Raw genomic sequence first — 60,948 nt, 5'->3', positions numbered from 1 at the left:
CAGAAACTACAGCATAATACATGTGTGTCATTTTAGGCCATTAAATGTGTGGTAATATGTTTGCAGGAATAGAAAATGAATATGTTTGGCAGAAATAATAAAGACCAGTTGTATATATTAATAGACTACACAAGAACTTTTTTGGAGGGGAGGGCAAGCATTGAAAAATATTTGCATTATAAAACATTGACATTTGTCATGAGAGTAAAATGATATTAATAAGCAGAAAATTCTAAGGAACAATAGAGAAACATCCAAAATAATAACACAGTGAGTAAAGGATGTTGTGGCAATTCATGGAGGGAAGCTAAGTTATGTCATAAGTGATGCTAAGATTACTGGTTAAATACATGGAAAAATAATGTTGGAATCGTATCTTATGTTTTAAATCAAAATAAAGTCAAGATATAATACAGCAATACTACATTTTGTCAAATAGAAGCTGCCATTGATTTTAAGATGCATCATTTTTTGTTCCACTAAAAATCAATTCATCAGCTGATGAAAAAAATCAAACCTAATAGATTCAAAACTAAATTCCTGAGCCCTCCTCCCCAACTTGCTCCATCCACATCCTTCCCAACTCATTGATGGAAATTCCATCCTTCCAAACATTTTGTGATTATCCTTGATTTCTCAATTTCACTCCCTATATCCAGTCTATCTGGAACATAGTGTTGTCTTTACAATGAAAATGTATGTAGAAGCTAATCACTTCTTATCAGGGCCATTTCTATCTTTCGGTGTAGGGCGGCTTCCATGTAGTTCTAAGTACCAACATCTCTTGCCTGGATTTTTGCAGTAGCCTTCAACTTGACTTCCTGCTTCCAATCTATCTTCAGTTGTAGTTTTACCGTAATAGACCACCCCCTCTTCTATTCAGAATCCTCTATGTGGCTTCACATGTGTTCAGATTAAACCTAACATCTCTGTAGTGGTCAATGGAAATTAAGTATTTATACCCTTTGCTTCAAAATTTTAATTTCTTGGGAATAAACAATGAGGAAATAGTAATTTATTTTTTATTATTAACTTGTAGACAGGTGTTATGTTAAAGGATGTATTCATATATGTATATTTTTTACATATCATGAAATATATATACAATAACTAAGTAATGAAATGAAACTCCACAACTTAAATATCCAACCACAAGAGGATTTCTCAAGTAAACAATACTTTATCTGTTGGATATATTGGAATAATAATATATATCGTTTAAGAATAATGATTATACTATAGAACAGTAGAGAAAAGTATGTGTGGTCAAATGAACATTGTCTTATTTTACTTAACTAAGCAATACGATTATACTGACAATATTACATGCACTGACAAACAGAATGCGCAATACTGTGTGCAGACACTTTGGTAGTGATTATCAAGATGTAAATGCATATGGACAAAAATGAGAAGACAATTGTCAAAAATTAAAGACTTTTAGAATAGTGATATTTGTTTCCTTCATATGCTTGAAAAACATTCACTAATATTAATTGTTTTTTGAAAAGAATTAAACAACTTATGAGATATACATTCATTTATGTGCATTATGAGTCATCACAGACAAAGAATTAACCATAAAGTCCTAAAATCCATTTGTCAAGGTTGAGTTCACCTTACCTGGGAATAAGCTCCTTGTCTGCTTGCTTATCTTGGGAGTATTTACTCTTCTCTGCTGTAGAACTTGACTTGGTCATGGTGGCCATTGGGATCTTCTCTCCTAAGGACTGTTCTTTACTTATCAGGGCGATATGTAATCCACAGGTGTCAGCTAAGGGAAAGAGTTGAAACATTTAAACAGTGGGCAAAAATCAAACAAAAGCTGTACCCTTCCATCGGGATGGGGCAGAGGGAAGGCGACTATCCCCTCTCGGCTCAACAGAAAAGGTGTGTTACACCTAAAATTTGAAACTGTATATTATTTAGATCTGGATTGCTCATTTTGTGTCACTAGCTCTGGAGTTAGGCATTTCTAAGTTCAAATGCAGGCTTGTGATCATCCTAATGTGCCAAGTGCCACCAGGAGCAAATTTGTGTGTTTCAGTTTCCCATCGGTTGTTAATAACAACAATAACACCAGCAGCAGCCATGACACCTTCATTAAGGACTGTAAGGTTTCAGCCGGCCTCAGCAAGTGGTCGCTGTACGGTTGGTTTATTGTCGCTGTTGGAGTTACCACAGAGGTGCTTCACCTCAGCGCTGTCTCCTCTGGAATCCTTTGCTGGACCTGAGGACTTGGCTCCTAGTGCCCTCAGTGGCTCCCATACTGCTTCCTATTTGACCCAACGTGAGTGTTGCTGATATATGTATCACTAATAATTGGGGACCAAATTTGCATAATGAGATGATGCAATCCTAATTCCATATTATTTTTCACCATAAATTGGTGATGTGTTCACAAAGCTCCAGAAAGAACTAGCACAGAAATCTTGAGCTTTCTGCATGTAAGAGAACTAAAGAAAATCCTTACTACTTACAATATTAGGATCTTTGAAACCCAAGGGGATTTTTGTGTGGTACTGGGTATAGGTTTACAATATTTGTGCTGTGTTTAGTGCTCAATTTATTAAATTTATAAATCTCTTAAAGAAAATGTTGCAAAATACATAACTACTTATGCTATTAACAAATTGAACTTGTTGGTTTAATAAATAAAATCTTAAGTATTTAAATACTGTAACTTCAGTAGACCTGGTCTAATAACCATAATACCACTGTTGCAAACTGAGGCATGACCTCTTAGCATCTCTCTATAACCAGGCTTCATTACTCAGAGGTGATTTTCCCCAAGAGATGGGGCTTGTAGAGAAGACGGCCCCACAAGAGTTCAACCCCCTCTTGCGGCATGTGGCCAGCAATGTTGTTCACTTCCTCACTTCATGACAGTGTGTGGTCACCAAGGTGCATTGTTCTGTTTTGTTCTCGATCCCACTTTTCCTCAATTGCTTGCCCTACTTCAAGAAACCAAATCCATCCATTCTTTATATAAACGAACTTTATAAGTGGACATTTTTTTAAAATGGGGCACATTTCTGTCTATGCTCTGTATACTGAAGTTTTATTTTAAAAGCACCCCTAATAATGCCATCCTTCTTTTATTGTTATAACTATGACATGAGCATTTCTTACAGTAATGTCTCCTTTTACAGAGTTACTTTGGAATCATGGTTTAAAAGTGACTCCATTTAAGAGTGATTGGAATTTGCTTTTCATGTTAAAATTATCCTCCTGGGGTACCATATTAGCCTACCTAAATTTTGTACTGTCTCATTGGTTCTTGACTCAGCATCCCTCTAGATGCCATTTGGAACCAGAGCCACCTCCAGCCCTGTCTTGGGTCAAAGCCCTGGACCCCAACTGATATGAGTGGGAAACTAAGGCAGTGAATTTGATCACGAAAGGCTGAAGTCCTTCAGGACACTAGGAATTGCAACCCTGTTACTGCAGTAAATCTGTCCAGGAGAAAAGCCCAGTACACCCATCTTGAGGGGCAGTGGATCTTCATCTAAGAGATGGGATACAGTTGCCAGTTCTTTTTCATCTGGAGTGCTTCTTCTCCACTACCTTACAGCTCTTCCTGTGTGTCCTACCAGCTATTTGGTACAACAGGTTATCATAGCCACTGTTACTAACCACTGTACCAAAGGGCTTACATCAATCCCAGATGGAGATGCTGACACTCTTTGTCCAGGTCACCTAGTTGGTAAATGAAAGAGGTGGTATTTGTTAACAAAGCCCCAAGTTTAACCCCCAAAATTCCACTTTTAAATACCTCACAAGAGTGCCTGTTTCTTGGAAATGTCTCCCACAGTTGGCATTGTCTCAAAGTTTGTGGATGATCAGGCACAAAATTTGAGCTTTCTGCTTCTATCTCTCTTCTCTGCATGGTTAAGGAGATAAGGGCTTTTACATTTTCACCCACACTTTCTAAATCAATATGAGAACACCTGTATATATAAAAATGATCAGTTTTTACACAAGCCTCAGAAATCTTTCATATCACCACCAAGGTAAGTGGCTTAGAGTCTGAGTAAGGCCTTCGGTTTAGAATCTCCTCTGTCTTCCTGCTCCTGCCTTCACTGCTTCCTCAGCAGACAACTGTCTTCTTTGCCACCCCTGCCCCCACCCAGGGCTTGAACTGCTAAACATTAATGAGATTCATCAAAATAGAAGTTGAATGAAAAGCATGTCTTGCCAAGTGGCCTTTGGGGGAGTCCACAGAAATGTGTGCCTTGAGAATTTGGAATCTGCACCTTCTCTGTAGCTCTGCCTTCTTCTATGCTGTGACCTTCTTGACCTTTCTCTTCAGGTAAGTCTTGCCAAAACTTCAGATGCTTTCTGTAAGTCAGAATCTAGTACGGTTCTTGCTTTGCTTTGTGGTCTCTTTAATGACTTTAGTTCTGCTTTGAAAATGCTAAAAAGAGAGAATATTGTAATTTAATAGCTGCTTTTAGTAGTTTTATTTTCAACTTTGTTATTTTTGTGTTTTTCCCCTTTGAGATTGTATTCGATTTTTTTCTTTGAAATACATGAATGATCATATTGTTCAGCAGAAAGACAGGACACAAGGACAGAAAAGCCCACCAAAAGGGACTCAAAGAGATAAGCAGATAAAACCAGAGAGCCATAAATGACTCACAGAGTTCATCAGATGAAATCACAAGGGCAAGGAGTGACTCAGAATGTCCAGACATTCCCCGGATGAAAAACATCTCCCCATGAGAAACTTCAGAGCACAGGCACAGCAGACGTCGAGTGCAGCCCGTGTCTTCATTCCACCAAGCAGATCAGTCCTCCAAGGCCAAGAATTGTTAATCAAGGACTTCTCTTCTCTGCCAAAAATCCCATAAAAGAAGCCTCACGGTAGGCAGTCGGAGCCTGTCTGACCTTAGGTCAGGCCTGCTCTGTTAAGAGTGTAATGAAACTTGAAAACTTTGCTTTCTCAACTTTGTTTTCACTTCTCACTCTATCTGACTTCCCTCCTTCTCCAAAATGAGCTCCTTCTGAATAATATCACAGATGAACTTGAACTTTACTCTGATGCTTTCTCTGGTCCTTTCTCCTCTCCTTACATGCACACACACATAAACAACAAAAACATCTCACATAAATTCAGTGAGATTTCTCCATATCTTTCAGTCTTTACTATCTATAGGTATGTTCACAAACCATATAAAATAGTGCTTTGCATTACTTCTCAATTTGTATACATGTTGTCGTGTGGTGCGGACCTTTCTCGAAGTCACTCTGGAGAGTAAGCAGCATGACTTCGGCTCTCCCACATGGGGCGGTGGAAGCCAACCTCTCTGGTTTTTTTTTTTTTTTTGGTTGACTTGTTTTCATCTATACTTCCACACACTTGAACACATCTCCACCACTTTTCAAACTTATGTGTAGTTTTGCTTATCCTTGTCTCAGAGATGAGGCAATGCCTTCAGATTCCCAGTTGTAAGTAGATAGTTCATTTCCAGCTCCCTGACTACTCTGGGCCTGCAAAACAGACTTCTTTTCCTGTGTGAGCATTGAAATCAGCCTTCAGCCTTGGAAAAGTCGACCTGGTTCTGCTGGTTTCAGCTCCTGCTCATCACTTTGATCTTAAGTTCCTTCTTAGTTTATGTTCCCTGAGGAGATCTGCTGATTTTGAGCTTGACTATTTATACTTATTTGAACCGTATCATAGTAGAGTAAACCACCTCCTAGCACCCTTGTGGAGGTGTGCGAGCCTAGAAAAATTCATCACCGAGATCAATAATTCAGAAGGAGAAGCCTGGGTCTTGGGGATTCAGAGCTATTTTCCAAACATTTATTGTATGTCATCCTCACAATTCTTTCAGGTAAGTTTTATTACATTCTTTATAAGGTAAGAGAAGAGAAAAATGGATCTGTCCCATCTGCACTTTGGGAATTTAAGCATTGGAGGGTATAAATTTCACCTTCCAATGTAAAAGAGTTTTCCCTGAGTCATTTTTTGAAGGACTCTGGACTCTGGGATAAATAATCAACTTCAGGATGCAAATATCATGTGAAATATTTCTAACCCAAAATATCATCCAAGTCAGAAAATGTGACTTTGGTTTTGCAATTTAATTTTTAACTTCATTTAAAAATGCTCTTGAGTTGTTTTTTCTTGCCTTCTACTTGGTTTGACTTCATAGAAATACACTTACGTTGTCCTTCTGTTTGTTACCCACCTTTTATTCATATTTTCCTTTTGAAAAAGGTTGGTTTTTTAAATTGCTTTCTTTTAGTCATGAATTCTTTGATATGTATTAAAGTTACCCTCAGAGCTCTTTTCATAAGACTGTGAACAACTTAATAACTAGCCAATTGATATTAGCATCACTAATAATTAGCCACACAAAACTCACAAGATGCTGGCTCTGATTCTGGGTGATATTTCAGAGGACTTCAGGGCATAATCCCATTGTGATCATAGAGAAACTGTCGTCCCTAGTCCGGAAAGCCACGGTGGGCTCTGGCAGAGGAAGCACGCTTACAGGCACACTTTGCCCCAAACCTCATAATGTCCAGCAGTGCGTCAGGTAATTCAGGAGCAGCTGTCAAGCAATCACATCAGATGAGTCTAAATCCTGAAACAAAAGACTTGATTTAATGGAAATGGTCAATCTCTGGAACTTGGCTGCTTTTTCACACACACCCTAAACCATGGACCCATACGTTGTGCTATGTCTTCTCAGAACCTTAAGTCCTCTTCATGGCTGTGGCAAATCGCTTTTCTCCAAGTTCCTGTCAAATTCCTGTTTTGCCTCATCATCTCTATAACAAAAGAGTCAATCTGGTCATTGACTCAGAGTGGAACACCGTCTCTCTTACTTTGCCTTCTATTAGCTGAGCAGAAGCATACATCCTGTTGGCATCTACACAACACGTTCAGTTATGCACTAGATTGCCATACTGCAAACACTCCTTGCTTTTTTCCTTAGAAATAGCTGCCTTCTAGTCAGCGTTTCAGAGTCAATGCTGCTTATTTCAGCATCTCCAGTGCCAGGGACACCTAAATTAAACTGCAAAATCTTATGCGACTGAGGGTAGCAGTCATGGAAAAGAAAAACATTAGTGACAAAACAAATTTTTAGGAGAAGACATGGAAGAAAATTAGGAGGACCAGTGGGCTGGGATGTTATGTACTTCCAGATGGGATAGTAAGAAAAACTAAGTTGCTGTTTGTTTGACAGGAAGAATCTCATAACCATCAAATAAGTAAGACAGTGTTGCCTCTTTTAGAGCCAGCACATGTTATAGAATTTTAGCATGCTGAATTTATACCCAGACACCTTTACTTACTACCTGGGACGTGGAACAAATGTATTATACTTGGTTGACTCACACTTACTTGGAGATCATTGAAACAGGGATAAATTATGCAACAAAATAAAATCACTCACCAAATCTCATATACATAGACTAGAATAGAATCAATTCCATATATTATGTAATTGTGTATAATAGAAAATCAATACATGAAAGTAATCATTTGCCATCACTATCATTACTGCTATTATTATTAACTGAAATGTCATGTAATGATATTCATGACTGAAAGCTATTAAAAATCTAACTTATTGAAAATAACCATATAATATATGATTATATTTGAAAGTTGGAGGTAGCAATCTACATCAAGGAAATATCTTAAATAGATTACTATATGCAGAAGAAAAAGGACAGCCTAGAAAATAATTGATTAACCATGTAAGCACTTTTTATTACTCTACAGGATTAATGGCAAAATATACCCATTTCTCCTCTGGACTCTGAAGTCAAGTGTTTTGCCTGTGTGCCCTTCTCCCCACTGCAGACTGGACTCTTCCACAGTCTGGTCTGGAACCTGACCTTACCTAATGGTACTTTTCAAAGAAGCTGAAGGTGGTCTGGTGTTAGTTTTAATAAAAGCAAGTTTTAGATTAACTTCTGCCACATGTACAGACATTTATGAAACAACTACTTATTTGACAGTTGGCATCAGGACAATTCATGCAGACTGTTTTGTCAGCCGCTGTCTAAATGTCAGGTGTCAGGCAAAAGTAAATCAGCCTACATCAATGGTTTGGACACAAGGTCATTTCGAAATCATGTTTAGAGTGCCCTCCGTAACACTACAGGCTCCAGGCCTTGCTAGATTCTTCGGTCACAGATGTGCTACACTCTGGACTTGGTGGAGCTGCGGCTGGCAGAGGTCCAGTAAGAGCCTCCTCTGGCCTGTGACCTTTCTTCATATAATTCTTGCTGATCACTTGGAGTGGAACTTCTTGGGGAAACTGACAGTCTGCAGAGTGAAACCTTAAATCAAATGGCACATACTTATCTTCCTATATTAAGATATTTAAAGACAAAATACAATTTTAACAGGCCAAGTATTAAGTACTACAGCACATTCCTTAGACTTGGAGAAACCAAGACAGCAACAGTTGACACATTCATTGTAATTTGACTACAAGTAAAACAGTCCAAAGTAACAAAACTGCCTTCAAAGTGCTTTCCTGGATACCACACAGAACTGTCTCACAAAATAAGAGTTTGCAAGACAATCCAATGCAAAACTGTGCTTAAAAAAAAAAAAACAGCTAACATAATATTGCTAGAAAGGACAAAATGGAGACTGTCAAAATAACAAATGAACAGAGAAACTTTATTGAAATAATGTCGTGTAATATCTGTCTACAGCTTTCACTGAAGCGGTAACGGCTCCTACAAGAGCCTCTGGTATCACTTTCTTTCTTCCCTAAGAAGCAGGTCACCCGCTGAGCTTTGTTATCTGGGGGCATCACCTGCCCTTGGCCTTGTGGTGGCTCGCGGTCTTCTCGGGCAGCAGCACAGCCTGGATGTTGGGCAGGACGCCGCCCTGCATGATGGTGACTTTGCCCAGCAGCTTGCGGAGCTCCTCGTCGTTGCGGATGGCCAGCTGCAGGGGGCGCGGGGTGATGCGCGTCTCCTTGTCACGGGCCGCCTTGCCCGCCGCTCCAGGACCTCGGCGGTCAGGTACTCCAGCACCGCCGCCCGCTACACGGGCGCGCCGGCCCCGACCCGCAAGGCGTAGTTGCCCTTGAGGAACAAGCGGTGCACATGGCCCGCGGGGACCTAACGACGGGTCTTGGCCTTAGCGCGAGCCTTACCATTTTGTATCCCACGTCCAGACATAATCAAAAGTGTCCGTTATAACGTAAGTTACTGGTAAGGTAAGTATGGGGCCTATTTAAGTCTGATGGAAAGTTGTGATTTGCCATTTGGTAGGCCAGTATCCTTGTATCCAATCAGAGGACCATACAGAAATCACCTCATTTACATACATGCCACTACTGTTATCCAATCAGGTGTTGTCTACCCAACAGTCATAGGAGTGCCATACCTATAAATAGCACCCTTGCCGTCCTTAAATATCAGTCGTTTACCGTATGGGAGCTGCGTGCTGCTAACTATGCCAGAACTTGTATCAACGGGGCCTCCAGCAAAGCATGGGAGGGTCTTCGCAGATGAATGAAGCCTCTTAACAAAATGGTTTACAGGCCTGGGAGTTCAGTTAGTTAATGCACTAAATTCTCTGCGTATGGCAGCTCTGCCCTGAGATTTTTTTTGCCCTTTGAAAGCTGTACAAAATCTGTTGGGCCATCAGCATTCCACGTAGTTATTTAATCCTCTTATAGGAATTATTTTATCATTTTAAATCAGAGACCAGCAAACATTTTCCATAGAAGGCTACATCATAAATATTTTCAGCTTTGCAGGCCGTATGGTCTCTGTCATAACCACTCAGCTCTGCCCTTGCAGCACAAAAGTGGCCATAGAAAATTCATAAACAAATGGAAGTGTCCCTGTTCCAATAAAACTTTATTTACGGACACTGAAATTTGGACTTCATGCAACTGTCACAAATCACTAATGCTCCTCTTTTTTTTCAATATTTTTTATGACCATTCAAAAACATAAAATCCATTCTTAGCTTGTGTGCAGATAAACACAGGCAGTGGGTCAGATTTAGTCCATGGCCCATAGTTTTCTAGTCCTCTTTTCAACCAATAATTGACAGATAAAATAGAAATACCAGTGTAGCCACCAACCTCCCTTACTTACTTAACCTTTAGCAAGCACTCAAAAACAACAGCTACAAAATACCTAGGAATAAACCTAACCAAGGAAGTGAAAGACCTATACCCTGAAAACTACAAGACACTCTTAAGAGAAATTAAAGAAGATACCAATAAATGGAAACACATGCCATGCTCTTGGCTAGGAAGAATTAATATTGTCAAAATGGCCATCCTGCCTAAAGCAATCTATAGATTCAATGCAATCCCTATCAAAATACCAACAGCATTCTTCAACGAACTAGAGAAAATTGTCCTAAAATTCATATGGAACCACAAAAGACCTCAAATAGCCAAAGCAATTCTGAGAAGGAAGAATAAAGCTGGGGCATTATGCTCCCCAACTTCAAGCTCTACTACAAAGCCACAGTAATCAAGACAATTTGGTACTGGCACAAGAACAGACCCATAGACCAATGGAACAGACTAGAGAGCCCTGATATAAATGCAAGCATGTATGGTCAATTAATATATGATAAAGGAGCCATGGACATACAATGGGGAACCTCTTCAACAGATGGTGCTGGCAAAACTGGACAGCTACATATAAGAGAATGAAACTGAATTATTGTACAATCCCATATACAAAAGTAAACTTGAAATGGATTAAAGACTTGAATGTAAGTCTTGAAACCATAAAACTCTTAGAAGACAACATAGGCAAACATCTCCTGAACATAAGCATGAGCAACTTCTTCCTGAATGCATCTCCTCGAGCTAGGGAAACAAAAGCAAAAATGAACTCATGGGACTACATCAAACTAAAAATTTTCTGTATGGCAAAGGACACCATCAACAGAACAAAAAGGCATCCTACAGGATGGGAGAATATATTTGTAAATGACATACCCAAGAAGGGGTTAACATCCAAAATATATAAAGAACTTACACGCCTCAACACCCAAAAAGCAAATAACCCGATTAACAGATGGGCAGAGGATATGAAGAGACAGTTCTCCGAAGAAGAAATTCAGATGGCCAACAGGCACATGAAAAGATGCTCCACAGCATTAATCATCAGGGAAATGCAAATTAAAACCACAAAGAGATATCACCTCACACCAGTAAGGATGGCCAGCATCAAAAAGACTAAGAACAACAAATGCTGGCAAGGATGCGGAGAAAGGGGAACCCTCCTACACTGCTGCTGGGAATGTAAGCTAGTTCAACCATTGTGGAAAGCAATATGGAGGTTCCTAAAAAAACTAAAAATAGAAATACCATTTGACCAAGGAATCCCACTCCTTGGAATTTACCCAAAGAATACAACTTCTCAAATTCAAAAAGACATATGCACCCCTATGTTTATTGCAGCACTTTTTACAATAGCCAAGACATGGAAGCAACCTAAGTGTCTATCAGCAGATGAATGGATAAAGAAGACGTGGTACATATACACTATACACAATGGAATACTATTCAGCCATATGAAGAAAACAAATTCTACCATTTGCAACAACATGGATGGAGCTGGAGGACATTATGCTCAGTCAAATAAGCCAGGCAGAGAAAGACAAATGCCAAATGATTTCCCTCATTTGTGGAGTATAACAATGAAGCAAAACTGAAGGAACAAAATGGCAGCAGATTCAGAGACTCCACGAATGAACTAGTGGTTACCAAAGGGGAGGGTGTGGGAGGGCGGGTGGGGAGGGAGGGAGAAGGGGACTGAGGGGTATTATGTTTAGTACACATGGTGTGGGGGTCACGGGGAGAACAGTGTAGCACAGAGAAGGCACATAGTGGATCTGTGGCAACTTGCTGCACTGATGGACAGTGACTGCACTGGGGTATGTAGGGGGGACTCGATAATAAGGGTGAATGCAGTAATCACATTGTTTTTCTTGTGAAACCTTCATAAGAGTGTATATCAATCATACCTTAATAAAAATTTTTTTAGAAATCAGCTATGACTGTAATAGTCATCTGGGACATGTTTAGGAATAAAGGTCAGCATTTAATTCTTCTATTCATAGGAAGAATGCGAGTAAACTCAGGGACTCTGGTGGTGAGATCAGAACAGATTTCTCTGACTTCCCACTTCCTGGAAAAGTTCAGGGTCTGAACTGAAATCATAAAGGATTTCAAGGTGAAGTCTGAAACCCTTCAGCTGCGTGGTACCCACCTGCCCTGACACCCTGGTGCTCCGAGCGCTGCAGAACACCTCTGTGCTCTCCGGTTCACCCACCATCCCTGGAAGAGTAAATTTCTCTCAGAATACCCAGAAAAGGGGAAACTAACTCTAGATCCCTGGTGATGACAAATAAGCATTTTCTTCTCTTCTTCACCTTGACCTATTTACTTACAAGGATCCCTCTGTACCAGGGAAGAGGAAATAGAAGCTCACGTGGCACTGCAGCTCCTGGTTGTGATTTTATGCATAAAGGTGCTTCCTAGACTGAGAACACCTTGATAAAATGAGGCCACAGTTTCTTTTCCTCTTTACTTGATCATCTAATGGACTTCATTTTAACTCTCCCCCATCATTTTCTTCCTTAATTCTTTCTCCTGTTTTTCATTTTTCCTTTTTCATTAAATAGTAATGATTTAATATTCAGGTATATTCTATACTCTTCCTACTCCAAATGTGATCCTCTACCCGCAGTGACACCACCACTGGGAACTTGTCGGAAATGTGGTGTTAGGGGCCCCATCCCAGAATCTGCATTTTAACAAGATCTCCAGGGCTCATACATTACAGTTTGGGAGGCACCAGACCTTGTAATATCCTTATCACTCCAGAGAAAGAAACCCAGGACAACCCTCAGGCTTAAATAAATTCTGTAGGAAAGTGGAGAGTTGAATAATTTTGAGATTATTCAAAACTGGAGAAAAATCCAGGCTAATGGTCAAACTTTAAAATGAACACATGCGGCCCTGCTTCGGTGAGAATCAAAAGGTTTTTCAGTCTAGCAGTCTTCAGATGAAAACAGGTTCCCCAAGGCCGGAGTAGGATAGGTGAGGACCCAGAGCCCAGGGCCTGTGCGAGCGCCCAGCTCCAGCGTGAGGGGAGATGCGGAGAGGAAACACGCATGTTCTGTGGCCAGGTCGGGGTGACTGAGGCTACCTGGCTGCAGAGAGGCCAGAGAGGGGCAGGCAGAGCAGAGCCCGTCCTCGGCTTTGTGGAGTGCACAGAAAGCCGGTGGTGCCTGGCACATGTTTAACAGCCAGCTCTCCAGGGAGGAGGCCGGGGAGCAGGCCGGGGAGCAAGCCCAGATGCAGAGAACTTTGGCTGGTTTCGAACTACCAAGTTCATGTCACTGAAAGTGGAGTTGGAAAGAGAGATAAGTAGTGGCTCGTCAACCAGACCCATAAATAAACTCAGGAAAATAGTAAGTCATAATAAAGTAATTCAGAACCAGTGAGTAGTATTTATTTCCTTTGTTTTTAATATGGCTAATTTAATTATAAGTTTATATACTTAAATTCTTAATAACAGCTGTGTTTAACAGGTAGGTCCAAGTATTCCTGACGATCAGCTCTCATGAGGCAGTGTGAGCAGCTCTGGCAGATCCCTAGAAAAGGGGCATTTTCTCAACTTTGCATGGCAGTTATAGGATGCTTCAAAAGATACCTGGCACCACTCCATCCATCCATCCATCCATCCTAATGTCCTAGCAAAGCTCTGTTTGCAGGTTACCTTAAAAGAAAAAATTGATCTGCAGTATGTTGCTCTCTCTGTTCATCTTATAAACCTTGATTAAACTTTCTCAAGAACATCCGACAGGTGTCCTCTGTGTTAGATTATTCTAGTTGAGAATTCTCTGGTTTCCAGTTGGAACATTTCATGTGAACTGTTACACCCGTGAGTGAATACTTCAGAGATGTTTCCAAAACACCATTTCAGCCTTGTTTCAACTCTTCATTTGCAAATCTTTTGTGCTTACTGCTCAATGGTTATAAAGCTCCGACTGTAGTTTCATCTCGGTGTGTCTCTTCCTCAGTGTCAGCAAAAGGAAAATTGACAGGCAACACCAAACAAGCAATGAGGAGAGAGAGTGAGATGAGTTTAAAATTTACAACGTCAATAACCGGCTTCCTGTAATGGAACTGGCCGTTCATTTCCTTGGGAAGGATCCAGGATTTTCACATTTCCAAGAATCCTTACGAGTATTTTCCTGGTGTGGTGGTCACACGGTGGGACTGAGTCAGGCCCCCTGGCTGCTCGTCCCCGATCCCTCATTAACTAGCACCCTGTCCCCCTGTCTAGGTCACTAAAGCTCTTAGCCTGAGTTTGCAGCCTGTAAAATAAGGGGTTGGAAGATGACGTCTAAGATCCCGTTCGGCTAAGGTATCACTGATAGACACTCTGATGAAGGCTTCACATGAGCAACACTGTGGTCACCACACTCACCCGTATCACCAAGTCCCCACCCCGCGCCCCGTTACAGTCACTGTCCGTCAGCGTAGTAGGACGCTGTAGACTCACTGCGTGTCTGCTCTGTGCTGCACTGCCCTCCCCGTGCCCCCCCACGTCATGTGTGCTGATCGTAATGCCCCTTAATCCCCTTCTCCCTCCCTCCCCGCCTGCCCTCCCCACCCTCTTTGTTCAGCTTCTTTTTTTAAAAAAAAAATACCCCAAAATAGAAAGTAACTGAAACTAGGGTAAAAAGGAAAAGACCCAGGAAAGAAGCGCTTGTTGCTCCGTCGAGCAGTCCTCCTGGTTTGCTTTTTCTGACGGATCACACCTTTCCCAGGTGATTTTCTGATACATGCACCCCCACGCTCAGCCCTTAACGGCTCCTAAAATGCATCTTCCGTAAAAATGATTCGCGGAACCACTTCGCGGCTGCCAAGCCGTTTATAACCGGGCATGTCTGTTCCCCCCCCCCCCGGGCGGCCTCCGTGTGCACGACCGTCCCTCGGGGTCGCCCCGCGACAGCGCCGCCTGCTGCCGCCTGGGCGCCCCCACCGCCCTCCCGGCCGCAAGCGCTGCTTCCGCGGGTCCGACCCCTGCGTCGGCTTCTCACGACCGCCTTCTCCTCGGTCCCCACCGAGTCCGAAGCACCAATGTCGGCGACTCCCGGGGGCGGCCAGGCAGCGGGGGTGGGGGCGCGACCCGGGGAGGCCGCGGCGGGACACGGGACCGCAGCGCTTTTAGAGCCGGCTCGGCCGGGCAGTGGGCCCCCCGCTCCTCTCGGGGTGGGGGGGCTGCCGTTCCTTCCGGGACGCCTCCGGTCTCCCCGTTTCCAGGAACAGAAGTCCCGCCGCCGCGCGCGGGTCCCAGGGGCGCGTGACGCGGTTTATTGTGGCAACGGGTCCCGGCAGCTGCCCAGGTACCGGACGCGTCCTGCAGCGCCAGCGGGAGGCGGGGGAGCGCCCGGGACCCGCGGCAGAGCCCGACCCCTGGAGCCGCGCGTGGCGCCGGGCATGGGCTGCACGCCGTCCCGGCCCGCCGACGATGAGCGCCGCGTGTCCGCGCCCGGGAAGGGAGTCCAGGTAAAACGCGCAGAGCGGCCGTGGTCGCTGGGGCAGGGCCTGCGGGGGGCGGGCGGCGGCGGGTCCCCCGGAACGGCCTCGGGACTGGCTGCGGGAAAGCGGCCCGCTGGGGATCCGAGCTGGGCTGGGAAGCCGTCCTCCGAGTCCTCCAGCCCGAGGCTGCACCCCTTCTTCGGGGGCAGCGCTGGAGTTTGGTTTCCAAGAGTCCCCCCAGCAGTCTCTCCCCTCCCCCTCAGGCTGCATCTCCGCGGTTCTGGGGACCTGGAGGGAATTTTTCCGGGGTGCTCGTGGAGAAATGGGTGGTCCGGTCAGCAAAGAGCCCCAGGCCTTCCCACCACCATTATCCACAAAGAGAACTGGGATCCCGCAGGGTCCTTTCAAGAAAGAGGGACCCAGACACGATGGTACCGTATGATTCGTCATCAAAAGCAGGACACCTTTCAGAGTGACAGGGAACCCTGTCAATAAATGTGCCGCCGCGGCCTGCTTGGAGCCCATACCAGTCGCAGCAAACTGGGATCTATGTCGCTCTTTCTAAAGAGCATTTTTGAGCTAATGTCCGAAGAGCACACACGTCTCAGCAGGCCATGTGCAGGACGCTGTTTGGTACCCGTTACAGCTGGTACCCAAGGACACCCGCTGGGCCCTTGGAGCCTATCGACAAACCAGACGCTAGTAAGGGCCGAGGTCAGGCTGAGCGCCCAGTACCCCGGGGCGGCTGTGCCCAGGTGCCCACTCCTCTTAACACTGTTTTCTGCTTTCCAGCAGCCAGTATGCATTTGCAGCCCTGTTACCTCTTACTGGGTCTTCCTGCCTCTCCCATCACCATCCCAGCCCCGTCTACCTTCCGCACTGCCACCCGTCCTGCTAAGAAACAATTCCCCGGAGTGTGCGAGACCCTTTCGGTGTGGCCACACTGGTCCCTAATGCCGTCCTGTCCTCTCCAGTTCCTCCTACCCACGGGCTCCGGGATCTGCCCGCCCAAGAACTGAAAGCACTGGCTTCCTGCAGGCTTGATCCCACTCGGGGCCTTTTCGCCCTGGCCTCCCTTCTGCCTGGAATCCCTCCCCGGGTCCCATTCCCAGTGCGCCTGATGAAGCCCTCCTGACCCTTCCGTTCTGAGCCCAAAACACCCCCGCGGTGAGACCCTTACCATGTGGTCAGTGTTTGCAGTTCCTTCCCCCTCAGATATTTAGGGGCTTCTGGGGCACTCTGGTCCACTATGTTATTACTCATTATTGCTTTGATCTAATATGTAGGAATACTATTTTTCTCCCTTTTGGTGAAAATTTTATTAAGTGTGATTTAAAGTAGCAATCTATTGTGCTTTTCTCTTTTTGGCACAAAAATCTCTATTTTATTATTATTATTATTATTATTATTATTACCTGCATAAAATAGTAGTGGCTCAGTGATTACATACAAGACTTCAATAGAAGAAAATATTCACTCTGTGTTTCTTTTCTAGTCATTTAATCACTTGTTCCATTTCAGGTTATTACTGAAAAATTTTGCAGTGTAGAGCAGGAGGGAATGCTAAAACCAAGCCTTTCCAAGCGTCAAATACACTAGGTTCTTCTAGGCCGAGCCTTCCAAGACTTGGGATGTTTTCTGGGTTTCTTGCTGCATTTCCTGGGTAAGAGAGGCAGTGACTCTCTCTCTTAGATTTGGTATAAATCCCCTACCTGGTCCCCCGGATCCCTCCTCTGCTGTGCACCCTCACCTACCCTCTTCCATGTGACCTCTAGAGTAAAATCTGCCGTGTCATCCTCCGCTTTAAAAAAAAAAAAGTACCAATCCATTATGTAGACACACAAGCCAGTGTTCAAAGTTGTACCTACCTGGGTTCCCTCAATGTTAGTTTCTATCTTTGGTCAAGTATTTTAACATCTCTGTGTTTCAGTTTCCATTTCTGCAAAATGAGGGTGATAATAATAATAATAGCTATCTTATAGAGATGTATTAAATGAATTCAATGATGTAAAATGCTCAAACCAACGCTGGGCTCAGAATCAGCGCCTAATACGGGTTATCGCAGTCATTCTGGTTCCATGTGCGTCAGGTGAGGGCTTCACCAGCTGCCGCCCGTCAGTTCTCCAGCGTCGCGTCTCTCCGCACGCCCACAGGCTGGCCCAGCCTTGCTCCTGGCTCCTCAAGCCTCTTTGGCTTCTGTCTCCCCGCCTTGGCACCCCGAACTCAGCGTCTCCGCTTTCAGGCCTATCCTTCCTCTCTTCGTGGGCCACATGCAAATAAACACGTATCCATCTTTCAAGGTGACCCAAGGCCACTCTTCCCAGCAGCCCCACTCCCCACTGCTGCCTGCTAAGCGTTTCTCCTACCACATTTCAAAACATTTTATTGTATTTCGTTGTTTCCGTGTTTGCCTCCCTTCCTTAGTTTTTACATTCTTGAGGACAGGAACTGTTTTTTATCTTTGTTCAGTGCCTAACTACAGTGCCTGATGCAGACCAGGCACTGATGGAAATGTCTTGAGTAACTGCATGTCCCTCTCAGTTCTCCAGTTCCTTGGTGTCATCTTGTCTCCCAGTCGCACACTAGACTCACGACAGTGAGCGCAGAGGAAATTCAGTACTGAAGTGACCTGAAAATAGACGCAGAGTCGATGCACTCAGAGACTTTTCTTTCCCCACCCGGGGCACTTGACTTTGGAAATCTGGTCTGGGGAAGGAATGATTATCAATGAAACACTCTACAGCTATCAGAACAGAACTGCTTTTGCCGCCTTCATAAATGCAAGGGTCTGAGAGTTCAGTAGCTCAGCATTGTCTTTAAAATGGTAGGAACGTGTTTGCATGAAATATTTGTGTTTCTTAGTGGCACGACTTCAAAATGTTCTGAATTAAACTTGAAACTTGCCTACAGACTTTCTATTCACTATTACCTTAGTCTATAGAGGCAAGAAGACACTGTAATAAAATAACACATAATAAGAAAAGCACTGGAAACTTTTCTTAGTTGGAGAAATGTTCTTCCATGTAATCAACTCAGAGTTTCTTGCTTGTTATAAAATGGAAGAAACTAGATTGGAATAGATGATCTAAGGCTCCTTAAGAGTTTCTCCCTAATCTTTGACAAGAAAATTCTTCCTTATGTTCAGTAAAAGGGACTAAATTACTTCTTAAAGTCCAACTTTTAAGAAGATCATATTTCTGAGTGTTGCTATTATTCTTACATTCATTAGAAATAAACTTGAAACATCAGATTTTGAAGCACGAATTCTTCCTACATGTCTATAGACATATTTATAAAATTCATCTGGAAATAATTTGATTTAAGAAGGTTTCAGCTGCAAGGAACCTTGAAAAATTACTCCCTCTAAGCTGTTTGGAAAAAAAAAATTTGTTTCCCAAAAGCTTAGAATGCAACATGTAATGCCTTCAGGCAAACAAACAAAAATACCTGAAAACCAAATCCTGTCTATAGTTAAAAGTAATACCTCTTTTGGAACACTTATGATTCCTCTGCATAGCTGTTAACTTGGAATTCACAGCTTTTCCATTCTAAAATTGATAAAATTTTATCCTTAAGACAATGAAGCATTAAATAAAATTGATATAAAAGGTAGCACAGAAAACTGTTGAACCATATCCCAAGGGGCATAGAGCTAATTAATTTGTAAATATCCCTGGTATTTGAACTACATCTATTCTCTAGTCTAAATTATTAAATTGGGTCACAATTTCCAGAATGTGTTGTATGTAGATAAGATACATTCTTAGTTTTCTAAAGAGAAAAACCTTGAATTTCTGCTCTGGAAATGAGGGTTCTTATAAGTTATTTTATGCTGAAAAACTGTGCTTCATCTGCCACAACTTAAGTTTTAGTCTCTAACAGCCTGGAGGCAGCCTGTAACTAAGTAAGCATCAATGGGTAAACATCCTTGCTAAGGCCTGGATTAGTCGCTTTGACAAAACAATTGGGAGGTCGTTTGGGGTTGTGGCATTTAAATCTGTTCTGACTTGAAGCTGACAGAATATCTTTGTGAAAAGCCACATTTCAGACTGAAAATATTCCAATTTGCTCTCAGCACCAATGTGGGCACTTTGTATATTCTTGTAATTGTTGAACCAGTTAAACTTTTCTCCACCGGGAAACAGCAAAACTAGTTCCAGTGTGTAATTCAGTGCTTTTCTAGGTTCAAAAAATGATGGATCTACAAAACAAAATGAGCTTGTGGCAATGCTTATTATCCCTGCCCATACTGGTTTATAATAGTTTATTTGGAAAGAGTGGCAAGAATGCCTAACGTGGTCTTTGACCTTCACCTTCAGCATTAACCATGAGCCCCTGGAAGAAAAGCATCAGACAGGGTCTCTTTACCTTTGTGAAATATGACAGTATACATTTATTCATATATTATGAGATGATAGATAGATAGATGATAGTTAACGTTACAAAAACAAGGGAAAAGGAGACCCTGTCTGACGTAAAATGATTATTATCATACAATACTACAATGACATGGAACATATTACCTGTAGACTTTCCCTGGCTTGGCCCACTCTACAGGGACTGTACAGCTCACTGCATCTATGAAGAAGGCAAATGATGACAGGAAGAGAAGAGTGTGTAATTGCTCTCGTGCTTTCTCGTTGTGCTGACTCATATTTTAGATCTGCTGAGTTTTTGCCTACTTACTCGTTGGTTCAGTTGGTTGATTTCCCTATTGCTCTGGTAGTCCTGAAGCACAGAATTAATCAGCCCTCAACACAATGAACTGATGTCTATTTAGCTGGAGTGATCGTGTTATGTAAACGTGGTGATGACTTGCTATGTGGGTCTCCCTACGAACAGGCGAACAGGCGAGAATCCCTACCTGAATTAGGAGAACGGAGGGGGATGGGGCCACCGTGACCTAGGCACTGTGAATTCTATGGAGCCTCTGAGGGGCTGCGCGCCACTTCGGAGGGCTTCCAAAGGGGATCGAGTGTGCTCAGATCTTTAAAATTTGTATCATTTTTATTGTGAAAGTACCAAGACCTCCATACCAATGTCCTATTTTTTATTCAGTTTTTCCTAAAGGGAATCATAGAATCATATGATTAGTTAGTTCCTAGAATCATAATTAAAACCAGAAAGGACTGCCCTCCTTTGCACTGAAGCTCTGAGAGGTCTGGCTCTCTAATACTCTTGAGCCCTCCTTTTTTCTCCATTTTCACTGCCGCTGTCCTAGTTCATGTTTAATCAAATCTCACCTGGACAGGTGCAATAATCGTAGCTGGCCACCCTGTTCTGTCCCTTCCTTCCCTCAACTCCTGTCAGTTGCACTAACCTAAAAGTGATTTCCTAAGAAAACACCTGGTCCTTTTATATTACTTTCATGTATAAAAATCCGACAAAGGGCTCCTTTGGCATTCAAGACAAAAGCACACGCTTTCACTTGCTGTAAAATACTTCCCTTTCCCACCTCAGCACCTGCCCCTTGCAACCTCAACCTGTTTTCAGCTACACTGGGATGATTCCAGGGCACAGACACGCACTATTGCTTCACCCTCTGTCTGTGTGTGCTTTTTCCTCTGTGTACAACAACCTTTTCTCCTTGCTCACTGGAGACTCATTCCTCAAGACCGGATTCAAGCATCTTGTCCCCTTTAGCACCTTTTGCTACCCTCAACAAGACACAGAGGCGGATCAGGACAACAGGGCAGTGCCTCACGGAGTGGGGCTGGAGGGTGCCTCCCTGAGGCCCTCACACTACTCAGGGGGAAGAGCACGTGCTGGGCCAGGAACATAGACTCACGGGATCTCAGAAGAGCCAGGGGACCATACCCGGTAGAAGACGCTTGGGCTGTTATCTCCTCTGGGGACAATGGGAGGCTTCTGTGCTATGTGACTTGGATGGAGAAGAGGTTGCTAATTAGTTCAAGCAACAAAAAGAAGGGCCAGGGCTGGAAAGAGGCAATTGGAGGGGATATGAGAAATTTTTCCTGAACATACTAGGATTTAAAACATGCTTCATCTACAAATAAATGATAGTTCTCTCAATTGAATTATCTTAGCTTGATGAAAAACTCATCACATTTTTCTTATTTTTCTCCTTTTCCTGTGGAATTGTGGAAAAATTTGACATGGACTTGCATTTTGGAGTCAATGGTTCACTGAATCACATATAGGCCCTTTGTACATTGTTATTTACAAGCAATGGGACTGTGGTATGAAGTAAAACATTCTTTAAAAGAGAAGGTGGGATTGTAAGTCAGTGCAGGATCTTTAAAGGGCCTCTGGAAACACGCATTAATATAAAATGTGTAAATCTTTTGACCTGACATGTCTGCATCTAGGAATTTATTCTCATGGAATGAGTGGGTGAGTTCACCCCTATGTATATGCACAGCTATTATGCCAGCACTGTTTATTATATTGACAGGTTAGAAACAACCAAGATGTCCTTCAGGTAATATAGTTACAGACTACAGTGTGATCATCAAATAAATGACTGCTGCCCACCATTAAATAGGATGAGGGTCTAATATGTGTTAGACATAAATATGTCTCTGACATATTGTTAATGGGAAAAACAGGTTATAGAAATTAACATCATTTAGTATATAAGCTGATTTATTTTACATTTTAGAACAGTTTTATTGTAATATAATCCACATGCTATAAACTTCACCCATTTAAAATGTACAATTCTCAGTCACTGCCACAACCTAATTTTAGAACATTTGTCTTTGCCCCTAAAAGAACCCAGTACTCACCAACAGCCAACCCCCATTGCCTAAGCAACCATAAATCTATACTTTTTCTATTAAATTCTCCTTTGAGGACCCCTCAAACTGCTTTCCATCCCCATGGCACTGTGTGTGCCCCACTGCCTCCACATGCCCGCTCCCCCTTCTTGTTATGTGTCTTTTCCATTACAGTCATCCCGGGGATGTGAAGGGTATCTCACTGTGCTTTTGATTTTGCGTCTTCCTGATAACTAATGACATTGACCGTCTTTGCTTGTGCTAATTGGCCAATTCCAATTTATTTTAAAGATTATGTAAGCAAACACATCTGGGAAGATATATACTAAAGTGCTAATAGCACTTTTGTCTAGGGAATGGTGCTTCTTATTTTCTACTGTGTTTCTGTATCATTCAGGGTTCTGCCAAAGGAACAGAACTAGTATATGGATGCCTGGATCAGTGGGTAGATAAGTAGTTGCTAAGAAGATGGATGATTGGTTGATAGGCAGATGATAGATAGTTGTATTATAAAGAATTGGCTTATGCAATTATGATGGCTGGCTAGGCAAGCCCAGGATCCATACAGTGGAGTATGTGGTCAGAAGGGCAGGCTGGCGCAGGCTGTAGACAGAAATGATTAGATGAGCCCATCCAGATTATCAAGGATAATCTCCTTTACTTAAAGCCTAACTGGTTGTGGTGTCAACCACACCTTCACAGCAACACCTGGACCAGCGTCTGACTGCATGACTGGATACACAGCCTGGCCCAGGTGACGCTGAGGGCCCACCTGGACGGTCCAAGCCGATCTTCCACCTCCAGGTCTCCCATCACATCTGCAAGGTCCCTCCTGCCATATACGGCCACATCCACGAGTGGCTGGGTCCTGGTCAGCCTACCCCCGGGGCCAGTCGGCTGAGTACTCAGGACACAGACCTCAAGACGCTGTTTTCACTTTCCAAGGAACCATTCGCTGAGAAATCTTGACTCTCACAAGGCCTCCCCTTTTCACAGGCTGACGTCGGTGCGGCTGATTCCAGGGGGACCTGCAGCCCTCAGATGGAAGCTGTCCTGCCCAGGGACACTGTGAGCAGCCCCGAAGGTTTGGAAAAACAAGCCCAGTTGGGAAGCTTGCCCGGAACCGTTCTTGAAAGTTCCACACCTCTTAGTGAAAGAAATGGAAGAGTAAATTCAGGTAATAGCCCTGTATATGTTGATCTCCACGAAATGCTGTCACTCTCAATATACTGCATAATGTATGTTAGTGACCTTTTCTCACAGTTTTGTGGGGTAGGCAGTGCTCTAACTGGCACAAAAAGTCCCTCTCTCTAATGCACTAGAATTTTGCCTCCAACCTGCATTATGCATGTAAATAATGCCAACCATTAATCTTCTTGTTGATAAAGTAATTAAAACCACTTTTTCTTTTCCTTTAAAACAAAGAGCCCTTATTGGTGGTGGGGAGCAAGCCTTGGGAGTAAGGGTTTCACAAGTTTTGGTTGAATTCCCTTCAACACCCACTCTGTTACCATCTTTCCAAGGGAAGTACTGCATTTGAAAACATTAATAAAACCTACATCAAAGTGTTTCCCCATCTCTCCGTTCAAAGTATCAGCAAATATACAGTCTCCTTATCCTTCCAAAACCTACAAGAAGTCATTATGATCTGATGCGCTGTTGAGAAACTCTTGGTAGTTTTTCCTGTGGTGTGTTTTCACTTTACTTGAGTCACGCCCCCTCCAGCCCCACCCCCAGGTGTGTGTTTGGAGCTCTTATTTATATTCCCTCAGCCTCTGAAACAAATCGAACTTAAGCGTCAAGGAAAAGTGCTCTTCTTTCTTGGGGGGAAGCGTCTCTCTCATTCCTCATCGCCGTAGTTGTTTCCCCAGGTACACGTCAGAGTTGGAAAACAGGTGGGTCGGTAACTGAGATTCTTCCTCGTGAACATCCGTGGCACCCTCTGGGTATCACAGATTTCCTGTGCGTCCTCGTCTTGTGGTTCTGACCACGTGCAGACGTGACCTCTGAGGAGGAGGTAGGGGCAGTGGTGTGTGCAGGGGCAGCCCCCCACCTGCATGCAGGGCCAGCACTTCCGAGTCTGGTGACTGGAACCCCTCCCGGGCTGCAGTGCTCCGAATCTCTGGGGTTAACAGCCGCATATTGCCAGGCGGCAGGGACCTGGGTGTGCCCTGGGCAGTCTGCCCTGCCGGCTGGGCACTGCTGAAAGCAGGAGGGATGGCGGGCATGGGCAAGCAGGGTAGTGGTCCCAGAGACCGGCCCCGGGAGGGTGAGCTACCAGAGCAGATATTCCCAACATGTGGTGTAAAGTCATTTTCAGGAAAGAATGAATAAGAATCAGTGCCCTAAGCTTACATGTGTTCTTTGCCCGGTGTCCCCTCTTTATACTGTCTGCATGCCTGCTCTTCACATTTACACAGTGTATTTGCTATAAGTTTTCAATTTTCACACCAATACTTCCCTAGCATTTCCTTTTTTAAAAAAAATATTTTGAAAAATATTAGATTTAAGCATTCATAAAAACCTAAGTTGCCTATATTCTTTCATCCAAATTTCCCCAATGTTAACATCAGACCACATTTGCACTGTCGCAGCCCCCCTGTCCCTCCCACCATGTCTCTCATATGCAAGTATATTTTTTTCTGACAGTAAGTCACAGACATAATGATTCTTTATTCCTAAATACGCAAGTATGCATTTCTTAAAACAAGAACATTCTTTGCATAATCTAGGTACAAGGATCAAAATTAGGAAATTACCACTGATGCAGAACTATTATTTCATCTACAGGCCATATTCAAATTTTGTCAACTGTCTCAGAAACGTCCTTTATAAATAAACCTCTGGTTCAAGACCTAATCCAGGACCACATGTTTGATTCTGTTGTCACATGGCTTTAGTCTCCTTTCGCCCGGGACAGACTCTCAGCTTCTCTTTGTCTTTTATAACCTTAATATTTTTGGAAATATAGGCTGCTTATTTTGTAGAATGTTCCTCAGTTTGGGTATACGTTAGGTTCAGGTTAGCTATTTTTAGCAAGAATACCAATGTGATATGGTAGCTCAGGGCACATCAAATCAGGAGGTGTGATGTGATATCTTTCCTTGTTTGGGTTTTTTTTTTCCTGCAAAAGCTTTTTTTAGTGTAGTAACCTTTATCAATCTCTTCCATTATTGAATTTTGATTTTGAGTCATAATTAGAAAGTCTTTCCCTATACCAAGGTTGAAAATGAATTCACCCACATGTTCTTGTATGACTTCACTTTTGACACTTACAAAAAAATTTCTAATCCCATGAGAAAAGATGAATGTAAATGTTAACAACATAGCAAACAAAACTGTATGTTCAGTATGATTCCAATTTATAAAAACAGATTTTTACGTAGTGACAACGGTAACCTCTGAATGGTAGAAATATGGGCATTTTTATTCTCTTCTTTATTCTTTTCTGTATTTTACAACTTTGCTAGGATAACCTTGTATTACTTTTATAATCAGAAGGAAGCACAGTATTATTTAAACACTTTCCCCAATAATCTTCAACATCCCCTGAAACTTTGCCAGTTAGCTGCAGTGACTGATGGACTCCTGGGGTCTCTATAGCTTAGCTGCTCTACATGTCCAACCGCCTAGTTTGGTGGCCTCAGAACAAAAAAGATAGAGATGCTTAAAATAATCTTACTATCTTTGTGACAGATACCGACAATAACATTCCCTTTAGAAGCATCCTGAGAGGGCGGCATTACCGACCAGCAGGAGCTGTAATGTGCATGTTATCTGGGAGGGGGCCTCGGTGAGGGAGGCGGTGAAGCATGCGGGTGTTGAAGTCAAATATTCTTGGACTCACGTCCTAGTTAATTCCCTTGCTACCCATGGCATCTTGGGCAAATTGATTAATTTTTCTTATGTAGTTTATTTATTTATAAAACAGGGATAGCACTATCTCATTCACGGAATTCATGTTTCAATTAGACACTGTGAAGTATACATTATTTTAAAAAGCTAGGCATGTAAGTGCTTGAAAAATCTGTAATTTTGACCCTTGCTGATTAGACATCTTCTAAGAAAAAAATCACTCTAATTCCTTGAAGAGGTTTCACCTCTTAACTTTTTTGGAAGTTGGCTGTGTTGTTTCAAGTTTCTAGTTTACCTACTTGAAAAACATGTTTTTCCTCTCTGATCTGAAAGCTGTATCCAGCTCTTTAAATGAGATTTGACTCTGTTTTGAACACCTGCTTGAACAGAAGCCAGCACTGGAAAGGCAATGAGATTGCAGGGACTTTGTTGGGGCTACACGCAGTGGTCAGTTAGGGGAGTCTTTTATAATAAGAAGGTGACTATTCTGAAGTGAGAGACATCTGGTTAGTTTGTGTGTCTCTGTGTTTTTTCTGTCTTCTCACTACAAATTCATGAAAACAGCCTTTGTTAACCAGTGAGGTTAGACATTTTTGTAAAAAGGACTCCATCCACTAGACTGAATGGACTTGGTTACTGTCAGGACTCCTGAAGAGAACAGACTAGAAGATAGCTCATTTCTAGAACTCCTCATTGCACCTTTATTTTATAATGTGAGGTTGTACAAAGGGGTGCTTGCGTGCTTCGTAATGTAATCAGATGGTTTATAACGGAGGGTCTCTCTCATGAGTGTAGCCTATAAAAGCTCCCCTATAAACTGCTTCATCGCCATTCTCAGCATCACTAATAAAAATTTAGCTGATTATCACTTGACTCCAGTGCTGATTTGGTTCAGAGGCTTTTCTCAGAAAGGCTTACTTGTACTTATGTGGATTCAGAAGACGGTGTAATCGTAAACTCAAGGTTGTGGAAATAGAAGTCTCTTGGCAACGGGGCGCTGTTTGTCCTTCGTGTACAAAGCATAGAAACCAAACGGCAACTCGGAAGAGTTGCCAAAAGAGTCTCTCATTCTTAGCTGTGGTTCAGCTTCATAATTAGTGCAGAAAACCCTTGAAGTCTCACCCAAGTGTCTAAGTGTTGTCACAACAAGAAAGGGGTGCATAGCAGCACACGGAAGACTTTCTGTTAGGTTAACACAGGGCCTGGTAAGTAAACGTTGTATTGTGTCAACGTGTTGTCCCCTGTGAGAACACGAAGAATTTGAACTTCAAAGGATCCAACGTTTTATAGTAGAAACAGATATTTAGGTGAGAGTGTTGGGTCTAAGAGTGAATTAAGTAGCGTGATTTATAAGGCATCCATTTAGCACCGGATTGATGAAATGTTCATGCTTAAATTTATATGTCTTCTTCCTTTTCTTTTGGAAGTCCTAGGGTCCGGCGGACCGATCCGTAAGCCCCAAGCCCTAGAGAATGGAGAGCGACCGAAGTCGTCAGACATCCTGGAGGAATTAATTGTTCAAGGAATAATACAGAGCCACAGCAAAGGATCTAGAAATGGAGAATCAGATGATATCATGGCAAGTAACTGTGTGATTAACAGTAGCTTATAGTTGAAAATAGCTACAGAATGTGATTGATCACAAGTCTTTATTTCCAGCATAAGCTTTTTCAAGTCACAATACAAATTACAGCATTTATTATCCAAGCCGGGTTTTTCTCCCATAAACTCTCTCATCCCTCTGCACCCCACCCTTCTCAGCACATTCAGGAATTGTCCTGATGCTTAATGATTCATGAGTCTCATAAAACACGTCATGGATTTTTACTGAATTGGAGATGCAATAAGCTCCCTTAAATAACATGCCTTCATTCTTCCAGCAATTTTTAGTGAGCATTGCCTACGTACTAGGCATTGTAAATATAAAAGTGAACTCTGACTTATCCAGTAAGATAATAGGTCTAAACGCCAAAACTAAAATGGATACGCTTACGCGTTTACACGCGCACCCTCTGGTCAAACATGAGGAAATCAGTACGATGGTAGAAGCCTGTTAAACCCTTATTTTTGTTTGTTGGTGCATCTTGATGAATCTGTCTTGTTTTTCCTTGGTGGGAGCAACATTTTCGCTCTGATTTTACCTGGTTGTGACCGAAGTCTAGAGCTCTTAATTATTTAGCCAGTTTCCTGTAAACCCTTGAAGAGGGGAGCTGACTTTATTGTCACTCTTTTGCTCTCTTGTTTGTTTGGGCTTTTTTTAAAGCCAATGTCTCAGGCAGCACCCACAGCCCTAAAACAAGGGCAGAAGAAAGGAGGTGAAAGAGAAACCACAAAGCAAAGGGGCCTAAGGAAAATGAACAGAAAGGAAAAGAAAGAAGCAGAAATGGTGGGAATACGTGCCAGGAATCACAGCAGAGGCCCTTCATGGTGTTGATCCCTGTGTTGTAGGGAAAACAAGCAATTAGGTACAAAAAGATACATCATTTAAATCGTTTGCCACCTAGGCCACATCACGTAGGGTGTGAATAAAGACAGGTTCATTCACTGTGTGCAGGACATGCTGAGAACTCATGAACAAGGGCCAAAGGGACATTTTTTTTTTGAAGAAGGGAAGTAAGTCCCATAGAAACCTGCTGAAACTTATGGATGATGCTGTCAGGCCACCAGCAGTAAGAGGAGATGGGGGAAGGGGAAGGTCAAATGGTCATTCACCTAAAAAGACAAAATTCTCACGCATGCCCTATGGAACCCAGCCTGGTTAATTTGTAATAACATTACACATGTATAAATATACAGATATGCAGTCATAATGATTGCAAATGAAATAAAATACACTCCTGAGAAAAAAAATGGTCATTCAATGAAAAAGAGAATACCATTTTAGTGAGAATTTATATCTGCACAATGCTATTCTGGTAACAGGGCATCTTGGAGTACCTTACATGATTTCAAAGCTCTAAAAGAAGGGTGGTTCTTTAATATGGAAAGAGAAAAGAGATGTTTTTCCAGCTGTAGGTGAGTCTCTGGGGGTCAGAAGAAAAAAGGTGTGTCAAAAGAAAAGGCAGGAGAACCATCTGGAAGAGGCTCGATGGTGGAAGCATCCAGTAGCTAAGCGATGCCTTCTGAAGGAAAATGGTGTAGACCCCTGATGGTAACCCCAGTGGGAAGGGCAGAAAAATATTTTTCAGGGATTTCAAGCGCCAGAGAATAATCAGTTCAGATAGAGACCTCCTAAGAGCACCAGCATTAATTAATATAAGCTACATAGTGAAAAAAATGTATCTATTAAAAAGTGAAAACTATGGGCCTGACTTTCAATCACATCATTAAGGAGGTGGAAGATGAAGACTGTTGATATTAATGAGACGGAATGTTTGTTGGAGTGTTCTCAGAAGGACTTAAGTGTGACAGGACTGCAGAAGTAGGCAAGGATCACACACTTCTGCTTCCCCTTTTGCTTTGGAACTGGGCCAAGATGCCCCAAATAAGCCAGATTTGCAACAAGCCAGAGTAACACACAGCTGTGCATTTATTGCCTGGGATGATGGTCCTTAACCTGGCTGCACATTTGGGTCACCTAGGAAGCTTTCAAAACCCCATGCCCCTGGCCCCCCTGGGACGATGGCTGGGGGTGGGGGGCCCAGCTGACATGCTTCTGAAACCCCCAAGTGATTCCCGTGGGCAGCCCAGGCTGAGAACAAAGTTTCAACGAACAGTACACAAAGCCCTCAAATTCATTACAAAGCTGGGAAAGGTTAATGTTTTTGAAATGAAATCCCCTCATTCATTGTGAAAGAGAGTTCTAAAATATTCTTGAAAATATATTTTCAGGGATAGGATGAAGATTATCCCCAGGAAGCACATGGAAATAAAGGAAAGATGGGTGTCATACATACAACCTCTCCAGTCAAGTGCAGACCCATGGAATAGTTCAATACAAAGGAATTTTAGACATAGCTCTGTCCCCTTCTTAGCCAGATTATTTTATCTTTAATTCAGGGATCATTTAGGGTGAAATGTAATACAGGATGCTGAGAAATGAGGTCCTGCATTCTTCTTCTAAATCAGGGGAACCCCCTGTGAGCCAGACTCTCCCTGGAGGTCCACGGCAGGATCCCTGTCCCCCCCAGGCCTCTCTTTGGTCTTTTTCCTCAATTTTTATCATTGGCTTATTGGCAAAGACCGTAGCAACTCCATAGTGCCCTCTGGATGGCCTGCTTTCAAGCATATTCTTACTAATAGATGTTATGCTTACTCAGAATTATAATGATATGTAAGAAGCTAAGTACCAGACTAAGTGAATCTTTCAATATATTTTAAAATATTCTAGTGAGACTTGAATGTCTATATTATAAATGTGCATTGGTTTTATGTATTTATGTACATACATGTATGGATTGGCACAGAGCCCTCTGCAGAGAGGTGATCAGCCCCACTGACCGCGCAGGCGTTGCCCACTCTAGCTGTCTTTTACCCTGAACTCATCCCTCACTGCCTCCTGGCACCTCCTGGGTCTCTGGACACAAGACACAGGTGTCTGCTTCCTCTTCCTTCTCTGGTGACTTCGGCACTTGGGAACCTTTACTGCAGTTAGGGGAGGAGGAAGTTGACTGGGTCAAGACTAATGTCAGTTCACAGGGAGTGACTTTCCCCAGGAGGTCAGACGGTGACAGAGCAGGAATGACAGATCTCCTGAGGAAAGCTCTGGCCTGTTCTGTGCCTAAGACTGACTACAGATGGGAGCAGCGCCGAGGCAGGTTCATCTGTGGGGCAATAGCCAATTAGGAAAGCTCGGAGGAATGCACAGTGGATGTACTATACACGAGTTAGTTTGGCTAGAAACAAGATGCAAATCTTATCGCATCTTTGTGATCCCAGCATCTTATCCCATTTTGGGGTATCTTGTTATCTTTGGAGAAAATAATTGATGTGTTAGTAAAACTTCTATAGATTTTGACTTTTTTTTTCTTTTTTTAGTTTGTAGGGGAGCACCTCTCTAAGCCTGATGTGATCAGAAAGAACTTTTCCTTTTTTTTATAACTAGAAATTATAATCAGAAAGTCATTGTTACTGCTTTGAACTGCGCCAAGGGTAGTCAGTCCATGAAATAGTATATGAGGTTTTTCAGCCATCACAAAAACATTTATAAGTACCCACAGCAAAGGCCGGCACGGAGTTGCTCAGTAATTGTTAATACTGTCTTTCCTCCACAAGGCCAAAAGTGTGAAAAACTAATCTTGATCTCAAATGAAAGTCACCTCCACCTCGTGGAATATCATAAAACCTTCAGGTCTGACTTTTTACCTTGAACTCCACATTCATCAGTCATCCACCACGTTTCCCATCTTGTGTTCGTTCTCAAGATTTGTTATTATGAGTCTTTTTCCATTTAAGAACATCTTTGCATCCATTCATGCTTTGGGGAAACAGACTGTTTTTTTTCTAGTCAACTTGTAGATGTTTTTTTCTTTAGGAATTAGTTCTGTTATTACCAGATTTCACACTGCTGTTTTTTAAATCTGCCCAAAAATCTGTTTAGATTTTTAGGGTTAATGTTTTAAACTGCCGATTCCATCTCTCCTGCCTTTTTCCTCTGCCAGTGAGTATGTTTGTTTCTCCATTTTAAAAAGTTGCCTTCCTGCAGGTAGACACGGCCAAGGCACCGCTGAGAAAGCCACCAGCCAGGCTGGAAAAACTTAAGATCGACAAGGAGGCGAAGGCCTTCCCGGTGAAGGTCAGAGCAGAGGGGCAGCGGGCGGTGGAGCCGGGCAGGAAGGCACCCCAGCTCCTGCAGGAGGTGGGTGCTGCCTGCTGACATGAGCTCACGTCTGCACCTTCCCTGTCAGCAGCTTTGAGACAAATGGCACGGATTGTTATGTTTTTCCACGATCTGTATGCTTCTTATGCTGTGTATTTAATTTTATTTTCATTCTCCTTGTGTGGTGAAGGAATAAAGCAACATCTTGAAGCTGGTTGAGCTAGCTTCACCCTGTAGTTTAAGGAAGCAGTATCAGTTTCTACGAATGAAGCATATAGCGTTTTCTCCATATGAAAAAAGACAACCTGGAGATGGGGCGAGGGGTGAGAGGGGATGCGGGGTGGGGGTTGCAGCCGGGAGGAGGCGGCCAGGCCGTCACACAAGCCCTGTAGCATTTGCACAGGGGTCCCCGGAGCCCTCGCAGCCATTCTGCCGGGAACCAGCCCTCAGAGCTCGGGTCAGACAGCCTTCACGTCCATCTCCACGCGGCCTCTGCAGAGAATGAGGACGGGGCAGAAGGGCCCGCGGGCACCGCGCCAGCAGCGGCCCCTCAGCACGCGTTCGTTCAGTGAGGCATGGAGTAGAGAAGCCATGCAATTAATGACAGGCAACATAAACGGGAACGCAGAGAAAGTTGCCTGGACTCTCTCTCATTCATTCGTTAACACTGCTTTTCAGACCAAAGAAGAAGAAGTAGAAGGGCTGTGGGGTGACGGGCGCTGGCCCCCAGGTAGTCCCTCAGGTCCTGCTGAAGCGGGCGGCGCTGAGCATCCTCTTGCCAAAGGACCCCAGGCCGGGCGTGGACCTGCTGACCCCCAGGACGGGAAGCTGCTGAGAAGGGAGGCGAGTCGGGGGGCTGCCGCGTCAAGGGCTAGAAACTTCAGTTACGGCGGCATCGGGGCTGTGGAGTCAGACGTGTCCTACAACCAGGCAGATGACGAATTCTAATAAGCCCTCTTACGTGGATTTCGTGAAAAGGCGTCACTCCGCCCTGGTGACATTCTTAGTCTGTCTCCTGTCTCCTGCCTGCAGCCCGCCGGGATTTGCCTTGGGTTTGGGAACGATCGCGGGGCCGAACGGGCTGGAGATGCGTCAGGTGCCTTCAGCGTCCCTGCCAGCTTTGAACTTGACCAACGTCAAGGTTAGGAAGTCGGCATTCTCCTCCAACGCGGATTTAGACACTGTGATGAAGATGCGTTTCATTTACAAGTTCCTTCCAATCTAATGTGTTCATGCCAAATAGAATCCTTCTTTCGTGCTCCTGCCCGTTCGCTGTGCCCACCTGAGAGGGTCCTTTGAGACAAATTGCGCGGATTCGTATTAAGCATTTTAATGATCTGTATGCTTCCTATGCTGTATGTTTAGTTTTTTTCTTTAATTCTCTGTGTGTTGTGAAGGCTGAAGGCACTGTCTTGAAGTCAGTTCAATTACAGTTTCATCCATACAGCTTAAGGAAGCAATTGCCAGTCTGAGAATTAAATATAGAGTTTTCTTCATATGAAAAAAGAAAACTTCAGCTGGGTGTAGGGGCGGGAGCAGGTCCAGGGGAGGGGGTAGGCCGGGAGGGGGCCCTAACGCCAGTGCCTGAGGCCAAAGGACACCAGGCTGCACGTGCAGCCGGGCGTGGACCTGCTGACCCCCAGGACGGGAAGCTGCTGAGAAGGGAGGCGAGTCGGGGGGCTGCCGCGCCAAAGGCCAGCTTCCCGAGGGCTCTCTGAGCTGAGGAGTCCGCCGGCCTTCGCTTTATCGGAGTCATGCTCTGGTTTTTTCCTCTCCCTCCCCGCCCACATTGACTCAGGTACCAGGTCTGACAAGTCTACATTCTGAAGACCTCTCACACCCATTGACATACTTTTTTCCGGCCACTACCTTGTGTGGACCACCCTGCCATCATTCAGCCGATTACTCCAACACTTCCCTTGTCTTCCTGCAAGAGTCCTCTGCGTGAGACCCTTTGCGGGCCCCTTGTATTGCCAGAAAAAGTCCAGACTCCTTTTTGTGACTGGAAAGGATCTCAGCCTCCCGGGTCCCCCTTACTGAACTTCTGGCTCCTCAAACTCGCCCACTTTCCCCAGCCAATGAGTTTTGCACACGCTCTCCCCTCTGCCCCTCTTCTTGGGCTGACTAATGCCCTCTTGTTCGTGTCTCCACCCAGCCCACCTTCTCTGAACCCCTGGTCTGGGTTGGTGCCCTCTCTCTGGCACACCAGGCTCCTCATCGTGGCACTGCCACCTGTGCTGGATGGCCTGCTGTGTTTTCATTGTCACCACTAGATATTTCAGGTCTACTAGGGCAGGAGATCACTCTGTCTTGTTCGTGGTTGCATTTTTTGTACTTTGAAAAGTGAATGGCACGTGATAAGTGCTGTGTAAACATTTCTTTAGTGCATGAATTAATGTGCCCTGGTATCTTGCAGAAGCAGGAGGACAGCCCCAGGAGACGGCGTGTTTTCCTGGGAACCAGGGGCTGGGGCAAAGCCGGTCTGACAGGAGGACCACATGTGAGCAACAAGATATTTCTCATTCATCCGATGGAGATTATCTTGTGGTGGCATGTGCCAATCTGATAAAATATTAAAGTAGCTAAAAAGATTGCACTAGGACACTTAGGCAAAGATTTGGGTTATCATTCAGATTTCTGCAAATAATAAAACTTAAATGACTAAAAAAAATACTTTAAATGCAAACTTATAATAATTGTTGTAAATTAAGTCCCCAAATTTGATAAATACCTAAATAATACTTTCTGTTGAAATCTTATGCTCTTGCCTATGTTACATATAGTGGTTTGGATATGCTTGTTGAGTTAAAATTTATATATAGTATAGATGTGAAATTATTGTGAATACCCTGGCTTGAAAGCCACTCTGTGTATATAGAGTTAAACATGCCAAAGGGTGACATACCCTGAATGACAAGCTTGTATTTTCTTAGCAGGACCGTCCACTTTAACAGGAAGGGAAGGGAGATGATGAGTTGTAGAACCCTTGGATACCAGAAACGGCTCCAAATCTCTGAGTATGTCACACTCACAAATACCACCTGAGCATTAGGGACAGAGAAGTGGAGGCTTGCAGACCAAAACAGCTTCGCAGAGCTTAGCATTCACCAGGCTGAAGCCTGTGTTTGAACTTGCACGAGCTACCGTCCCCATCTTGGCGACATTTCTTTTTTAACTTCAAATGTAAATGTGATTTTTTTCCGTGATCACCTTTCTTTTTCTTCTTCTTTTTCTTAAAGGATGATTTATACTGAAGAGTAATGGAAAAGAAAATTCTAAAATACAGCCTCTGGGATCATGCTAATTTTAGTGTTGAAATGACATAATTGGTTTTCTCATTCTTAAAACATAAAGTTTTGAACAGCCACCAGGGTATGTCAACTAAAAATCAAACTACAACCTCCAGGAAGTTATGAGTCAGAAAAACAAGATTAGGTAAATGTCTCTATAAACATTTTAACTGGGGACCACTGAAAAATGCCTGCATAGAGTTTTTGGGGAAAGATGGCTTTGCTGTGTCTAATAGAAGATATTTTGATATCTAGGAACTCCTCCAGGATTTTTTGGGGGGTAGGTGGGAAACCTTACAGATGACTCACATTTAAAATAATATTTTAAAGGTGAATTGAAAATGATTCCACATATATTTAAAGTACTACATGTTGTAAAACTCTTATGTTAGCAAAAGTAATTTTGCAATCCCAGGGACAGACAAAAAATAGAACTTATCATAGAGTGTTGCTATAGTGACTACCAGCAATTTATGACTGTGCCTATCTCTGTGTCTGTTATTCCATTATCAGTAAGTAGCTAGTATTTGAAGGAGTAATTATAGAGCAAATACCACCTTCTAAAGAATTGTAATGCTACAGTGTGTCAGCAGATCACTTCTGCACCCACATAACCTGTATACACTTGTGCCCATTTGTGGGACTGTGGAATTTACATCTCAGGCAGGTCAACAAAGGGCATTATTTTAAAATAAATTGCAGGAGATGACAGTTAAGGTGTCTCTGTGTCACTTGTATGTTTGCTTTTTAAAAAAACTGTCTCTTTGTGTTTTTTTAAATTACATAAGTAATATGTCCTAGGAAATATTGGAAAACATAAGCAGCAAAGGACCCCAGGGATCGAGTATTTTTCTCCTGCAGAGATAACTGCTGCAAACATTTTGCTACATGTACTTCCACACTTTTTCTTAGCAAAAATGGATTCATACAACCTAAGCTAATTGCAACTTGTTTTTTTCACTCAACAATAAAATGTCTTTTTATATAAATAAATCTACTCCCACAGTATCTTTCCTAATGCTGTAACATTGTTTAGATTTTTCTATTCTGTTTCTACAGATTCCCATAGTTAAAGACAGAACATGTTTCCATTTCTGTTTTTAAAATGTTGATAAGTAGAAGAACTTGAAGATTTCCGGCATTGCAGCGTAGTCTGACCCTCACCCCACCCCCGGGGGGCCCACGCCCTGCTCGCCCCACCCTCCCCTCCACACTCACACCAGTTTCCCTCCACTATTTATTCTTGTTCCTGCCCTGGAAGGGCTGCACTTCCCAGTGAACACAAGGTCAGGTGCAAATCTACCTCCAAACTCTTCTGCTCAGAAAGTTCAATTCATCTCATCACAGTTTCTATTCAGCACACTGAGATCTCAAGTCTGCTTCAAAAGCCCATGTGGTGATAAAGAGAAAAAAAAGAGTGACACATCTTATATGTCAGTTGGCTTTCCATTGATCAGAAATAAAGACTAGCCCATTGCGAGGTGTTATTGACAGAAAGTGTTTGCAGTTAAGAGCCTGAAACAAGAAATTATAGTCATAAAGTATTTTGACTTTTTAAGCACAGAATGCAATTATTCTAAACATCAAGGTCATGAAAGCAGTAATTCAATTCCCAGTAATTTCTAGTAATTAATACATAAATTTCCTCTTTGTAACGCAGTTCAATGCCTAAGCCAAACACAATATATCATCTAAAAATATATATGGCAACAATTTATGCTGTTTCCTGCTAAGTTTAAAATAAACAGCAGCACTCACTTGTTAAACAGAACAACTGTATATAGAAGATCACTTACCAACTCCTGGACTGGCCTACACCAGGGATGCTGAGTGTGGCCCCACCATCAGCTCTGCATTCCCTGGGAGCTTGGGACAAATGCAGGTTCTCCGGCTCCACCCCAGACCTTCTGTTTTCAGGTGAGCACCTCAAGTGAAACCTGTGCTTCCATGCCCTCAGGGGTCAACCGAGCCACGCCCAGAATCAGCTGCCCACTGGACAGGAAGGGGCCCTTTCCAGCAGGGCAAACACCCCTCCCCTAAAGGCCAACTTGCATATTTACCAAGAATAAGTATTTTTATTCTAAAAGCTATTTATGCCATTTGTACTAGGTATTATATTTAATTTTTAATAGTTTTTTTTAAATGTGGTCTGTAAAGGAATAGAAATGATTGTAAAAACAAATCTTCGAAAGTTCTGCACTCCCATTATTTCATTAAGTATCCAAATTTCATCCTCCAATTTAAGGAAACAAACGGCAGTTGTAGGTAGGCTGTTATCGGTGTGGTTTGTATAATCATTCCAATCACACCTTGGAATTCCATCAAAATATTTTCAAATGAAACTATATGTAAATGTTTTAAGTCAAAATATTTTGTGTATATGCATTGTTTCTTAAGACACCCTGTCTAATCGACTATTTTTTTATTTACTAACAATCTCCCAGACCTGACTGCACCTATTATATTTTAAAGGAATTTATAATACAACCTCTAGTATGTTGATGTTAAGATTTTAAATATTTTATATTTAAAATCAGTTCTTTCTCACATGCCATTCAAAATTGCTGAAAATATTTTTCAAACCACTTAAGGGGATTTGCAGTTCTAAAAAAGCTGGAAGATATACTGTTAGTATTTATGTAACCAGTCCCTGTTATTGGAGATCTTGGTTATTTTCAACTGATCAATTTTATAAGTTATTGCAAATAATTCTACAGTCATCACCCAAATGCTACTTCATTCAATTAGTTTTAAATTTTATCCGGTAAGTTGTATCAACTGGAATTTTTATTTTTTTGGATCTTGAGTCTACCATTTGCAGAGAATTTGACAACTCAGAGAATTGCCATTTGCACAGAAATATTGTGACAATGAAGTGACTATTTGATTAACTCAGACAAACTGGAATTATGTGTTTAATTCTCCTAGGAGGGTTTGCTTATTCCTTTGTCCTTCCGAACTTGCTAAAATCTAGCTGTCACCAGCTGCAGCAGCTGAAGTAGAGAAATCCATTAGGACTTAAGTCCTCAGCCCACGGTGAGAAATCGGGGAAAGACCAGCATCTCCACTGTCACATACTGTACAGCCAAGGAAGTCATGTCCTTGGTGGACAGCCTTGGGGGGCTGGCTGGGCCAATACGATATTCCACTCCCTGTAATGTAAACACCATAGGTCAAACGTGGTCCAAACGTGGGCGATTGCATGTCTCTTGGCCTGATGAAAGCCTGCTATTTCATATGATCAAGGGGCATTCCAGGGCCTGCCTAGAAACGTTCTCCAGATAAGTGTGAGGATCAGGGGAGAGAAGGAAAGCATGGGTTCTCGGCCAGCACACCAGGACCCTCACAGTGTCCCCTGGGCCTCCCAGCACCCAGCTAGACAGAATCCTCCCAGAGGTGGCTGCTGATTTGCTGTTTCTCCCCTGCAACAAGATCAGTGAATATTTTCCAATAAGTCTTTTTCCTTCTCCACCTAGTCTGAAATAAAAAATCGTTTCCAACTCCAATCCCCAGTGTTTCTGAGATAATTTCGTACTTTTGAGTTAGTATTGTTAAATTACCTGTAAAGTAGGCTCTTTTGCTTCAAGAGTTCTCATTTGCAGTTGTATCCAGCTTCCCAGTCAGTCTCCCTCATTCATTTAGGAAGACAGATGTGTACATATTTCAGCAGGAAATATCTCCAGTTTCATTGCTTCGGCCATCACTGTCTTACCTCATCACAACGCCTAATTGGGACTGAATCCCTTCCATTTGGGGTCACCTAGGTGGTAAAGTCTTATGTGTGTATCTTCACATTTCTTCCACATGTGAGATGGGATATCTTGGCTGGGTACGGGACTATGGTTTGTAGTTTTTTCTCTCAGACGTCTGCAGATTTGATTCTACTGTCTTTTAGTTTCTAGTGTTATAAGAAGTCCAATGCCAGTGTGACTCTTTTTCTTTGGAAAGTGAATTGTTCTTTTTGCCTGGAGGTTTTATGATTTTCTATCTCTTTTTTAACTCAGGAATTTTACTGTATCTTGATGTGTGTCTTTTCTCATACATATAGCCTGGAAATCAGATACTCTTTTAATCTGCAGGACACCAATATTTGTTTAACTTAAAGAAATTTTCTTTTATTATTTTTAAAGCATTTCTTCTCTTTCTAGAGCTATATTACAGAATTAATAGTTTAGGCCTATTCTCTAAATCTCTCATCTTCTCTTTGGATGTACGTTTTTTTTTCTCTGGTCGATGAGATGATTCTTGGGCTTGCTTTCCTAAGCCCACTAATTTGGGTTTTAACAGTGAACTTCTATTTATCTTTGGAATTGCTTAATTGGTAAATTATGTTTTGTTTTGTTTTTAGTTTCATAGTTCTTTTCTGTGTTGACAATGATTCTCTTCACTTGACCTTCTTTAGGTGGGACTTGTTATTGTAGTTGGATGTCTGATTGGAGCACTCACATAAGATTATTTAAATACCCTAAAAGGCAGGAGTGCTGGGAAGAGGAAGGCAAAACAGTCCCCACCCGGGGAGTTCATGAGTAGGAGTCAGGCCGTCAGCTCCTGATGGTGCACACGGGAGAAGGGTGCCCGACACTGGCCTCCGTGTACTTTACCAGTCTGACAGGCAGAAAGGCAACCTTTTTAGCATCTTAACGTTAGAGAAGCCCAGTAGCCACACACATTTTATCAGAGTGTATGGTGATTTCTCCAGGGACTCCTTTAATCTCTGAAAGCTACCAATATCCACCATTGTCAGTCCTGGGCTCCCTGAAACTGGTCTCCAGATAGTCATCCTGCCCCTGGGAGAGGAAGCCCTGTGTTGTTTCTCTCTGCTAGAGTCCATCGACACCTAAGACCTTGCTTTCTCCAGCTCCCCGGAGACCCCAGGAGTAGTTTGGCTCAGAAGACCCATAAAGATTGGACCCATTCCCCCAAATGCTTCTGCATCCTCCACGAGGGCTTGTAAATATTTTTCTATTCATTTTCTTATTCTTTAATCAGATAGACTCTCTCACCCACAAATGTATTTTGAATTTTCCCAAATGCTTCTTCAATATATTGTCAAAGTGGATCTGTTGTTTTTCTCCTCTGCCCTATTAATGGAATGAATTATATTAGCATCTTCATCAATACCAAACAACCTCCTGGACTAAACCCCCAGCCAAGTTATTTTGTCAGATTCGTGTGTCTTCATTATGGTTATTTCTCACAAGAAAGATATCATAGGAATTTTCTACCTGAAACCTAAAGCTGTGCTGCCCATCCTCCTCCCAAGTTGCTAGATTTGAGTCCGTCTGCTGATACTGCTCCTGCCAAGGGAGCCACATATTTGCATTCAACTCTGCTGAATCTGAGGAAGCTGCCCTCTGAGCTGGAGACCACCTTCTCAGCTCTACCAGTACCTAATTTATTCATGCTGTGATGTTTGATCAATCTATGTTTAACACCAAGTTGTATTTTATTATATCCTTATTCTTTTCTTTAAATTAAACTTCATTTTGAAGTTGTAAGAAATAATACAGGGAGATCCTATGTGCCTTTTACACAGTTTCTCCCAGTGGTAACATCTTGCAAAGCTGTAGTACACGATCGCAGCCAGAATACCGACAGAGGTACCGACAAGAGAGAGGGTATTTCCATCACCGCAAGGATCCTTCATGTTGACCTTTCAAATTTTTGTAAATGTTCGTGGTTAAGAAAACATGTAAATTAAAATTTACCGGCATAATATTTTGAATTGATTACCTCTGGTGAAATTCCAAAGTGGTTATGTAATTAATCACGGTACACTAAAATTTTTTTTCTCCACTGGCCGTGGAATTTATTAAAATCACAAGGAGGATTTAGAAGCCTCACCCTTCTTACAGCCGTTTGCTTTGGTCTGTGTCCAGCAGGTGGCGCTAAGTGATAGTTAATAGGAGTCTATGCTTTTGTACCATAGTCCAACAAAATTCTAGGTTTATGGCACTTTGAGTCATTCTACTTGATTGCATAATAACAAAATTTTTGGATAGCCCACCCCTTGAATTATTTAGCCCCCGCATCACGGTCACGCTCTCCACATGCCTCTTGCCCCGCCTCTTGCCCATCCATACCCACGCGGGCGGCTGTACCCGCATCTGCCCCTTGCTCCCCAGTTCCTTGACTCCCCCGCACCCCCGATTCCCTCCAGCGGGGCGCCCAGGGCGTTCCTTTGGACGTCTCCTCTGTTCATCGCATATGCACCTGCGGGTCCCGTCGGGTCCAGATACCATCTAGACGGCGGCGGCTGCCCGATCCACGTCTTCCCTGAATCCGGGCCCCACCCGAGCGCCCCAGCGGCACCCCAGCTTCGCTTGCCCCAGCGGAGCTCCTCGTCTTCTCCCACGGCCTCCCCATCCCGGTGGGCGGCGGCACCCCGGCCTGGCTGGGCCCCAAACCCTGGGCCACCGTGACTTCGGCGTGTCCCCTGCACCCCTGCCCAGTCGTTCAGCAGGAGCTGTCGGCTCTTCCCCCAGAACACACCCGGGAGCCGCCCACTGCCCGCGACCTGGGCACTGAAGCCGGGGCCACGCCACGGCCGCCCCTCACCCGGAGCGCTGCCTCGGCCTCCTCATTCATCGTCCTGCTCTGTCCTGGGCCCTTCAGTCTGTGCTGATGACAGCAGCCAGAGCGCCCCGGTCACAGCACAGAAGAGATCCTACCCGTTCTCTAACTAACATTACGAACACCTCCCATCTGCCCTCAGAGCCTTCGCCCCGTCCCCCTCTGCCTGGGGGGCTCGTCCCCCAGACAGCTGCCGCCTTGGCCACGCCCCGAGCAGCTGGATGCTGACCAGGGCCGGCTCCGGACCCCACTCTCACCACGCCCACGATTCCCTAGCCTGCTTCCAGCTTTATTCTTCTCCATGTGATCTACACACACACACACACACACACATGTATGTATGTATTTGGCTTACTGCCCGTCTGTCCCCATCTGGGGTGCAGGATGTGTGGGCCCAGACCTGTGTCTGCTTCGCCACTGCTGTAACCCCAGGGCTAACGAGAGCTCCTGGCCCATGACTGACCCTCAATACAGACGTGTTGAATGAGTGAAGCAGTGAATGATGGTCTACATGGAATTAGTGGTCAGATCCCAGGATATTTCTCGCCACACCAAATACCGCCTACCCTCGTGACATATAGTACTTTGCCCTCTGAAGTTCAAGCACAGTCAGATCTCCAAGTTCTTGTTTAAGGTTTCATTGAAAGGGAAGATGAAAACTCAAAACAGACTGATTCACATGTTTTTGTAAATCATTTACCAACATAAGCTTGGCCAAAAGTTCCCTTCCCTTGAGCCAACTTTCATCCGAACATACAACTCCTGATGGCATAAATTCTACAAGGTGAACACCATGACATGTTTTATGAGTTACCAGCCAGTGACAGGAAAACACCCCCGTCCTTAGAATCATCTATAAATTTAGGGTTTCCCCATTCTAGCCAATGTTCTAGGAACCTGAGAATAGATGACTATAATTAATTTTTTTGAACTACACGAGATTTCTCCTGCGGCCACATAAGTCTTTAAGCCCTAAGATACTTGCATCAATCTTAATAAAGAGCAAGGACTTTGGTCTTTATTCTCCTAAGGACAAAATGCCCTGCATTTCAAATGGGAAGAGTGTTATTAAGTCACTTCCCTGTCTTCTTGTCAGGTGAAATGGTCAGTTTGTTTGCTCAGGAGAGACCATATCCAAACTGTATCTTGTACTGATCTGATCTGAAATGCCAAGACCTTTGTGCGAGAGTCAGGTAAGGAGCGGGAGGTGACATTAAACCCAGTCTATAGGGTGCAGGGCTCAAAAGGACTTCTTGGAAATCTGCATGCTGTCTGTAGTGTCTAGCCTTGAAAACATTTTCCAAGTCCAGCTGATATGCCACCTTCCATGCAAAGAGTGATTCTTCCCTTTCACTTTGAATATTTTTATGCTTTAAGGAAAAAGCCAACCAATTCTGTCCTTATGTGGTTTGCCCTTGACTATCTGGTCTTTCTTGCAAGAAGTACTTATTCGCCATATATTTTGTGCTGGACACTGTACTGGGTCTCAGGGATATACAAAACACAGGAATAAAGAGAACAAAATGTAGCTTTATTCCAGGAGCCCACAATGTGTCAGAGATATGCAAACAGAACATCAAAATGCAATGTGATTCTAGCACAGAGGAGAGGAGAGAGAAACTGCATTTCTGAAGGGTTCTATGATGGTTCATGGAGAAAGTGACATTTAAGCAGAATCTTGACTGATCCGTGGGCATCTACCTGATACAGAAAGAGGAGAAAAAGACCCCAGGGAGTTAACTGTGTATGCAAAGACTGGGTATGAAAGATCATGGTGTGGGGCTGGAGGAGGGGGGTGTTTGGTGTGCCTGAACCGCAGATGCAGAGCGTCACCCTGTAAACATGAAAGGGGTTTAGGCAATGGGTGAATGCAGCACTCTGGTTTAGGACGATCGCTCTAGTGCAGTGTTCCGTGAAGGGTGGCCCAGGACAGCAGCAGAGACCAAGTACCTGGGAACTTGATAGAAATCCAGATTCTGGTTCTAACTCAGACTTCAGCATCCAAAATTCTGGCTGTGGGGCTTGGGAATCTGTGTCATGTCAAGCATCCCCTGATCCTGATGCACACCCAAATTTGAGAACCTCAGTTCTTGTAACAGCGTAGAAGATGAAGTTGGCTGAAGACAGACTGAAGCGGTGTAGATTGTTCCAAAGAGCTCCACCCTGACAAGAGGGCAAGCTGGGAGCATGAATTTGGGCAGGACAAGATGCATTAAAGAGACCTTTCTGAAACCTCATGCTTGGCAGGAGATAGGCAAGGGATACCTGGAGCACCATTTCTCCAGTCTCACTGATGACCCAAATCGCGTGAAGGGCTTTGAGAGTCATCGCTTCCAGGCCTCACTCTTGACTGACAGAACCGGACTCCTGCTTCGTGCTCTTCCTGCTCTGCTACCCTCACGTCTCCTTTGCATTTTGTGCTTTTCACTCATGAAATCTTCCTTCTTGCTAGAGTCATTCAACTACATGCGCTTTTGGGGGATTTCTGATAAGTACCGCCTACCCTTCTACAGGGAGGACAGACTTAGGGCACCAGAGCTGGAAGGGGCCGTCACTCCACTGGACCCTTGGCTCTCGATTCTGACCACTCATTAAATTTTCTGCAGAGGTTGATTTTTCTTGAATGATGCCCGAGCCCAACCTCTAACAAAAGAAACAGAGCAGTCAAAAAAGGGACAGAGTAGCCTAGTGGTTGCCCGGGGCTAAGGGGAGGGGAAAATGGGGCATTGTGGGTTGATGGGGACAGAGTTTCAGTTTTGTAAGATGAAAAAGTTCTAGAGATCTGTTTCACAGCAATGTGAATGTGCTTAACATAGTTCAGATGGTAAATTTTATGGTGGGTTTTTTTTTTTTTTTTACCAAAATTATTTATGAATTAAATAGAATCTTAAAGTCCAAATGGCTGCCATCTACCATTTACTGCCTCAGAGGACTGCTGCTCATCTGTTTAGAACCACTTTCTTCCTCTCTGGAAAAGGAACCCTGATTCCACAAAGCAGAGAGAGAGAGAGCAGACAAAAGATGGAGAAAGACTGAAATTGAGGGGCATCATCGGAGCCCCTGGGTCAGGTTACACCCGATACAGTAAACCTTTGGAATTCCAAGTTGGAAAAGACAATAAAGGTCCTCTTTTTCCTTAAAGGAAAAATAAATAAATAAATAAAGACAGCCTGTCAGATCCAGCCTGACTTTTATTATATCCTTCAGACCACAATGTAGAAAAGAACTTGGACTAAACCATTTTTTAGGTAACAGGTCAATAACTTTTTAATAATGGAGTAAAGCACTCTACCACCATTTAACCTGCATTTGGCTTAATGCGCGTTAACCAGTCGGCTGTGATTGGCTGTGGCTCGCGTTGCTGTGCAAACTGAACGCGCTCCTGGGATCATCAGCCGTGGCCTCTGGGTCACACACCAGCTTTGCTTCCTCATAGGTAACCATCTCAATTCTACTCCGAAGTTCCAATATCCATGGAAACTCTGGAATTCTCACAGGTGGATTTTCAAGATAATTCTTATTCATTTTGTAGCAATTCCCCTTCTGTGCATCCACTTTCCTACTTGTTTATTTTTATCAGTGCTCAAGCTGGAAATTCTGCACAGCCTATAGTGAGCCATGCCCACAAACGTCTTTTTAAGGGGGTGGGCAGAAAGGACATCTGGAAATCTTAATATGAAGAGAGAGGGGAACATTTCTCCAGAAATAGACCACCTAAAACGTCAATGGAATGGGCTTCTCATTTCTTCTCTGTGCAATATAAAGTGAGAACTTCCATTGGATTTAATTGCCTCCCCTTTTATTGATCTCTGGCTCTTCTAAGGAGGTAAAAAATAGATAGTTAAAAAATAAAAAAGTGTCTGTGCCCATAGTAACTTCTGATGAAAAAGACAGACAGATATATCAGAGGATAGACAATTTAGATCAAAGACCTGAAACCAAAATTGAGTGATCAAAGACCAATCAATATAAAAAGCAAATGTTTGTTGCATTAGAATAACAGTCCTTCGAAGAGAGAATTTTTTTCCCAATTGAAGATGTCCCAGGTGACTTTAAAAAAAAATCTAGTTGAAATCATAGTTTACAAACAGCATTATTTCATGATCTGTTTAGCATTAGAGCACATTTTTATGTGCAGAATTCCCATTTCTATCAATTTTTATAATGGCTGCATAATATTCCAGCCAGTGAACATATCTGTTAACCTTTCTCTTATTTAATGCTTTGGCTGTTTCTGACATTGTTCTATTGGAGATAACCATGCTGAACATCTGTGTCCATATTGTGAACTGTCTCCTGATAACAGATTCTCTTGAAGAGGAATTATGGGGCCCAAGGTAAACATTTTTATCATCCTTAACCCCTGCCGCCCAACTGATTTGTCAAAACAGATTTAGTCGGTTGGAGATGAGTTTTGCTCTCTCCCTGCTAACATGGAGCAACATTAAAATAATTTTATTGTAATTAAGAGGGAGGAAATGTTCATCTGCACTCATGTTATTACTACAGAGACTAAGCACTTTCCATATAGTCTTTACTAATTTCTTGCCCTTTTTGAGAATTGTTTGTGTAAGTGTAATCCAATGGCAGAGGTGTAGTTTAATTCTGGAACTATCACCTATGGGAAATGATACTGCCATCTCTGCACTCGCAGACTATTCTTGAATCAGTGGTTCCCAACATTGGCTGCACATAGAATCATCTGGGGAACTTTTAAAATTCCCAGTACCCAGTAATTCTGCACACCAGTTAAATCAGTCTCTGGGGTAGGACCTGGCATCAGTATTTCTGGACGATTCCCTGAGGATTCCAAAGCACAGCCAAGGTTGAGCACCATGGCTCTAAATCCAGTCATCGGAGCCTATGCAAAGCACTCGGGGTGCAAGGGCCCCTATGCAGTGGCCCCCAGGGAGCCTGCCGCTGGGTGGTTTGGGTAGCAAAGCACAAATCACACTCGAACGTTTGAAAAGGGAGTGACGTGCATGTGTGTGTGGGTGCGCACATACAGGGTATATGTGAAGTGTGTGTGTACATTCAGGGTATATATAGATAGATACACACATACATGGTGTATGTGCGTTCATATACATACAGGGTACACATGTATGTGTACACACAGGGTGCATGTGCATGTGTGTATACATAGAGGATAAATATATATGTGCATGTACATACAGGGTATATATACACATACTCTGTGTATATGTATATATGTACATATAAACACACACATACACATATATGCACACACATATACATATGTATGCCCTTTTAACCATAACTTATAACTTGATCAACCAGGGGCATCAACTTAGTGGAATTTTTCTGTTCTCAGTTTTGTCAGGAAGAAGCAAGCTGTATGAAACAAACGTGTTAAAAACACACTTGTAACAAAGGCTGAGACAGCCTGCGACGATCTCTAAACTTCCTGCCACTACCAACCAGCAATATTGATTTTCCACATAGGGGACTGATTTTTCTGGGTGGCCTCAAAGTACCGTCAGATCGCAACTTGCCTAAAGAATGGCTGGTATGGTCACTATGCTCTATTTACTGAGGCACAGCATATGTGTACAGATTCGAAAAGTCATTTAAAAACTAGAGGCACAAAAGAGCTCTCACTGGATTTCTCTTACCCAGAAATTTGAACTCCTGTCGCCAGCCCTGCAGAGGCGCCTCTCTCCTCACCAGGCGGCGCTCTGGGCAAAGTCATAAGCTGTCAGCTTTGTCACAGAGTTAATGTCATTGTGTCAGAGCAACGGCTGTTCCCTCCCGGTCTGGACCTAAGGCCATCAGATCTGGTTTCCTTACCTTTCGCTACTTGAGAAATAAAGTTAGGCCCCCTTCAGTGGTATTTAGAACCATCAACTCAAATATTGTCTTTAGAATTTTAAAAACATCTTGTTTTTTAAAATTCGACTGCATTTCCCCCAATTATCAAGACCATTATAGACTTTAAAATGGCTTCTGATCTGTTTTTTTTTTCTATTAAAGCCAGTAATGAGATACAGCTCCCATTGCATGCAAAGATCTAAAGACACGCTAGACCTCAAAGAACCGGGTTTATTTTTATGGGCTCAGAGCGTCTCAGTGTGAGACGGGATTGACTGGGGGGCCTTCCTGACTCTTCTCAGCAGACACAGGACTGGCCCTGGGCCCGGGGCTGGCGTCCCCGGTGAGGGTCAATCACAGTATTCAGCGAAAGGCAGGTCAGGCTCGCAGCGCCCTTGGGGGCAGTGGCTGCCCAGCCCTTGTGCACGTTCCCAGGAGGCCCCCCAGGATTTCCTGAGCAGCCGCTCGCTGCCATGCGGGCAGCTACCCGGGGAGGGCAGGATTCCGGAGGCCCCGGAGGCCCCGCGCCGCGTCCGTGCTCGTGGTCACCGGAGCGCAGATCCGGCCTCCTGGGGTCCCCTTGCTGACATCCCTGTGGCTGCAGATGGACCCCTGGGATGAGTCTGGGCTCTTCTGCTGTAAACTAGGACGGATCCCAAGAGCCAGAGGAGGCCAGAGACGCGTTCGCTGCTCTCTGGCACTGGCACAAACGCCACCTTTAATGAGCAGGAAAGGCAGCCGCCATAGGTGCCCCGTCCCTTGGGACGGCAGAGACCTGGGCGGGTCTCGGATCCTGCCTCGGCAAGTGTGAAGTCCTTGCCGTTCACAGCAGTTCCTTGGAGGAGGTGCTGGGGCCGGAGTTTCACGTGGCACTGTTTCTGACCCGCCAGTTCATTCTCTTTCCTGCCACCCTCTAGGGACCAAGCCTGCCATAGAAAGGGTTGGCCAGCACCCCGGCTTCAAAGAGCAGCACCCCTCAATCTGCTGCTGGTGATTTTACAAAAACACCTCATCCTCCTTCTAAGAAATGTTCTGTGAAGAACATGGGGTGGTTGGAATGAACACAGGTAAATATGGAAGGTGTGAGAAAGACACGCACACCTGCCAATTCAAAGCTTTACGAAGAAAGCAGTACTCTGCGGAAGACAAGCTTCCCAGCCCGCTGGGGGACCTGGATGCGTGGGACGGGGGACACCCCCCATCGGGTGAGGGCACCTTCTGTGTGAAGCCAACCAGTCTGAAATGCCCTGGTGTTCGTGTAAAAACAACAGAGATGGAGGGGACGCTGTGGGTTAGGTAGTAGCCAGAGAAGCCAGGCCGATTCGGGCACACGTGTGGCTCTCCTAGATGCCCCTTTTACCCTCCTGTGCCGGGGGAGTGTCAGACACCGAGAAGAGAGGCGTGGGTGACCCAGAAAGGGGAATGAGGCCGGAGTACAACTGATGCCAAGGAGAACTCTTGCCAAGTAACCATGTGGCAAGCACTGTACATAGATAACCTCCTTTAATACTTAAAACGACCTTTTGTAATGTCATCCCAATTTTACAAATGAGAAAATCCGAACTTTAAACTCCTAAATATTGTATTTAGCATCACACAGTAGGTGGCCAACGCTGAATTCAAATCCGGGCCTGTCTGCCCCACATCTCACCGCCGGTGCTGTGCCCCAGCAAGAGCCGGAGCTTTCCACGTGTCCTCATGCTCCAAAGGGGGCAGAGAGGGCCCCTGAATGAAGCCCTCACTGCCCGAGGAACCAGGAATGGGGCGGGCAGATCGGGGGAGGATTCTGCTCCACGAAAGGATGATCAAGGGCAGCAAAGCTGAGCCTAATGGTCTGCTTCTCGGGTGCGACCAACACTTGTGTTTTCGAAGCATGGTAGTCACTCCCAAAGCTTACTTTTATTTTAAAGTATGGGGTCATAGCCAGAACTGCTTTTATCAACCTTCCCCTCTAAAGCTGCAACTTTAGTCCCTCAACAAATGAAAGGAATGTTGGAAACAGAAGAGAGCGTTTCTTGCTAGATGTGCTATTATAGTGTTTATTATATCTACTGATTACCCGTGAGGCTAAATACTCTTTACACAATAGCACATAACACAGGATTTTAAACAATGCGTCTGACCCATTTTAATAAACTTGGAATAGCAGACTTTATTGCTTTGGTATTTCTCCTTATTCCAAAAAGGTTCTGTGGAAGGAAGCAAACGCCATGCTCACAGTATCAGTGTCTTCAGAACGAGGCATGTGCCCAGCAGACTCACCAAGGTTTGCATCCTATTAAAGAGATGGTTTAGTTAGACTTAAAGGCCTCAGTATAACTGCATAAACTGTCCACAGGAAGCAGTTTTTCCAGGTGTCGGAGGGCAATTCGATCCAGGAGTGACGTTTTTGCCTACGTGGGACCAATCACAGCCCTTCCCTGACATTTCACTTTGCCTGGGAAACAGGCTGTAGGTGTCAGAACAGCAAGCCATAGGCGGCACCATCTGTCATGACAGTGAGGGTGACAGTAGAGGAGAGCAGACAGGCCTTTGCCGTCCCAGGCCTCTGGGGACAGTTCCCCTCCAGTGGAGCTGTATTCCTGCCTCTCTTGCTGTTTGACTATTGGTTTCCTCTGAGTATAATAACAAACCCTGGTAGTTTATTAAATCCTTCTTTGTGTTTAAGCTGCTTTGAGTTGCTCTTTTATCACATTCCAAGAAAAAAAAACAACACCTCATGACTAATGTACCATCAAACTGAAAATATATGAACTATTTGTCTCAGGAAATTTCAGGGCTGTGTCAGAATTTTAACTTCCTGCTATAAGGAGGCCAGACTCTCGGCTAGAGCTGCCAAATGGTTCCGACCCTAAAAGGGTTCTGCAGGATCTGAGCAAGATGGGAGAAGTCAGAGGACAGCCCTGCTGCGGATCAGGCGCTCACCTAACGGGGAAGCACTTCGCCCATCTGCACAGGGGCCCACAGGCCGGCCAGTGCGAAGCGCTCATAAGAACCCACCCTCAGCCCTGGGCATGAGCACCGTCCAGACGGAAGCTGCCCTGTGAGCCTGTGAACCCCAAGCCTTTGCATACATAGACAAGATTTTCAAAACAGTACTCAGGAGAGAGGTGGAGGGGATCCAATCACGTTCAAGTCATGTCAGTAATCCACACATTCAGACACTTTTGGAAAACTTTGGAGGGCCATTTATGTGAGTGAATGCCACTAGTTATTCTTTCCTGGATGGAAACCTTAAACACCAGGCTGTCGAATTCAAACCACTCTACAGCCCAGTCCCTGTGAAGTCTTCCCAGGCAATTTAGAATCAGGTCCCTTTCTGAGGGGTGAGAAGGGGCGAGGAAGGGGGTGGCCAGCTGAGGAGAGAACGTTCTCTTTGGGCAGCAGGTCTAAGGAATGGACGAGAGCTCCCACTGTGGACTGTCATTGGCAGGTGCCATCTCCTGCCCCCCAGGCCAGGTTCTCTGAGAGGGGAAGCCATATCTCACCTGACAAGAGAAAGGGAGAGAGGACCAGCTCTAGAGGAAGTTTTAACCCTGCGGCGTACTGGGTTTCCTAGGCGGCACCCCCATAAGGTCTCCCAGCTCCCAGCCTGACTCTTGCAATGCCCACGAGGCAGTTGGATGGTCTGATCAGAACCTCACAGTGTGACCATGCTTGGAAACAGGGCTTTGCAGATGTCCTTAGTTAAGAATATTGAGACGAATTAATCCTGGAGTTAGGGTGGACCCTAAATCCAATGACAGGTTCCTTATAAGAAGAGAAAGGACACAGAGACACACCTGGAGGAGACAGAGATGAGAGAGATGCTGCTGGAAGCATTCCTCCCTAGAGCCTTCAGAAGGCGTGTGGCCTGCTGACACCTTGGCTGTGGGTTGTTGGCCCCCAGAATCAAGAGACAATGCCTGTCTTTGGTTTTAAGCCACTAAGTTCGTAGTAATTTGTTATACCAACCACAGCACCTGAGCACAGTTCAGACATCCCTCTGCATGCCGGGTACCAAGGCCCCCACTCCGCCCACCTTTCTCCTACACACTTTCCCTCACCCCAGCACGTGCCCTCCCTGCTCACCACCTGCACATCCTGATAGCAAAGCACCGGTTCCTCAATGTGGCTTATGTGAGTTAATGATTCAAAGAAAATCCATTCTCATCAGAAAAGGTGATACCTTCATAGGCCCAAAATATTTCCATTGTTAGAGAGGATTCATAAAAACAAATCTTTAATTGGTAGAATTTCCTGTACAGTGGGCAATATTTGAGGAATAGACATACTTCCTTTCCAAAGAAGAAATATTCACCCCTAGATTGTCTTACCTCAGAATTTGAGTGACTTTAGAGGCACCTCAGAGTAGGCTCAGTCTTTCCTCTCCTGGCCAGGGTGATGGCTCTCCCCACCCATCAACCAAGATCATGTCTATAAGCCCTTGCCAGTTGGGGAGATCAAGGATTAAAGATGACAGCATGAGAGGTGAGACAGAGGGCTCCTCCCAAAACCACATATAATACAAAAACATAATTACAACTAATCCTGAAAGAGGAACAGGAAAGAAGGCTGCGCCAGACTGCATACACCTGGAGGAAAGAACAGACCTCACAGAACAGGGTAACGTACCAAAGCCATGATCCAGCAGGACCCAAGCCCCTCCCCCACCCCAGCTCACTGGCAGGAGGAAGAGAAATGGAGCAGGGAGGGAGTGGAGGCCTGGGACTGCTGAATACCTAGCTCCGGAGATCTGGTCTGGAGCACAAACCTACATTGCATGGTGCTCTGGTAATTAATGGGGTTGGAAAGCTAAAACAGGTGGAATACCTGGAGAGACTGAGCTGCTTGTGGAAAACAGGGATCCATATCCAGCTGCTCTGGGACAAGAGAAAGGCACGGGCAGTCTGAGAGACTTCCAAAGAGCGAGAGGGCTGCCAAAGGGGCCAGGATTGCACAGAGCTTACTGCTCAGGAGAAAGAGCAGGTAGACAGAATTGTCCGGGCTTCCTCTGCCCAGCAGGTTGGGAGCTTTCAGGAGCTTCAGGTGCTCCAGCTCCCTGGATGGCTACACAGCTCCAGGGCCCCCCACAGTGATATGCAGCCTGCTGCACCTTCCTCCCAGCCAGCCTGCACCTGGCTTGCAAACCAGCAGGCCCTGCCCTGGAGTCAGGTCAGCCCAAGGGAAGCCCCACCTACAGCAGCCACAAACACAAAGCACAGAGGCTTCCACCTGTGTGCGCAGCCCACTGGTTCTGGCAGCGGGAACAGGCACAGCAGCCGGGAAGAAGAAAACAGCTCTTTCCTCCCCCCAGGCACCAACGCCGCTCCCCTGCCACCCCCGATACCACTCCAGGGGCTGAGCAGCTCCAGACAGTAGAGCTTCTGGGCACTAGAGGGCACCACATACAAATACAAAATGTCAAAGGAACCTGGTTCAACCCAAAATCCCACAAACACCAGAAAAAGGATCAAGTGAAACTAAACTCATCAATCTTCCTGAAAGAGATTTCAAAATAAAAATCATAAACATGCTCATGGAGGTACAGAAAATATTCAGGAACTCAGGAACGAATTCAGGACAGAGATCCAATCATTATGGAATACAATGGAGGGACTTAAAAGCTAATTAGATATGGTAGAGGAGACAATAAATGAAATAGAAATTAGAGAAGAGGAATACAAAGAAGCTGAGACTCAGAGAGAAAAAAGGCTCTTTAAGAATGAAAGAATATTGAGAGAACTGTGTGACCAATCCAAGCAGAACAATATTCCCATTATAGGGATACCAGAAGAAGAAGAGAGAGAAAAAGGGATAGAAAGTGTCATTGAGGAGGTAATTGTTGAAAACTTCCCCGATCTGGGGAAGGAGATAGTCTCTCAGGCCTTGGAGGTGCACAGATCTCCCAACACAAGGGACCCAAGGAAGACAACACCAAGACATATAGTAATTAAAATGGCAAAGATCAAGGATAAAGACAGACTTTTAAAAGCAGCTAGAGAGAGAACAAAGATCACATACAAAGGAGCACCTACATATGTGAAACAAATACTAACAGAATTCAGAAGGGAAATAGAATGCAATGCATTCATATTAGGAGACTTCAACACTCCACTCACTCCAAAGGACAGATCAGACAGACAGAAAATAAGGAGACAGAGGCACTGAACAACACGCTAGAACAGATGGACCTAACAGACATCTACAGAACTCTACACCCCAAAGCAGCAGGATACACATTCTTCTCAAGTGCACATGGAACATTTTCAAGAATAGATCATATACTAGGCCACAAAAAGAGCCTAAGTAAATTCAAAAAGATTGAAATTGTACCAACCAGCTTCTCAGACCACAAAAGTATGAAACTAGAAATAAATTACACAAAGAAAATGAAAAAGTCCACAAACACATGGAGGCTTCACAACAGGCTCCTAAATAACCAGTGGATCAATGACCAAATTAAAACAGAGATCAAGCAATATATGGAAATAAATGACAACAATAATTCAACACCACAAAATATGTGGGATGCAGCAAGAGCCATGATAAGAGGGGAGTATATTGCAATACAGGCCTACCTCAGGAAAGAACAATCCCATATGAACAATAGAAACTCACAATTAATGCAACTAGATAAAGAAGAACAAATGAGGCCCAAAATCAGTAGAAGGAGGGGCATAATAAAGATTAGCTCATAAATAGATAAAATTGAGAAAAATAAAACAATAGGAAGAATCAATGAAAGCAGGAGCTGATTCTTCAAGAAAATAAACAAAACAGGTAAACCCCTAGCCAGACTTACCAAGAAAAAAAGTCTACAGACATAAACAGAATCAGAAATGAGAAAGGAAAAATCACTACAGACACCACAGAAATACAAAGAATTATGAGAGAATACTATGAAAAATGATATGCTAGCAAACTGGTAACCTAGAAGAAATGGACAACTTTCTAGAAAAATATAGCCTTCCAAGGCTGACCCAGGAAGAAACAGAAAATCTGAATAGACCAATTACCAGCGATGAAATTGAGTTGGTAATCAAAATCTACCTAAGAACAAAATGCCTGGAAGAGATGGCTTCACCGCTGAATTTTATCAAACATTTAGTTAAGACCTAATATCCACCCTCCTTGAAGTTTTCCAAAAGGTAGAGGAGGAGGGAATACTTCCAAACTCATTCTATGAGGCCAGCATCACTCTAATACCAAAATCTGGCAAAGACACCACAAAAAAAGAAAATTACAGACCAATATCCCTGATGAACACAGATGCAAAAATACTCAACAAATATTAGCAAACCAAATTAAAAAATACATCAAAAAGATCATCCATCATGATCAAGTAGGATTTATTCCAGGGATGCAAAGATGGTACAACATTAGAAAGTCCATCAACGTCACCCACCACATCAACAAAAAGGACAAAAACCACATGATCATCTCCATAGATGCTGAAAAAGCATTTGACAAAATTCAACATCCATTCACGATAAAAACTCTCAACAAAATGAGTATAGAGGGAAAGTACCTCAACATAATAAAGGCCATATATGACAAACCCACAGCCAACATCATACTTAACAGCGAGAAGTTGAAACACTTTCCTTTAAGATCGGGAACAAGACAAGGATGCCCACTCTCCCCACTTTTATTCAACATAGTTCTGGAGGTCCTAGCCAGGGCAATCAGACAACACAAAGAAATAAAAGGCATCCAGATTGGTAAAGAAGAAGTTAAACTGTCACTGTTTGCAGATGACATGATATTGTACATAAAAACCCCTAAAGAATCCACTCCAAAACGACTAGATCTAATATTTGAATTCAGCAAAGTTGCAGGATACAAAATTAATACACAGAAATCTGTTGCATTCCTATACACTAACAATGAACTAGCAGAAAGAGAAATCAGGAAAATAATTCCATGTACAATTGTATCAAAAAGAATAAAATACCTAGGAATAAACCTTATGAAGGAAGTGAAAGACCTATATCCTGAACACTGCAGACACACATAAGAGAAATTAAAGAAGATACCAATAAATGAAAACACATCCTATGCTCATGGATAGAAAGAATTAATATTGTCAAAATGGCCATCCTGCCTAAAGCAATCTACAGATTCAATGCAATCCCTAACAAAATGCCAACACCATTCTTCAACAAACTAGAGCAAATAGTTCTAAAATTCATATGGAAGCACAAAAGACCCTGAATAGCCAAAGCAATTCTGACAAGGAAGAATAAAGTTGGGGGGATTATGCTCCCCTACTTCAAGCTCTACTACAAAGCCACAGTAATCAAGACAATTTGTTACTGGTACAAGAACAGACCCATAGACCAATGTAACAGACTAGAGAGTCCAGATATAAACCCAAGCACATATGGTCAATTAATATATTATAAAGGAGCCATGAATATTCAATGGAGAAATGACAGCCTCTTCAACAACTGGTGTTGGCAAAACTGGACAGCTACATGCAAGAGAATGAAACTAGATTATTGTCTAACCCCATACACAAAAGTAAACTCAAAACAGATCAAAGACCTAAATGTAAATCATGAAACCATAAAACTCTTAGAAGATAACATAGTCAAAAATCTCCTGAATATAAACATGAGCAACTTTTTCCTGAACGTATCTCCTCGAGCAAGGGAAACAAAAGCAAAAATGAACACATGGAACTATATCAAACTAAAAAGCTTGAGTAGAGCAAAGGATACCATCAGCAGAACAAAAAGGCGTCCTACAGTATGGGAGAATATATTTGTAAGTGACATATTCGACAAGGGGTTAACATCCAAAGTATGTAAAGAACTCACATGCCTCAACAACCAAAAAGCAAAGAACCCAATTTAAAAATAGGCAGAGGATATGAACAGACAATTCTCCAAAGAAGAAATGCAGATGGCCAACAGGCACATGAAAAGATCCTCCACATTACTAATTATCAGGGAAATGCAAATTAAAACCACAATGAGATATCACCTCACACCAATTAAGATGGCCACCATCCAGAAGACACACAACAACAAATGTTGGTGAGGATGAGGAGAAAGGGGAACCCTCCTACACTGCTGGTGGGATAGTAAGCGAGTTCAACCATTGTGGAAAGCAATATGAAGGTTCCTCAAAAAACTAAAAATAGAAATACCATTTTACCCAGGAATTCCACTCCTAAGAATTTACCCAAGAAAGCAAGATCTCAGAAAGACAGATGCCCCCCTATGTTTATTGCAGCACTATTTACAATAGCCAAGATATGAAAGCAACCTAAGTGTCTGTCAGTAGATGAATGGATAAAGAAGAAGTGGTACATATACACAATGGAATACTATTCAGCCATAAGAAAGAAACAAATCCTACCATTTGCAACAACATGGATGGAGCTAGAGGGTATTATGCTCAGAGAAATAAGCCAGGCAGAGAAAGACAAGTATCAAATGATTTCCCTCATTTGTGGAGTATAACAATTAAGCAAAACTGAAGGAACAAAACAGCAGCAGAATCACAGACTCCAAGAAGGGACTAACATTTACCAAATGGGAGGGGGGAGGGAGGGACAAGGGGATTGTGGGGTATCATGACTGGCACACATGGTGTGTGGGGTCATGGGGAAGAGAGTGTAGCACAGAGAAGGCATATAGTGACTCTGTGGTATCTTATTACACTGATGGACAGTGACTGTAATGGGGTCGGGGGGAATTCGATAATATGGGTGAATGTAGTAACCACATTGTTTTTCATGTGAAACCTTCATAAGAGTGTATATCAGTAATAACTTTTAAAAAAAAGCCTTCCCCAATCTCAGCTATATGTCTTCCACCACCATCTTCCTAGCTCACAAGGACGTGAGAGCCAGAACAGACCTAGGGGATCATCTCATTTTATCCATCAGGAGACACAGGCTGGGTCAGTGGGATGTCAGAGTCAGTAATGGTGGTGCTGAGACAAGATCCGAGGTGTCTTCTATTCTGTGTGCAGCTCCTGGCCTTCCCCGAGCGCTCACCTACATGCTCAGTGCTTTGGACACATTGGAGCACTTAACTCCCCCTGAGCTATGCAGTTAAGGCTACGACATGTGTACAGGAACAGCCCATTCCCAAAAAGGACCAAGACAGCAAGAAGACAGGGTGTGTCTTCCTTTTCCCACCCAGACCTGCCCGCTCCCTGGCTCAGCAGGCATCTGAGAGATCTTTCTCTTTCGGTCTTTCTTCCCCTGATCTCCTTCACTCAGGATGCTTTTGGCCTTTTCTACCCTTGTTCTCTGCAGGCTGGTTGTCCCTTGGGGCGGAAGCCCTGTGGGGTCCTCAGTGGTCTGTGGAAGCCCATGTGTCCAGGGAAGGGGCTGCCAGGCCTTCAGGGAGTCTGAGGAGGATCCCTTCCTGTGGAGCGTCTACAGGAAAAACCCTCCTCTTCCACCCGGACCACTGTCCCCAGGACTTGAGGACGGTGCCACCAGGCACACAAAGCCCTGGTCTCACGCCTTGCCCTACCCCGGACCCATTCAGCACCTAGACTGCGGATGGTTGCAGAGAGGAAGGAAAGAAGAGAAAGAGCTAAAGAGAAGAGCAGCCTGGGGCTGATGCCCACCGTCGGTGCCCGGCTGCCGGGTTGGCACCTGACGTCGAGTGCAGTTAAGTATCTTCACCAGAACTGGGAGGTCGGGGGCCAGCTTCTGCCTGGGTCTGGTTTCATCTGTTCTGCCCCGTTTGTTCTCCTGGAGTTGAATTCTAACTGTCCAGGGAGCTGGGCCCCAGGCCTCTGCCCCCTGAGCGCCTCCTATTGCCCGGGAAGCCACCTTAGGCTCAGCATGTCCTTGTCAGGACCTGCCTCGGGCTAAGGGCTCACTCGGAAGCAGGTGGGCACTCGGAAGCCAGAGAGGCAGCACCGCAGCCATGCCCTGCTGGCGGCTCTGTCTGCATCGCCTGTAACTTGGCTGGTCAGTTGTGCACTTTACATTTCCCAGTTCACACTGAGGGAAAAGGAGGCCAGCTAAAAATAATAAAAACATTTCTCTGGCCCTGCAGGCCCCTCCTCCCCTCGAGGGTCTCTGCTCCCCACCCCACCTCGAGCCTCCACACCAGGGTGTTTCGTCCTGCTCATTCACAGACCCTCTCAAATGCCCCTCTTGCAGGAGATGTGAGGGGACCATGCCGCCTGCTGTGGCTGCCTACCCCAGCTGGCACTGGCCCTGCCAGCCAGGCGCTGCTGCCGGTCAGCCCTCTCCAAAGGCACACGGCGGGGGGGCCTCTGAAGTGGGAAGTGTCTCCTTCAGTGTGTCACACAGATACTCTATCCAGATCAGTTACTGGGGCTTGTTACCTGAAGACCTATATTTCTTGAGGACCTGACCTAAGCTGTATGTCTGGTCCCCGTCGTCTTCCCCCTGCAGTCCCTCCTGCTGGTTGAAAAGCAGGCAGGGTGGCTGTAACAACGTAGACCTCAAGGTGACCTGGGAAAATGAGGTCATGGATTGCTGGTCACTAAGCCAGAATGACCCTGAACTTCTGATGCCTTAGGGTACCAAACCAACTGGACTGCTGGCTTCCAGACTCCTATGTGAAGAGAAATGAATCTCTACCTCCTTTGAAGCGCTGCTATTTTGGGGTTTGCACCTCACAGCTGAATCAGATCTTACAAATATCCTTCAGCTTCATGTGTACTTCATGGCGTCGCTTATTGCGAGTGACAGAATAGCAGGCCAGTGGGGATTTGGGCAATAAGACATGTAACTGTCCCACGTTACAAGAGGTCATGAGGTAGGGAGTTTCCGAGTTGGTTCTGTGGTTCACCAGCACTGGGGCCTGAGGACGGCATTTGTGTGGTTCTCCTGGCCTGCTACTCCTGGTGACAATGTGGCTGCAGCCTGGCCTGCTACTCCCGGTGACAATGTGGCTGCAGCCTGGCCTGCTACTCCCGGTGACAATGTGGCTGCTGCAGCTCATTCTCACACAGCAGCATCCAAAGCAGGAAGAAGCTCCATCCTTCACTGGGTAAGACAGTCTTTCCATAAACCCAGAGCCAGTTTTCCTCTCCTTAGTCCTGTCACTACCGAGGGGGAATGGGGTTACCAAATCTGGCTTAGCTATGGTAGTTTACTCCCTGGCGTGGGGCACACTGCCACTCAAACAAAACCATTGCTCCATTAGCAAAGAAGAAGGGAGAATAGCTACTGCGAGGCAACCAGCGATGTCTTACTAATTAAAAAGCACTCACTGTGAAGATAAAGACATTTTGGTTCTTGATTTGATGTTATTCTACAGTTGTGTTGATATTGTTCTGAAATGCCAAAGCTATTTTCATTCACTTGGGGCTTGTAGCTTTTGCATTTAGAATACACTCTTCCATGATTTAAGGCTAAAGAAGAGCTGAGCGGGAACAATATTTAACTAAATTTACAATTAGAAAAGCTGATGATTTCGTGTTTTGTGCTCTCAGCCCAAATCAGCCACAGAGAAAAACAAGAGCTATTTATTTTAAGAAATGCCAACCTCAGGGGCTCCTGAGCCACTGCCCTTCATTCTGGAGTGTGGGTTCTATTCCAGAATACGTGCCGGTCTCCCTCTTGGGAGCTCCTCCTTCGCGCACTGCCCCCCTCACCTTCCAGGCCTGCTCTGTGCCTTTTCTCCTATTGCTGTTGCTTTTTCTTTCTCTGTTTCTTTCCTCTTTCTTGTTCCTCCCTCCTTCGCTCTTGCCTTTCAACTGCTCCTTAGATTGACGTGTCCCTGGTAGAATCTATTTCATTCAATTTGTTGCACGTTCATCATTTTTTCTTTTAAAAGCAGGTGAGTTAACTGTTTGTGCATGGGTCTTGCAGTAAAAGCTTTTAAAAATTAAACCAAACTAAATGAAACAAAACAAAACAAAACAATTCTGTCCCATTTCTGTCCCATGACTGATTAATTACATTCAGGATTTGGTCTTATTGATGGAAAGAGCTAGCAAAAAGCAATATCCTATTAGCCTCTCTTCTTTGATTTGATCTAATTAATTCACCCAACTCTGGCAGACAGTGCGAAGCCATATGGGCTGTCATGAAGCCCAGCAAATATTCATGTAGCTGGAGCTTCTCAGGTACTTGGCTACCAGCGCCGAGATCTGGCCCAGATCCAGCACTGAGTAGGGGAGTCCTGCACGGATTGAACTGCGCCTCCCCAAAATGCGTATGTTGAAGCCCTGACTCCGATGGGACTGTCTACGCAGACAGGGCTTTCAGGAGGTAGTTAAGGTTAAACGAGGCCACACGGGGAGAGCCCTCATCTAGCAGAATTGTCGCTTTATAAGAAGCAGGTCTCTCTCTCTTTCTCTCTGCTTTTCTCCCCTTATCATGTGAGGACATACTAAGGAGGTGGCCATCCGCAAGCCAGGAAGATGGTTCTCACCAGAAACCAACTCAG

At 44.0% G+C, this 60,948-nt stretch overlaps 1 protein-coding gene and 1 pseudogene across 3 annotated transcripts; one reads left to right on the top strand and one right to left on the bottom strand.

Moving 5' to 3' along the window:
• Window positions 1-8,788: 8,788 nt before the first annotated feature.
• On the bottom strand, window positions 8,789-9,162 carry LOC118925625 (histone H2A type 1-like; annotated as a pseudogene).
• Window positions 9,163-15,268: 6,106 nt separating this feature from the next.
• Window positions 15,269-33,446, top strand: STMND1 (stathmin domain containing 1). Of its 3 annotated transcripts, none has more exons than XM_057493809.1 (5): window positions 15,269-15,382; window positions 23,255-23,435; window positions 27,541-27,692; window positions 31,758-31,914; window positions 32,557-33,445. In XM_057493809.1, the coding sequence occupies exons 2-5, from the start codon at window positions 23,300-23,302 to the stop codon at window positions 32,817-32,819; spliced, it is 708 nt and encodes a 235-aa protein (XP_057349792.1). In that variant the 5' UTR covers window positions 15,269-15,382; window positions 23,255-23,299; the 3' UTR covers window positions 32,820-33,445. The 3 variants fall into 3 exon arrangements, with proteins under 3 accessions (XP_057349792.1, XP_057349791.1, XP_057349790.1); XM_057493808.1 differs by lacking the exon at window positions 15,269-15,382 and adding an exon at window positions 15,443-15,545 and having other exon boundaries at window positions 27,541-27,696; window positions 31,762-31,914; window positions 32,557-33,446; XM_057493807.1 differs by lacking the exon at window positions 15,269-15,382 and adding an exon at window positions 15,443-15,545.
• Window positions 33,447-60,948: the final 27,502 nt, after the last annotated feature.

The sequence above is a fragment of the Manis pentadactyla genome, chromosome 16, assembly GCF_030020395.1.
Source record: "Manis pentadactyla isolate mManPen7 chromosome 16, mManPen7.hap1, whole genome shotgun sequence".
Lineage (NCBI taxonomy): Eukaryota > Metazoa > Chordata > Mammalia > Pholidota > Manidae > Manis > Manis pentadactyla.
This window is presented reverse-complemented; position numbering and strand designations above follow the sequence as displayed.

What these genes read in the sequence shown, in the direction of transcription:
- STMND1 (XM_057493808.1), top strand. Translation starts at nt 15,477, where the DNA reads ATGGGCTGCACGCCGTCCCGGCCCGCCGACGATGAGCGCCGCGTGTCC. An exon ending in CGCCCGGGAAGGGAGTCCAG is followed by an intron (nt 15,546 to 23,254) that starts GTAAAACGCGCA and finishes CCCTTTTCACAG; the next exon opens with GCTGACGTCGGTGCGGCTGA. An exon ending in ATCAGATGATATCATGGCAA is followed by an intron (nt 27,697 to 31,761) that starts GTAACTGTGTGA and finishes TCCTGCAGGTAG; the next exon opens with ACACGGCCAAGGCACCGCTG.